Genomic DNA, 72,089 nt, shown 5'->3' with positions numbered 1-72,089 from the left:
TGACACAAAGAAAAAAGTTAATTTTTAAAGGGTGGGGAGATAATTTGACAGAAGTAAAAGGATATAAAGAAACAGCATCTTTTTGTCAGAATGGCATTTAACTGAGCAGGAGGTTAGAGAACAGTAATTAATTGCTTAATTGTTTTGAAAGGACAAGCACTAGAAAGCATGACCTTTCATTGACACGTTGCTGCAATAGTACATTAATTATAGCTGAATTTCAATGGGTCTCCTGTGGGAACACATGACATTCACATTAATACCAGACAAGTTTACTGTGGTCATAGCTTTTATAACAAATGCCTAATGCTAAATTAAAGCACCATTTGGTTTTTGGTCTGATATGTCCAGAAATCTTAATAATGTTTTTCTCTGCTAAGTATTTCTTGCATTTAAGAAGTACTATTTCTCACAGTCCAAGGAGCTGGCAGCATGTAATTAAAGAAACACACTGAAAAAGATTCTCTGGACAACTTGGGTAGACTGGAAGAGTCTTCTTTTAGCTGTCAGTTATTTTTCTTTTAAGTTTTCACAACCATAGACACCAGATTTTGCAAAGTTCAGTGCTTTAGTCCAGCAGAGTCAAGGAAAAAGTCTAAGCCTCTTGAATAAAAAAGATCCTGATGGAGATCACACTGCACTAATTCAGCCTGAAGGTAATGGTGCTGGGGAGTAAAATGTGGCAACATGAGGTGCAAAGAGATGATGTGATACAGAAGGTGTGTCATGCAGTTGACCTGTCTGTTTTTTGCTGTTTTTTGCTCCAAACTTCACCCTGCTCTTTCTGCTCGAAATCAGCCATATTAAACTCACCAGGTGGTCAGAATGAAGAGGCTGCTCTATCAAGGAGCTGGGAAAACAAGGCATCTCCACACAACCCAGAGCCTTTTCAAAAAGAAGAAAATAAGTCTTGGAAAATCTTGTCATGAACATAGGGATATGTTGAATGCTCACTAGTTTTTAAGCTTGTGAGGGGTTCTGATGCTATCATGCAATTATCCAGGGTCCTGTCCTGCCCATTCCCACACATTCTCTGCAAACACGAGGCCTGATGTTTTCTTCGTAATGCAGCAATTAAGGACAATATCTCCCTCTAAAGAAAACCCATCCAGGTGGAAGAAGATGAGATTTTGGGGTGTACCGATAAAGCACAGAGGATCCAGGCCTCACCCCTCAATGTGGAATCAATGCTTTGGTCTGGATGCTCCCAAACATCACCCATGTCAGGGCAGGCAGCCTCCACAGGAGCTAAGACCAGCAAAGACTGCAGTCCCAAGTCAGCACCTCTCTTCGTGGCCTTCAGTCAGGGGCTTGCTTCACAAGAGGTTCAGCAGGATAACTTTGGACAGGCTGCTCTAGACAGTTAGCTAAATCCCTTTCTCTCCACCTCTTAAAAAAGGAAAAGCCACAAGAGTAACCAGGGCATCTTCTGAACTCCTGAATCAAGTACACACCTTGAGTTTACATTTCCTGTGCATTACAAATCTCTTCAGATGACATGTATTCTACCTGTATCTTTTATCTTGAAAAGCTCTTGGATGCTTGGATGTAAGCACAGCAATATTTTTTTTCAACCAACGGCACCGCACTGCAAAACTTTGTCAACTTGGGTACCTCTGCAGAGAGAGCACCCTCCCCACTGAAACACTGCCTGTTAATACCTGTTTTGAAAACCTCCTTTTGAAGCATACACAGTATTTGTGTTTGGTAAATACTTGCTTTTCTTTTCCAAGGCAGAGCAAGTAATTATGGATGTTTTCTTTTACACTTGATTCAGGATGAGTAGCCCATCTAAACAGTGTTTACATGTTAACGAATTATTTGTCCTGACACACTAACGAACAAGCATTTGGGCTCAGATTCCTCCCTATCATAACCTGAAGGAGAACTGTGGAGGGTAACACAGTATCTGTGTGAGCAGCTAAGCCCTTGCTGAAGCTCCTTTGCACTGCAGAGCAGCTGCGGCACAAGAGGAGGTTGGCAGAGGTGGCCGGGACACAGTAACGAGGCCCTGCAGTAACGAGACTGTGCTGCTCCTGCTTTGGCAGTCAGCCCATGTGCTTCCAGACGGCTGACTTCTCTCTCTTCTGCAAAACAGACACAAATTCTGTTTTTCTGTAAGCAGAGAACCAATTCTTAAATTAGAGTTTAAGGCTCTAACTTAGAAGTAATAAAACCTGATTTCCACTCCAACTGGGAATTGACCAACATTTTTCTAAATCTGCTACTTATATGCAAATGGCTCACAAGTATAAAGGCAGATTATTTCTAACTCTTGCCAGAATAAAAGAAACTGGTCCTAATGCATGCTTTTTCCCCTGCATGTTCTCCTTTTCTTCTACACAATGACCTACCAGAAAGCAAAAAGGCATTTTTCCGTGTTTTTGCACAAATCCTTTCTGTGACAGAGACACCTCCACCAGTCATTGACATGCCAATAGAGCAGAGCTGTTGTTAGCACTGACATCAACCATTTCCTGGGTGTAATCAACGTAACCCATTAAGGTTATACAGTTGGTGTCAAAACTATAATCCACGAGGGTCCAAAGGTTCAAAATTTAGCCAGAAAGTCTTGTCACACAAATACTTTCCTATCATTTCAATTCAGCCTCAAGTAATCCCTAGCTACTTCTGCCATCGCTTTCTGCTCATTTATACTCCCTTGTTCTTTGTCTGCTACTTCTCTCAGTTTCTTTAATGCTTTCTTCAAAGTGGCTGCTGCAAACCCAAGCAGAGCTGCCTCCACTGTGGTAAGAAGCCTTTCTTATTGCTAGCGCAAAAGCTCAGGGAACTATGTAAATTTATTATTTCCATTTCTGCATTATGAATGCAGCATAACTGTAACATTTAGTGCCAATTAGAATGTCTTTTTGTAGGAGAAGACACTGTAGTGGATCATCAAAAATACTGACTTAAGGTTTGTTTCAGCTTCCTAAATAGAATCATAGAATCACAGAATGCTTTGGGTTGGAAGGGACCTTTTGAGATGGCCCAAACATAGCCAAAGAATATCTTAGCAGCCATTAAAAGACATGGAAATTGATACATATAAAAGGCATTCTTAGCCCTACAATATTAAACTGGAAAAATCCCAGCAGAGGAACAGAAAGGGTGGGAGAGCAGAATCTGGCTAGTCAGAGTCTTCTTAAATTGGGAGAGCAAGCCTGCCCGTAAAAGAGAAGAGCAGATGCAGAACAACACCACAGCTGGCAGAGTGGTAGTGCAGAACTTCTTTCTTCCAAGTCCAGTCAGTGTTTTGGCAATAAGAATAATGAGGATTTTGAACAGCAGTTATCCCCTGGCATATGCTGTTCTGCCTAGATCCATGATTTATTAGAGTTACCTACAAGTAACATGTACATTTTATCAATTTCCTTTTAGCTTTATATTCCCCAAATAACTCATTACAATTGAACTAAGGCATCTACACATAGCTTGGAAGAGAGATAGAGAGGCTGAAAAGGCTTAGAAGATCTCAGCACTGTCTTTGAGAATGATTAGGCCATGAAATCCTTCTCTGAAGGGGCATGAATTGCGACATTTGACCTTGGTGTGTGCTTTAGGAGCTCCATTACTGGAAGCACTGACTGGATTTAGGCTAAAGATTAGATTGGGTTACAAAGAGGATAGACATCATCTGCAGCGTACTCAACCAGGACTGCAGTTACTGGTTTATAAACGAGTTTCACTGAAGTCTAATCTTCTCCCTTTGTACTGTGTAGAAGCAGTCATGATGATTAATGCTCTTATCACATGGAGAACCTTGCCTTTGATGAATATGCCTATCCACAGGGTTCTCTAACCCAGATCAACACTCAGGATTTTTTTTTTTTTTTTTTTTTTTTTTTTTGGTGGGTTGAGGGGAAAAGGGGAATAGATTCCTAAACACCAAAGCTCCTAGAACTTCATTTTTTTCCCAATTTATCAAATCAGAAAGTTAAAAGCCATGAGAAGACTGTTCCTGGCTGACTGGTGGCTTGAAGCTGTAGTGCTCTCATCTCCCCTGTGAAATCGCATGTGTCTGTCAAAGTCCGTTCAGATCTGTCAAATTTACAGGACACATTCTCTATGATTTAAACTTTTTTTCATGATCTTCTTAAGAAATATAATAAACAAACATGACAAACAGGGTCTCAATCCCCCTTTGCCCAGACTAGTCTATCATGTTAATTCACTTATTCACCATCCAAGTAATAAGATTTCATAACTTACAACCCATAACGCTTAATATCGTGCACCTATGAGCAAAAGAAAAGAATTAGTTACCTAGCCGACGGTGAGAGTACTCATCCTTCCTCCTCAGTCACGGTGCAGGTGTCCCCTGTATCTCACCAAGAAGCATGAAAGCCTCATCAGTCCAGCTGCTGTTGGACCCACTTGAAAAGCTTTTAGGTAAGCTGATGTTTTATACCGTCCAGCTTGGAGGTTTGGTCTATACCATTTCCATAAGTTAGTGGATTCTGAATAAACTGCCAGACAAGATAATGGCTGCTGGAGATGCCAACTTGCAGGTGATCATGGCTGCGTAATGGCCCTTCAGTTCTTCCTGGCCACCTGTCCTGCCTAGTGGTGCTCTTGCTTTGACCTAATGGCGCTGCTCCCAGCATACATCAGGCCTTAGCATGAGCTGGCTTAGCCAAAATCTAAACAGGAGTTGAGTGAACAGTCACATGTGTCTAACACGGGATTACTGTTTACTTATTGCTCAATTTCAGACAAAATATGCTGCTTAGCAGTCAGCACTCCAGAGCATTTTACATACCTAGTGCACAGTGCTGAAATGCTTTGTAGTAGCTTTATCCTAGCAGCACCACCATGTATACCAACATAGCACGGTCATTATTGACATATAGAAGCATTATCATTTCCCAAACAGACTTTCTGCCAGACACCTAAAGTAGTTAGTGTTTTGCATTTTTACTGACTGCTTTCTTGTTTAATCTTTCCATTGCAAATGCTTACCCAGTGATACCCATTTGTTATCTCACTTTCAAACTACCTCACAGCTCTCGTGTTAGTCCCCTTGTGCTTCTCCACCAACAACTGCCTCTTCACACATTATGACTATTGTGCAGTAGATTTAATTTTAAGACTGACACACTTCTGCCATGGCTACGAGACATATAGACAAACTTCAAGCATCTCTGGATATAATACGACTAGACTGAGCCTTGGTCTCTGCAATCACAAATGTTTCTTTCTAGTCATGTCACAAGAAAAATCTTCCTCCTGCTGTTCAAACTGATAATTCTCTTCTAATGCTTTAGTCATTTTATTATTTTTTTAATTATTATTATATGCAGTCGCAGATTGCTTGTCATATAGAGAATCCCCATCTCAATCAGCATCAAGACCTAAATTTCCTACTAAAGTGATTCAGAGTGAATTTTTAATCTGTCCCAGTAAGTAACCAAGTTGCAGCCCTGCTAGCTTTAATATTAGCCAAATTGCCAAGACATGAGGAGAGTATCCTGCTGATTCAGGTTCTGCAGAAGATAATTCCAATCTTTGCTTTATTCATCCCAAAATAAACCCAGTAAATCCCATATACAAAAGCTGTTGGAGCAAGGCAAAGCTGAGAAGAATCTCCTAGATAATACTAAGTCTATCAAGCTTGAGTTTTGCATCACTTCTGCTGTAAAGCTATGCTATGTGTCCTTAAAAGGACTAAATAGACACAAAAAATTGGCTATTGCCCAGCCCCCAGAGAAGGTCCAGCCCCAGGCATTCCGAACATTTCACATAGTCCTGGCACCAGTGAACTAGGAATCTAAATCTTAAAACACTTTTTTCATTAACTGGATGTGCAAGGGACAGAAACAAATTCAGTTTTTAAGGTTGGCTACATGACAGCATTCAATTTATTATCTTAGGCACGAAGACTGAGCAAAACCACAGACACTCTGTGCAGAGCTGGGGTCCAGCCCAAGAGCCAAATGAACCAGAGGGTAATGGTGAGATGAAAAATGAGTCTGACCCTGCTTCAAAACCTTTGCTTTCTTGAAAAAAACCGAAGTCACAGATTGGGCTCAGTAATTAGTATACTGTTTGCCTGACTGCTGCCTCTGCGGTGAAGCACTCTCTGTAGGAACTGCAGGAGGAAGGAGTCCTGTCCTAGGACTGGAGTTGTGCAAGGCTGCCTGTGAGTCACTGGACATAGAAAGTGTTTTAAGGGAGAGAAAAAGAGAACAAACAGGCTGGTTTGAATTCTGAATCCTGTTTCAATACTTACAGATGACTGGCAGGCCTCTTGGGAAAGCCAATTTTGAGGACTGTTCAGCTCTTGGAGGCTGGCGAGGGCTTAGGGTGCTGTCAGACAGCCCATGCTGACCTGCAAGCAAGTAGAGGGCAATTTCTAAGCAACTTCATGAGAGCTGGGTTTTTTTCAATTTCCCCTAAATGTCAGTTAAAAGTTCAATATCTTTCTTTGTACTTGGTTTCAGGCTCCTGATTCCAGCAATAAAAACTTTTGTGATACAAGTCTCTACAGAAACTTTTAAATAATCCATGAAACTCTCCAAGCCTTTTATCTTTCCTCTCTGCCAGTCAGCATACTGGAAACATGATTCAATTCCCATCAAAGCTAGTGGGAAGACTTCACAGCTTGCTTCCACACTATTTAAAAAAAAACCCAATAGTTCTATAATTTCAGGAGTGATTTCCTAGCATTTCATACTTAAACAACAGCGGTACCCTACTAAGAGAACTATTAGCCCTTCTTGTTGTGAAAGCTACTGCCCATTATAAGTAACTGAAAGCACCTTTGCAAGGTAGCTAAACCATACCTGCTTGAACTCAAATTTTGCAGATTATTTTTGCCAAGTGAAGAAATACTGCATTGTCCTTTTCCTTAAGAGATCTTGCTCTTATTTATGAGAGAATGAGAAAATTTGGCCAGAGGCAAACACATAGCAAAGGAAGCCCTTAACACTGGTTTTGGGGGAACTAATTCAGTCAAACAATAGCAAGAAAGTGTAGCGATTGGCTGGTTGTAAAATATATCATAGAATCACAGAATCATTTAGGTTGGAAAAAGACCTTTAAGATCATCCAGTCCAACCATTAACCTAATATTACCAAGTCCACCAATAAACCAATTAAGGGTAGACTAGCAATTTCATCTTTCCTGGCTTGGTGGCTGGATTATTTTTAATGAAAAACTAGCAATCATTAAGATTGGAAAGGACCTCTAAGATCATCAGTCCAACCATCAACCCAACACCACCATGCCTACTAAACCATGTCCCAAAGTGCTACATCTACCCGTTTTTTGAACACTTCCAGGGATGGTGACTCCACCACCTCTCTGGGCAGCCTGTTCCAATGCTTGACCACCCTTTCCGTAAAGAAATTTTTCCTAATATCCAACCTAATCCTCCCCTGGCACAGCTTGAGCCCATTTCCTCTCATCCTATCGCTAACTACTTGGGAGAAGAAACCAACACCCACCTCACTACAACCTCCTTTCAGGGAGTTGTAGAGAGCGATAAGGTCTCCCCTCAGCCTCCTCTTCTCCACACTAAACAACCCCAGTTCCCTCAGCCGCTCCTCATAAGGCCTGTGCTCCAGACCCTTCACCAGCCTTGTTGCCCTTCTCTGGACACGCTCCAGCACCTCAATGTCTTTCTTGTATTGAGGGGCCCAAAACTGGACACAGTATTCCAGGTGTGGCCTCGCCAGTGCTGAGTACATGGGCACAATCACCTCCCTGCTTCTGCTGGCCACAGCATTCCTGATACAAGCCAGGATGCTGTTGGCCTTCTTGGCCACCTGGGCACACTGCTGGCTCATGTTCAGCCAGCTGTCAACCTACACCCCCAGGTCCTTTTCGGCCAGGCAGCCTTCCAGGCACTCTTCCCCAAGCCTGTAGCGTTGCATGGGGTTGTTGTGACCGAAAGGGGTGAAATCCCTTTAACATATGGAAGTGTAGTTACATAAAAGAGAAGCTTTTTGCAGGCTAATTTAGTTTCCCTCAGATAGCAGCGTTAGCCACAAAAATCTTGAGGAAGTATAACACTGAAGATGAAAATGCAGTTACATACAGCTGCACTTCAGAAATCACTAATGACACTTACAAGAAGGACAAAACAGTGTTGTGCCAAGCTCTTTTTAAAAAGAAAAAAACTAATTGAAAAATGTTGTGCAGTGAGCTTTAAAAACTGAGTTTGCCCAAGTTCATCACATAACCAGGTAAAATCACTGTATATTAGAACCTGAGATCTAATCTTGCAGAATCCTGTTTACTCAGGGCCTGGGACTAATAAATTCTCACTGCTTCCATGTGCACATGCCTTGCTAATGATCCTCTCCACAGGCAGAGGAAAGCTATCCTTTTCTGGATAAATCCAGCAAATCCCCTGATGGATGCTTTTTACCACTATTTTAACAGAGTCTCTTTAATGTGACAGATGCAACTTGAAGCTTCTTTCATGTTGGCATTTTAGTTTCCCCTTCCACCATCTAATAGGGTCTGATGAAATAAGCTGAGAAGCACAAACTGAATCTTTGAACCTACAGTGATGAACTGTTTCAAAGCTCCCTCAAAGCACACACCTGGGGTACAAGATTAAGATCTTCTTTTGTAGTTCATTCCTACTTCCGTACATCAATTCCTCCCAATCAGACAGGCATATATGCAGTATAACTTGCCAAGTCCTATTAAAGGAGATATCAATATCATAGTCTTCTAACGGCAATGATACAGTATTGCCCAACGGATGGTGTGAAAAATCCATGTAGCATATTGCAGGTACACTTAGTAATTAAATCAGCAAATGATCAAGCAGTATAAATGAATACTGTTGTCTTTTTAATTTATTGTGTGGGGGGGAAAAAGCTTCATTCATTTGCGCAAATATTTGGAAGAATTCTCAAACCAAGGCTCTTCATTGACAGAATACAGACACAGCAGGTCCACTCCTACATGTAGTCAAGCATGAACAGTCCGACTCTAAAAATAGACCTGCATAAATCATTCCTGCCAGTTGCCAAAATTTATTCCTGTCCTGGAAATTGATGCAGAAGTCCAAATAGTTTTATTTCAGTGAGAAGGAAAGAAGGATGAGTTTTCATTGTCCCCATGCAGAACAAAATTAGGTGTGAAACACCAGCTTGTATCAAAATAGTTGGCTAACTTCAGCAAAGAGGCTGCCAGAGGATTCAATGGGAAATGAGCAATATAAACTATAAGCACATTTCACATTTTTTTAAAGGAGATCTAAAGTCTTCAACACATCAGTGTTTGCTGTATGCCTCTGACTAGAAAAAACTCAGACCATAGTTTGTGGGAATTAAAAATGTTTACTAAATGAAATAATAAAGTAAAAATTGTTCTTCTGAGCAGGTGAAAAGAGACAAAACCTAAAGATAAGTTTTTCTGGGAAGAACTGAAAATTTTGTATAGCATCAAGAAGACATCCATGACAAATTTCAAAATAAGGATAGCTGATGCCCAGAATCATGGAAAGCAGGAGATAAACAGCTTCAAGACTGAAATGCTAGTGGTGACAAACTTGGAGATGAAGAAGAAGAACTAGTTTTAGTGCAATAGCCCAGGCATTCTGTAATTCTGTAACCATGTGTCCCTCTAATATAATACTGCTATTGCTGTCTACACGCCATAAGCCTTGTGCCTAACTTGCAAGTCCTCAGGACTGGAGCTTGTCAGGCTTCCTCTCTCTGAACTTTTCTTGACCTGCCTGCAGATTTGTTTCACCTGGTTTAGTGGTGACAGCAATTTTGCTGATTTATTTTACTTTCTTCATATGGCACAACCATAGCATTATCTAAGTAGTAGTAACAAGCCCTTACTTTCTATATAATGTGATATTTATGGCTCTAACATAATGATGTCGTATACAGAAATAGAGACCTGGTACAATAAGAGGGGGCTTTAGAAGTAGAGACACAGGATATGGTGCAGAGGAGCACAGCCATGGAGCAGAGAAGAGGTAAGGCAGAGACTTGGCACTGGTACCCCATGGGTATAAGCAACTTGCAAACAGTCAGTTAAAGACATACCTGGAGCCAGACAAAACTGGGTCCAGCGGTAATGATAAAAAAAAGATTTTTTAAATGGGCACCAAAAAAGGGTAAATTCAGACGTAATACAGAGTTGCAGACAAGTGAAGAAAGAGCAAAGGTGAAAGAGCATGTCAGCAAGCAAAGAAAAATGATCCCAGGTGAAACCTAGAGAAAAAAGAAAAAAAAAAAAATCATATTTCTCCTAGTGAAGGACCCCAGATACTGATGACTCACCACAGTATTCCACCACCAGGATGAAATTACCAACCTTAGACCCAGGCGGAACAGAGGAAGGATGCATGTAACACTAGGAAAAGATGTACAAAATGAAGAATTTGAGCTTAATTCTTTTTTTTTTTTTCCCCTCAACAATTAGATATGGACTAACAATGAATAGACTCTCAACTATATTAACAATAAATTCTTGGCTTTATATAAGGTGTACTACCTCTTTGCCCATAACAAGATTTAAGCACAACAATTGCAGGTCAAGTTTTTTGTTCTTCCAGGCATGTCATAAGCACATGCAATAGCAAACTTGGGCAAAGTTGATGGTTGACTCTATTATTCTGTCTGCATAGTCCTAAATTCAGTAGCAGTTAATCCACTGCAGATGAGTTGCATCAGCTTCCATTTCTATCTTTGATTACCTCCTTTTTTTTTAATAACACATTTATTTGCTAGCCCAAACACAGCACCACAGTCTAATTTGGTCTGTTCTTTGGACTTCCTGTACCCTATTTTCCTATCTGGCATATTCTATATATGCTATAGCACACTATCATTAATTAAAGCCTCTGTGGGAAACAGCTTCTAGGCTACACCCTGTACAAACCATTTCACCTTTATTTGAATTGAACAGCGATAACATCTAGAGTGGATATGCCCTGCAAATATGCCCTGCTGACAACTTAATGAGTTTATCAAGTAATCATTGTGGACCATACAGAGTGTACATAATAGATATGGAAATGAGTGGAGGAAAAGAAGGAGAAGCTGTGTGTTTTATATGTTCCATTTAAATGATGTTAGATAGGTGATATTTAAATAGAAGCAGTTTTATTGTACAAAGTCCTTAGCAGCTTGCTGTAGCTTTGGAAGCCTAGCAGATTCACACAAAATGGACTGCTGCAACAAATGATGACATGCATGTCCTCTCCAGATCCAGAGTTGTTAAATTCACACCATCTTTACAGTATATCCACAGGACAAACACCTCCCCTTTTCTCTTTGCTAAGTCAGTTGTAGCATATAAGCTGCCTACTCTCCAGAGCGATTATCCCTTTCATGACACAATCAGGCCAAGAACTTGCTAATTATATCTTCTTATTGTGATCTTCCTCCATTTTGAAATTTATTTCTACTCTCTCCTATATCACCTTCCTGGTTTTCCTGAAGATGGGATTCCCAAAATCCCAGGCAAGAACCAGAAGCCATAGAGGACAGAGCAAAGGAAATGAACAAGTTTGGAAGAAACTGTGGAATACAATAATGAGTACTTTAAAATTCTCATTGCATACAGTGGAGACCACACCAACAGCATTAGCTGAGAAGGAACATTCAGTGTTTCCTGCTCTGTAGGTCCATTCACATCCCCAAAGGCTGGGGGCCTTTGCTCTCCTCTTCACAAATTCTAATGCTGAACAGGGACAATGAAACAGTTCCAGGAACCTTTTGTAATCCATCACCCCACTATTTCTTCTTTTTCATTTGTATACAGAACAAAGAGCTGCCAGAGGCCAACAGATTCCCGCCTAGAAGGATTCTTGTCCAATGGCCACACAAGCTGGAAGTGTCATTAACTAACAAGATCACTTTCCTGGGTTTCAGCATCTTTAGAGTATAGCTAGCATGCAATATATATTTTCCCAGATGGTCAGTGCCATGCAGGTGTGCACTGGACAAGCACTTATGTTGCTTGCTGCTGCCATTTAAACATTTTGACATTAACTTGCCAAAATGTTGAAAAGCTATTAAAATGTGCAAGAAGCCCAAAATTACTTTTATATATATATATGTATATAAATTGGTATACTGAAGCAGTGTACTGAATGCACATCATCTGTGTTTGCTGTGTTTTCAGGATTTACTGTCAAAATCTTTGATCAAAGTCTGAGCCATATATTCAGGCTACAGAATTCAAATTAACATTGTAGACATGTCATCTTCTATAAAGTTGCCAAAAAATAGCAAGTCCACCACCGTCTCTGGCAGGCTGTTTAAATGTTTAATTATCTTGCTAGAGATTTGCTTCTTATTTTAATATTAAAATTGTCAAATTTCAGCTTCTAGCCACTGAATTTCATTATCCCTTTGTCTTATAAGTTCCCTAATATCTCTTTTCTGCCTTAGTACAAGTCACCTCTCAGCTTCCTCTGATAATATGAATTAACTGAGCTTCTGAGTGAGCTTCTCTGAGGGTCGTGGTCAATGGCTCGATGTCCACATGGAGACCGGTGACAAGTGGAGTCCTTCAGGGATCTGTACTGGGACCGGTGCTATTTAACATCTTCATCAATGACATAGACAGCGGGATCGAGTGCACCCTCAGAAAGTTTGCAGATGACACCAAGCTGAGTGGTGCAGTTGACACACCAGGAGGACGAGATGTCATCCAAAGGGACCTGGACAAGCTGGAGAGGTGGGCCTCTGTGAACCTCATGAGGTTCAACAAGGCCAAGTGCAAGGTCCTGCACCTGGGATGGGGCAACCCCCAATATCAATACAGGCTGGGGGATGAAGGGATTGAGAGCAGCCCTGCGGAGAAGGACTTGGGGGTATTGGTAGATGAAAAGCTGGACATGAGCCGGCAATGTGTGCTTGCAGCCCAGAAAGCCAACTGCATCCTGGGCTGCATCAAAAGCAGCGTGGCCAGGAGGTCGAGGGAGGTGATTCTGCCCCGCTACTCTGCTGTGGTGAGACTTCACCTGGAGTACTGTGTCCAGCTCTGGGGCCCGCAGCACAAGAAGGACATGGACCTGTTGGAGCGGGTCCAGAGGAGGGACACAAAAATGATGCGAGGGCTGGAGCACCTCTCCTACGAGGCCAGGCTGAGAGAGTTGGGGTTGCTCAGCCTGGAGAAGAGAAGGCTCCAGGGAGACCTTATTGCGGCCTTCCAGTACTTAAAGGGGGCCTATAGGAAGGATGGGGAGAATCTTTTTAGCAAGGCCTGTTGTGAGAGGACAAGGAATAATGGATTTACACTCCAGAAGAATAGATTTAGACTAGACATAAGAAAGAAATTTTTTACTATGAGGATGGTCAGGCACTGGCACAGGTTGCCCAGAGAGGTGGTCGAGGCCCCATCCCTGGCAACATTGAAGGTCAGGTTGGCTGGGGCTCTGAGCAACCTGCAATAGTCAAAGGTGTCCCTGCTCACGGCAGGGGGGTTGGGCTAGGTGACCTCTAAAGGTCCCTTCCAACCCAAAGCATTCTATGATTCTACCATTCTATGAATCACAGAATCATAGATTCTATGATTCTCAGACCTATTTTCTAGCCTCAGGGTTATTTTTGTAGCCTTTCTTTTAAAACTGTCTAGCACTGCTGGTTTGCTTGATGCACTTCTTGGAATTACAGGAATCATTTAGTAGGGGCTTTAAAATACAGCAATGTGATTTCACCACACTATTTTCTGGCCAAGGACTTAGTTTTCTTAGATCTACAGTAGTTCACTGAAAGCTTATATTGTAATTCTTCTCTTTGGTCATCCTAACCTTGGGTTTGCATCTCTGCTATCCAGAGTAGTTCTTCACTCTCAGATGTATGTCAAGGACACATGGTGGAAGGATGATCGTGAAGATCCTCACATACAATGAAGATATTCTTGTGCTGATTCTCCAGGTAATGCAAGGCAGGACCACAAAGTAGAAGACCTTCTTCCTCCTCCTAAACCAAGGTGTCCACTATTGCTTTGCATTTGTTGTTATAAAATGAAGTTAGTATTTTGTGATTATTTGAACAAGCAAGCCAGATCTCTAACAGTAATCTCATCATCTCCCATCTTGTGTCTTCTATAAAATCTCTACAGTTCAGTTTGCAGAACTGTATACTCACAGGTTAAGATAGGAACAATATTTGGGCCAAAACCTAAACCATGAGACCCCAGCAGTAACATTCCTACTCATTGGTATAACCTGATAAGGACCCATGAGTGAGATCACAAATGGCCTTAATTTTAACTACACATACAGGCTTTCATAGTGCTGAATTATTGTAAGCAATGCTGCACATCTACAGAAAGCCGAATATACCACTAGTTTCTCCCCTTAGTTTTCCCTTAAGACTGCATACTTTAGGTGAGGTTGGTTTATGCAAATGTAATGAGAACCCATAAAGAAAAATACTGCCCGACTTTATATGGCTTTTCTTTATGTTGGAAGAAACTCAAGATTCTGGCAATGTAAAAAGATAACCTCAGAATAAAAAGCAGTTAAGTGTCCTTGAGAGGGAAAAAGTGGAGGAGGTAAAAGGGGCAGAACAAATGCATCTCCTACACACACCATCAGTGAACTCCAAGGGGAAGAAAGGGGGCTGTTGAATTGTGTATAAAAAGGAAGTGCTTGGAAATATAAGTACAATACACAGAGAGCAAAGGCCATCTGTTTCATACACTAGATAAGCTCAAGAAGTACTGGTACATATAAATGTTTCATATTCAGAGATAATGAAGAAGGTTAACTCCATTAGCAGTTGATTAACATTCATAGTACAGTAGCAAAAGCAAAGTGTAGGATGTAAGAAATAGCCAGAGGAGGTACTGTGAGCGCTAAACTTGTCTTTTCAAGCTAAGTGATTATTAAGGAAGATCTTAATCTAGGAATATTTGAAGAGTATAACTACCAGAGATTATGTGATATTTCTTAATCAACTACACAAGAGAATCAAGAAAAGAGGATCACAGTGAGAACCATAAGCAGAAAACAGTGGCTCCTACATAATACTGTTTCCTGGCTCAGATTCAATCAGCTGACAGCAAGAACTCTTATGGCACTGGATTGCAAGGATCCAACAGCCTTTGCAGAAATAACTACCCAGTTATTTGGTATTTGAAATGATCAGAAGAGGGTGGTTGATCAGCTAGTCAAAGCCAAGTAGTACACCAAGCTAAGACTTGCTGAATGAATGCGAAAACGAATTAGTTTGTCTAAATTTGTTGGCCACTCAGCAATTCAGGTAAATCTGCTATCCATACTTAACGCTTTTTGCCTCAAATGAACAGTACATTTGTATAGATGTGCTCCCATTACACCTCTTTATTACAGACTGGTTTCTGAAGTCTGGAGAGTTCAACCTGTCTGAAAATTTGTTATCCAAACAGAATTTTAGATGCAGCTTATTTCATCTCAAATCCCATAGCATTTCTTGCACCAGGTTCCAACTTGCTACAGTCCAAACACAGAAATGGTAAGATACTGCTCTGATCATTGAACTGGAACAGATACTGGTAAGGGATTTTTTTATTTTATTTAGGCAAAGATATTTAGGCAACAATAAAAGAAACAAACAAAAAACCAGAAACAAAATCCCAGCACATAGTAGTACAAGAAATTTGCAGCACAATAAGTATATTTGAATCTTGATTTAGTCATTCTTCCTGCCCAGTGGAAGTAGATTAGTGAAACCATATGAAACTGCAAAGTCTAGAGGGCAATGCTAGGGACACAGAGAATGGTTACAGCCACACACAAATTTGACTAGTACTGTTGTGACTCATCGTACTAAAGCAAAATTGTATTGATATTGTTGATATTGTGACTGACTCTATTGGGTTTGCGTGGCAAGGTTTTGGTAGTGGGGAAGAGTACAGGGGAGGCTTCTATGAGAAGATGCCAGAAGCTTCCCCTGTGTCTGATAAAGCCAATGCCAGTCGGCTCCAAGATGGACCTGCTGGTGGCCAAGGCTGAGCCTATCAGCAATGGTGGTAGTGTCTCTGTGATAACATATTTAAGAAGGGAAAAAAAAACCCCAAAACACTGGGACACAAACTGCAGCTGGAGTGAGGAGTGAGAATATGTGAGAGGTACCACTCTGCAGACACCAAGGTCAGTGAAGAAGAAGAGGGAGGAGGTCCTCCAGGCACTGGAGCAGAGATTCCCCTGCAGCCCCTGGTGCAGACCATGGTGAGGGCAGGCTGTGCCCCTGCAGCCCATGGAGGTCCATGGTGGAGCAGATATCCACCTGCAGCCTGGGGAGGACCCCACGCCGGAGCAGGTGGATGTGCCCAAAGGGGCTGTGACCCTGTGGGAAGCCCACGCTGGAGCAGGCTCCTGGCAGGACCTGTGGAGCCATGGAGAGAGAGGAGCCTGCGCTGGAGCAGGTTTGCTGGCAGGAGGTGTGACCCCGCGGGGGACCCATGCCGGAGCAGTCTGCTCCTGACATCATGGACCCCGTGGAAAGGACCCACGCCGGAGCAGTTTGTGAAGAGCTGGAGCCCATGGGAGGGACCCCCGCTGGAGCAGTTGGTGGAGGACTGTCTCCTGTGGGTGGGACGCCACGCTGGAGCAGGGGAAGAGAGCGAGGAGGAAGGAGCGGCAGGGACGCCACGTGATGAACTGACCGCAACCCCCATTCCCCGTCCCCCTGTGCCGCTCGCTCGGGGGGAGGAGGTAGAGAAATGGGGAGTGAAGTTGAGCCCGGGAAGAAGGGAGGGGTGGGGGGGGAAGGTGTTTGAAGAGTTGGGCTTTCTTTCTCATTACCTGACACATGTTCTCACTCCTCTCTCCTACTCAGTTTTGGTTGGTACTAAATTAAACTGATTTTCTTCAAGTTGAGTCTGTTTTGCCCATGACAGTAATTGCTCAGTGATCTCTCCCTGTCCTTATCTCGACCCGTGAGCTTTTCCATTATATTTTCTCTCCCCTGTCCAGTTGAGAAGGGGAGTGATAGAGTGGCTTTGGTGGGCACTTGGCGTCCAGCCAGGGTCAAACCACCACACTGACACAGTTTTAAAAAAAACATTGGGTTTTGTTTTGTAATTTAGCAGTGCTACATGAAGTTTCACTTTAGTAACCAATTATGTTGTGATCCTTTTACATAAAGCCATTAGACTGGAAATACTATGGAACAGACATTTAATTGCTAATTTCCAGATCTGTGGAACATTTTAAGGCATTATTTAATATGGCTAGTGAAAAGTGAGTTGGAGGTATTTTAATCACCCTTTAGTTATAGCAAGACTACATCAGCAACACAGCGAATCTAAAGCAGGGTCTTTGCAACATCAATCCACCAACACAGATTCTGCCAGAGTCTCCATAGGCACTGCTACCCAAAAAACTGCCATACCCTCTCCATAACCACTCCTCAGGCTGTTATTGCCACCCCTCTCCCACAAACACACAGGAATTACTGGGTTCTATGCTTTTGTGTTGCTCAGTGACTGAGGAATGATCTGGCATATAGGGCAAGAAGGGGTTAAACCGGCTGGAAGCAGGGATGCCAGAGGCAGAGCAACTCCTTGCAAGGGAGTGATGTTTCCCTGGGTGATGAGGTAAGAAACAGCCTCAGCATTGTCTTGTTGCTATCCCAGAATGGGAGTGCCCAGGGACCCAAGATCAGGGGCCACCCCTGGGCAGCAGAGCTGGGCTGGGGGATGGACCCAGGGCCGGGCTGAGGTGCAGCCCCTCTTGGGATGGGTGCTGGTGCAAGTGGATATAAGGCATCGGCTCCTGAGGCATCTTTGCAGACTCCGTGTAGAACAGTGTATCATGGTAGGACTCTGCCCAACACATTGTTCATTAAATTTTTCTTTTCTATTTAAGTACTAACGTGTCATATTCACCTCGAGGGGTACCATAAAAATTTCTCAAGACTCAGAATTTGGGAGCTGGAGGATTAGAAAAGCTAAATAGATTTTTGCTCCTGTTACCAACAGAAAAAGTTATGCCTAATTTACTTCTAGGACTCATTCTTCCTTCCCTACATCCCCTCCCTGGCAAAAATGAGTATTTCTTTCACTAAATTTAACCTGTGTTTTGTGACATTTTGTAATATTTACTCTCAGCATCATGTATTTTTAGGCAAGTATGAGACCTCTCTTAGAGAAAAATCTAAGAAAATCTCAGTCTCTTGATGAGCCTCTTGGATTCTTCATAGCATGTTTGTCAGCACCTCTTAAATCACCATCACATGTCTACTTTGAACAAAATCCCCACCTAGGATAGCTGTTTTCCCTATGGCAGAATATTTCTAGCCCTGGCCATTCTGTGGCATTAGACTTAATTATGTCCTTTAAGGACTGCTCCTCAGCAGTCACACACTACATTTCCTCTGTACTAAATCTGGGCTTTCTCATATATAACCCAATCCTGAACCTAGATGAACCTCACATTTTTCAAATGCTGAGTTCATGTACCCTCCTCTAGTGAGTATCCTCAAGTTTTCCTTTGCAGCTTACTGTTGTTTTGGTTTTAACAATTCTACTTGCCATTGAATACAAGCAGTTTCTGAAAATCTTTATGCACGTGTAAACTGGTGGCCTCCAGTCTGTGTCGTACCACAGTGAAAGGACAGCAGCAGTATTTTTCTGAGAAATCCATTTCTCCTCAGCTGAGTTCTCTGCTTACTGAAGTCCTAAGCCAAACTTACCTAGCTAATTAAACTACTAATAAAGGGAGTAATAAATATAAGTAAGCAGAACTGCATCAGTGAATGGCTCGCAGCTGGTGGATTTCACATTACCATAAGAAAGAAGCTAGCTCCATACATTTCAGTCAGCGAGAATTTATAGAGGTCTTGGCTTCTGTTCATGAAGATCTGTGATCACTGGATTTCACTCAAGGTGTGTTGAAATTACACATCAAGCTACAAAATACTGTTGATTTGTCCACTAGCTAACCAAAACCCTCTTTTTCTCCTGCTGGAGTTTTAACACTCATTACAAATTTGGCTGATTCACCCCCATATGCTTTAAAAAGACTTCTTCCACTTTATCAGCAGGTGGTGTTTTCAGATACTGCTTCAACAAAGACAGTCATCACTGAACAGAGGAGCACACTACATTTTGTGTTCATAAATGGTAGTAACAGACGGCAATAAAATTGCAAACAAAACTTTCTATGCCATCTTTTTGAGCAATTAAAGCCTAGCAAAATCCAAGTTAGAAGTTGTTCTTCCAAGCAACAAGACACAGTTTAAAGGAAGCTGGAAAAAATGCTTTGGCTACACACTTTCAAAAGCCAGCTTCCAAAAGAAGGCCTTACTTAAACATTAGACATATATAATTTAAAATGTTAAAATCCTAGAAACAGAAAGCTGTTCTGGAACACAGCCATTCAAAAATATAATGAAAAATGACAAAGAGCTGAGTTGGTGGTAAGCACACACACTCAAACTACAAAAATCAAACAGCACCAATTTCTCAAAAATCTGTATACCAGCTGAATGTACTGTATAAAGGGTGTGAAATGTGTATGGTCTGTGAAAGTCACAGCCATCTTAAATCAAGCTCACTCACTTTCATTTCACGCCTTCATGTAATTCCATAGGAAGATTTACGTGGCAGGAATCTTGATTTTTGAAGGACTTCATTATTAGTCTGGTGCAAAGAAATGGGAAAGGCTTTCAAAAATTCTTTTAAAACAATCCTGAACATGGTCTGTCCATTAGGCTTGATTACATAATCCAAGTTATGAAAAGGTCTAGATAAATAGTGTTGGCACAAGAGGGAACTTTGGTCTCATTGTATCACCAGCTCCAGCAGGCAGTCTAATCCAGATGGTACAAATACAAATTAAATACTAGGCAGAATAAAGCGAGTGTAGCACAAAATTTACGAGGGGAAAAAAAATCAGTCCATTTTATTGACAATGGAATTAATGGTATTTGGAAGTCACTACAAAGGAAGAAGAGTTTAAGACAGTGCAAGATTAAAGCAGTCTGTATTATCTGAAACAGCTACATGCTATCTAGTTTATTTTTGCTAACTGTTAATGGTGGAGAATGAAATAGATTGGTATGCACCAGCCTATGTCTTACTTTATCATTACACTTCTGGGGTACTGTAGTATGGGAGAAAAAGTAACATGGTGGTTTGGTCCATTCAACAGACAGAGGTTCAAGTGAATACAAATACCATACAATACCGGTAACAATACCAGTATCATACAATACCAGTATCATACAATACTGATAACAATACCCATACCATACAATACATAAAATGCAACACAATACAATATGTAAAACAAAAAAAATACCATACAAAACGCAATACCATACAAAATGAAGTGCAATACTCTCCAATTCATGCAATACAATGCAACACACCATCCAATACAATAAATACCATATCGTACAATACATACAGTACAAAATACAATACAATCCAATAAAGAACATACAATACCATACATACAATACAAAATATGATACAATACAGACAAGACAATACAATACAAAACACAATAAAAAATACCACACAGTGCATACTATACCACACAGTGCATACCATATCACACAGTGCATACCATACCATACATGCAATGTAACACAAAATGCAACACATACACAATACGTACACCACTACAATACGTACACTACAATACAATAAATACCAAACCATACTATACAATACGTTACATGAAAGACAACACATAAAATATAATACAAAAAATACAAGAAAAATAAAAAACTCCATACAAGATGACACACGAGAGAATAAAATACAACACAATAAAAAAATACAGTAGAAAATACACAATAATTTACAGACAATACATACCATAAACACCATATCGTATGTACCATACGATAGCATACAATAGATAGTATACAATAGATAGCATACAACAGATAGCATACACACCATACCATAAACTACATAGATTACATGCAATATGTTACATTACATGCAATACATGCAATGCAATATAATATACACCACCTACAATACAATACAAAATACAGTATTGACAAGACATACAATAAATACCAAACCATACCAAAGACAACACATGCAACAAAATAAATACTAAACCAAACCATACAATACAATACATTAAAGACAACACATGAAATAAAATGCAATACATAAAATGGAATACATAAAATGCTCTACAAAATACAACAGAAAACATATAATACATACCATCACACCATACAACACATACCACAGAATACAAACCACCATATAACACCTACAAGACATCCAAGACATCCAACATACACACAAAACCATACCCTAAATACAATACATAAAATACAACACAAACTATGAAACAAAACACAATACAGAATTCAATAAAAAATACAGTACATACAATACACTACATGCATTATGTACAATACCATACCCTGCAATACATACCCTGCAATACAAAATACCATACATTACAACATACAGCACCGTACATACCATATGACATATCACATACAATACATACATTACAGTACATACAATACAATACATACATGACAATTACTACCACAGCATGCAATATACTACATGCAATACAACACAAACCACAAAACAAACAACACATTCATTACAATGCAATACAAAATACAACACATACAATACATAGAATAGAAAATAGAACATGTACAATACATACAATGCAATAAAAAAATAAAAAGGAAAATAGAATACACTAGATAAAAGAATAGAATACATACAGTTCAACGCGTACAGTTCAACACATACCATATACATGTATTACATACAATAAAAAATACAAAACAAAATACAATACCTAAAACACAAACCACACAATATACACAAGACAATACATACCACACACAGTACGTAACACACAGAAAATACATACACTACATACGCTACAAGACATAAAACACATACAATACACAACATAAAATACAATACAAACCATACCATACATACGATATAATAGAAAATAGAATACAACATAAACCATAATATAATAAATACCACAACATACATTACACACAATACAATAATTACATTAAACTAAATACCACACCATAAAATATGTTAAAGAAAACATATAAAATAGAATACAAAATGCAACATAAAATACAATACACTATAATAACATTACCACACCATACAATATGTACAATACAATACAAAATAGAAAATACAGTACAAAACATACAATAGATACAACACAATACATACAATACCATACGGTAAGTACAATACAATACAAAAGAACGCATACAACAGAAAATATAAACCAAGAGCATACAATACCATAGAATACGATACCACGCTATGCAATACATACCATAAAATACAACACAGAATCATAGAATCATAGAATCATAGAATAATAGAATAGTTTAGGTTGGAAAAGGCCTTTAAGATCATCCAGTACAACCATTAACCTACACTACCAAGTCTACTCTAAGCCCATCAAGGGTAGACTAGGCTAAACGATGTCCCAAAGTGCCACATCTACCTGTTTTTTGAACACTTCCAGGGATGGTAACTCCACCACCTCTCTGGGCAGCCTGTTCCAATGCTTGACCACCCTTTCCGTAAAGAAATTTTTCCTAATTTCCAATCTAAACCTCCCCTGGCACAGCTTGAGCCCATTCCCTCTCATCCTATCGCTAAATGCTTGGGAGAAGAGACCAACACCCACCTCACTACAACCTCCTTTCAGGTAGTTGTAGAGAGCGATAAGGTCTCCCCTCAGCCTCCTCTTCTCCAGACTAAACAACCCCAGTTCCCTCACCCGCTCCTCATAAGGCCTGTGCTCCAGACCCTTCACCAGCCTTGTTGCCCTTCTCTGCACACGCTCCAGCACCTCAATGTCTTTCTTGTATTGAGGGGACCAAAACTGGACACAGTATTGCAGGTGCTGCCTCACCAGTGCCGAGTACAGGGGAACAATCACTTCCCTGCTCCTGCTGGCCACAATTCCTGATAGAAGCCAGGAGGCTGTTGGCCTTTTTGGCCACCTGGGCACACTACTGGCTCATGTTCATACTACACGAAACACAGGAAATACCAGACCGCGCCATACCAGACAATGCAACACAAAACATGCAACACAAAATACAATGCATACGACACATCAATTCCAGAGAATACAAAAAGCAATACTCACTACATACAATGCATGCCCAATACAGTACAATACTTGCCAAATACAAGACATACAGTACAATACACACAAGAAATAAAATGCAATAAACACAGTCAAATACAGAAGGTATGATAACAAGACGTAGAATATGTTACATACCATACGTACTATACAATACCATACATCCCAGCCCAGCCCAGCCCAGCCCAGCCCAGCCCAGCCCAGCCCATCCCTACCGTCCATACACTAGATACAAAACATACAATTCATAGAGTAAATACAACAAGTGCCATAACAGGCAATTCTTGCCATACCAGACACAATACACGGCACACCCTACCCCATGCCATACCAAACACAATACATTCCAAAACACAAGACGTTACAAGCTACAGGCTCGGAACCTTTGCCATACACACACGCCCGGAAAGCGGCAAGGCCTTCGCAAGGAGGCCACAGAGGCGGACGCTGAGGGGCCGCAGCTGCGCCGTGCCCTTGCGCGGCTCTGGAGCCGCCTGCGCTCCGCGGTGTTGGCTCCCGACATGGGCTGGGCGCTGTTGGCCTCCGAGAAGCGCTGTGCCTGGCAGCCTGCTGGGAGGTGCTGGTGGAGGGCGCTGGAGCTGCGCTGGGGGGGCCGCGCGCGGTACAAGGCCAAATGTTGTACAGTGCTACAGGACAATCCAAAAGAAAGGACAGGACAGCAAAAACCATACAATACAAGCCGTACAGTGCAGAAACGACAATAAGAAAGACAGTCCAACACAACATACAGTACGACATACAGTACAATACAACACAACATAGAGTACCAAATACATTACAGGATTGACTACGGTACCAAAGGCATGACAAAATACAATACAAAATACAACACTGTGCTGCACAGTGTTCCAGGTATGGTATTGTACGCATTGTAACGGATTTTGTCTTGTAATAGATTTTGGATTGCAGTTTACGGATTGCATGGTGGGCTAGGTAGTGGTAGTATGAATTGTATTTGTATTGTATGCAATATAGATTTATATTAGTTGTGTAGATAAAAATACGCATTATATGTACAGAAAAATGTAAATGAGGTATATATAATAATGCACAATACTATGGCATTTACTACAGAATATGATTTGTATGAGTATTTGTGGTAACTTCATAAATATAACCAAAAACCTTTATAAATACTGCATAGCTATAAACAGACACATTTTTATATATTGATATTTATATAAATACCATGCCGTACAAAAAACATACATACAATACGGAAGAGAATACAAAATCAAATACACAAAGAACAGAAACTATAGCACAATACAAGAAACACAATTTACAAAATACAATACATACCAAACAATACCATGAAATACTGTACGGTACCATACGATACCGCACAATAAAATACCATACAATACAATGCTATGCCGTACAATACCATACCCTAGCACACCTTACCACGCCCACCATACGTTCTATACCTTAGAATATATACCATACAATGCACGACAGACAATGCAGTACAAGTTACAATACAAACCAAAACACAACACAACACACGCCGTACAACGCGTGCCATACAACGCAATACAAAATGCAACGCATAATACAACACAACACACAAAATGCAAGAAATACCACACCATACAGTAAGTACAATGCAATAGAGAATATATATTCAATATATCCCATACAATACCATACCAAAGAGACATACAATGCAACGAGTACCACAGAAGACATACAAGAAAGCACAAGACAAAATACAAGGTATACAATAAAATACTGCGTGCATTGTATGCTGTGGTACAGACTGTATCGTATTGATGGCATGGTGTGGTGTTTCTTGTATTGCATGTATTGTATTCTATCTATTGTTTTGTACTGTGTTTTAGATCTTATTGTGTATTATATTGGATTATAATACGATACCACGCTATACAATACATACCGTAAAATACAACACAGAATACTACACAAAACACAAGAAATACCAGACCGCGCCATACCAGACAATGCAACACAAAACATGCAACACAAAATACAATGCATACGACACATCAATTCCAGAGAATACAAAAAGCAATACTCACTACATACAATGCATGCCCAATACAGTACAATACTTGCCAAATACAAGACATACAGTACAATACATACAATAAATAAAATGCAATAAACACAGTCAAATACAGAAGGTATGATAACAAGACGTAGAATATGTTACATACCATACGTACTATACAATACCATACATCCCAGCCCAGCCCAGCCCAGCCCAGCCCAGCCCATCCCATCCCATCCCAGCCCAGCCCAGCCCATCCCTACCGTCCATACACTAGATACAAAACATACAATTCATAGAGTAAATACAACAAGTGCCATAACAGGCAATTCTTGCCATACCAGACACAATACACGGCACACCCTACCCCATGCCATACCAAACACAATACATTCCAAAACACAAGACGTTACAAGCTACAGGCTCGGAACCTTTGCCATACACACACGCCCGGAAAGCGGCAAGGCCTTCGCAAGGAGGCCACAGAGGCGGACGCTGAGGGGCCGCAGCTGCGCCGTGCCCTTGCGCGGCTCTGGAGCCGCCTGCGCTCCGCGGTGTTGGCTCCCGACATGGGCTGGGCGCTGTTGGCCTCCGAGAAGCGCTGTGCCTGGCAGCCTGCTGGGAGGTGCTGGTGGAGGGCGCTGGAGCTGCGCTGGGGGGGCCGCGCGCGGTACAAGGCCAAATGTTGTACAGTGCTACAGGACAATCCAAAAGAAAGGACAGGACAGCAAAAACCATACAATACAAGCCGTACAGTGCAGAAACGACAATAAGAAAGACAGTCCAACACAACATACAGTACGACATACAGTACAATACAACACAACATAGAGTACCAAATACATTACAGGATTGACTACGGTACCAAAGGCATGACAAAATACAATACAAAATACAACACTGTGCTGCACAGTGTTCCAGGTATGGTATTGTACGCATTGTAACGGATTTTGTCTTGTAATAGATTTTGGATTGCAGTTTACGGATTGCATGGTGGCCTAGGTAGTGGTAGTATGAATTGTATTTGTATTGTATGCAATATAGATTTATATTAGTTGTGTAGATAAAAATACGCATTATATGTACAGAAAAATGTAAATGAGGTATATATAATAATGCACAATACTATGGCATTTACTACAGAATATGATTTGTATGAGTATTTGTGGTAACTTTATAAATATAACCAAAAACCTTTATAAATACTGCATAGCTATAAACAGACACATTTTTATATATTGATATTTATATAAATACCATGCCGTACAAAAAACATACATACAATACGGAAGAGAATACAAAATCAAATACACAAAGAACAGAAACTATAGCACAATACAAGAAACACAATTTACAAAATACAATACATACCAAACAATACCATGAAATACTGTACGGTACCATACGATACCGCACAATAAAATACCATACAATACAATGCTATGCCGTACAATACCATACCCTAGCACACCTTACCACGCCCACCATACGTTCCATACCTTAGAATATATACCATACAATGCACGACAGACAATGCAGTACAAGTTACAATACAAACCAAAACACAACACAACACACGCCGTACAACGCGTGCCATACAACGCAATACAAAATGCAACGCATAATACAACACAACACACAAAATGCAAGAAATACCACACCATACAGTAAGTACAATGCAATAGAGAATATATATTCAATATATCCCATACAATACCATACCAAAGAGACATACAATGCAACGAGTACCACAGAAGACATACAAGAAAGCACAAGACAAAATACAAGGTATACAATAAAATACTGCGTGCATTGTATGCTGTGGTACAGACTGTATCGTATTGATGGCATGGTGTGGTGTTTCTTGTATTGCATGTATTGTATTCTATCTATTGTTTTGTACTGTGTTTTAGATCTTATTGTGTATTATATTGGATTATAATACGATACCACGCTATACAATACATACCGTAAAATACAACACAGAATACTACACAAAACACAAGAAATACCAGACCGCGCCATACCAGACAATGCAACACAAAACATGCAACACAAAATACAATGCATACGACACATCAATTCCAGAGAATACAAAAAGCAATACTCACTACATACAATGCATGCCCAATACAGTACAATACACACAATAAATAAAATGCAATAAACACAGTCAAATACAGAAGGTATGATAACAAGACGTAGAATATGTTACATACCATACGTACTATACAATACCATACATCCCAGCCCAGCCCAGCCCATCCCATCCCATCCCATCCCAGCCCAGCCCAGCCCAGCCCAGCCCAGCCCATCCCTACCGTCCATACACTAGATACAAAACATACAATTCATAGAGTAAATACAACAAGTGCCATAACAGGCAATTCTTGCCATACCAGACACAATACACGGCACACCCTACCCCATGCCATACCAAACACAATACATTCCAAAACACAAGACGTTACAAGCTACAGGCTCGGAACCTTTGCCATACACACACGCCCGGAAAGCGGCAAGGCCTTCGCAAGGAGGCCACAGAGGCGGACGCTGAGGGGCCGCAGCTGCGCCGTGCCCTTGCGCGGCTCTGGAGCCGCCTGCGCTCCGCGGTGTTGGCTCCCGACATGGGCTGGGCGCTGTTGGCCTCCGAGAAGCGCTGTGCCTGGCAGCCTGCTGGGAGGTGCTGGTGGAGGGCGCTGGAGCTGCGCTGGGGGGGCCGCGCGCGGTACAAGGCCAAATGTTGTACAGTGCTACAGGACAATCCAAAAGAAAGGACAGGACAGCAAAAACCATACAATACAAGCCGTACAGTGCAGAAACGACAATAAGAAAGACAGTCCAACACAACATACAGTACGACATACAGTACAATACAACACAACATAGAGTACCAAATACATTACAGGATTGACTACGGTACCAAAGGCATGACAAAATACAATACAAAATACAACACTGTGCTGCACAGTGTTCCAGGTATGGTATTGTACGCATTGTAACGGATTTTGTCTTGTAATAGATTTTGGATTGCAGTTTATGGATTGCATGGTGGGCTAGGTAGTGGTAGTATGAATTGTATTTGTATTGTATGCAATATAGATTTATATTAGTTGTGTAGATAAAAATACGCATTATATGTACAGAAAAATGTAAATGAGGTATATATAATAATGCACAATACTATGGCATTTACTACAGAATATGATTTGTATGAGTATTTGTGGTAACTTTATAAATATAACCAAAAACCTTTATAAATACTGCATAGCTATAAACAGACACATTTTTATATATTGATATTTATATAAATACCATGCCGTACAAAAAACATACATACAATACGGAAGAGAATACAAAATCAAATACACAAAGAACAGAAACTATAGCACAATACAAGAAACACAATTTACAAAATACAATACATACCAAACAATACCATGAAATACTGTACGGTACCATACGATACCGCACAATAAAATACCATACAATACAATGCTATGCCGTACAATACCATACCCTAGCACACCTTACCACGCCCACCATACGTTCCATACCTTAGAATATATACCATACAATGCACGACAGACAATGCAGTACAAGTTACAATACAAACCAAAACACAACACAACACACGCCGTACAACGCGTGCCATACAACGCAATACAAAATGCAACGCATAATACAACACAACACACAAAATGCAAGAAATACCACACCATACAGTAAGTACAATGCAATAGAGAATATATATTCAATATATCCCATACAATACCATACCAAAGAGACATACAATGCAACGAGTACCACAGAAGACATACAAGAAAGCACAAGACAAAATACAAGGTATACAATAAAATACTGCGTGCATTGTATGCTGTGGTACAGACTGTATCGTATTGATGGCATGGTGTGGTGTTTCTTGTATTGCATGTATTGTATTCTATCTATTGTTTTGTACTGTGTTTTAGATCTTATTGTGTATTATATTGGATTATAATACGATACCACGCTATACAATACATACCGTAAAATACAACACAGAATACTACACAAAACACAAGAAATACCAGACCGCGCCATACCAGACAATGCAACACAAAACATGCAACACAAAATACAATGCATACGACACATCAATTCCAGAGAATACAAAAAGCAATACTCACTACATACAATGCATGCCCAATACAGTACAATACACACAATAAATAAAATGCAATAAACACAGTCAAATACAGAAGGTATGATAACAAGACGTAGAATATGTTACATACCATACGTACTATACAATACCATACATCCCAGCCCAGCCCAGCCCATCCCATCCCATCCCATCCCAGCCCAGCCCAGCCCAGCCCAGCCCAGCCCATCCCTACCGTCCATACACTAGATACAAAACATACAATTCATAGAGTAAATACAACAAGTGCCATAACAGGCAATTCTTGCCATACCAGACACAATACACGGCACACCCTACCCCATGCCATACCAAACACAATACATTCCAAAACACAAGACGTTACAAGCTACAGGCTCGGAACCTTTGCCATACACACACGCCCGGAAAGCGGCAAGGCCTTCGCAAGGAGGCCACAGAGGCGGACGCTGAGGGGCCGCAGCTGCGCCGTGCCCTTGCGCGGCTCTGGAGCCGCCTGCGCTCCGCGGTGTTGGCTCCCGACATGGGCTGGGCGCTGTTGGCCTCCGAGAAGCGCTGTGCCTGGCAGCCTGCTGGGAGGTGCTGGTGGAGGGCGCTGGAGCTGCGCTGGGGGGGCCGCGCGCGGTACAAGGCCAAATGTTGTACAGTGCTACAGGACAATCCAAAAGAAAGGACAGGACAGCAAAAACCATACAATACAAGCCGTACAGTGCAGAAACGACAATAAGAAAGACAGTCCAACACAACATACAGTACGACATACAGTACAATACAACACAACATAGAGTACCAAATACATTACAGGATTGACTACGGTACCAAAGGCATGACAAAATACAATACAAAATACAACACTGTGCTGCACAGTGTTCCAGGTATGGTATTGTACGCATTGTAACGGATTTTGTCTTGTAATAGATTTTGGATTGCAGTTTATGGATTGCATGGTGGCCTAGGTAGTGGTAGTATGAATTGTATTTGTATTGTATGCAATATAGATTTATATTAGTTGTGTAGATAAAAATACGCATTATATGTACAGAAAAATGTAAATGAGGTATATATAATAATGCACAATACTATGGCATTTACTACAGAATATGATTTGTATGAGTATTTGTGGTAACTTTATAAATATAACCAAAAACCTTTATAAATACTGCATAGCTATAAACAGACACATTTTTATATATTGATATTTATATAAATACCATGCCGTACAAAAAACATACATACAATACGGAAGAGAATACAAAATCAAATACACAAAGAACAGAAACTATAGCACAATACAAGAAACACAATTTACAAAATACAATACATACCAAACAATACCATGAAATACTGTACGGTACCATACGATACCGCACAATAAAATACCATACAATACAATGCTATGCCGTACAATACCATACCCTAGCACACCTTACCACGCCCACCATACGTTCCATACCTTAGAATATATACCATACAATGCACGACAGACAATGCAGTACAAGTTACAATACAAACCAAAACACAACACAACACACGCCGTACAACGCGTGCCATACAACGCAATACAAAATGCAACGCATAATACAACACAACACACAAAATGCAAGAAATACCACACCATACAGTAAGTACAATGCAATAGAGAATATATATTCAATATATCCCATACAATACCATACCAAAGAGACATACAATGCAACGAGTACCACAGAAGACATACAAGAAAGCACAAGACAAAATACAAGGTATACAATAAAATACTGCGTGCATTGTATGCTGTGGTACAGACTGTATCGTATTGATGGCATGGTGTGGTGTTTCTTGTATTGCATGTATTGTATTCTATCTATTGTTTTGTACTGTGTTTTAGATCTTATTGTGTATTATATTGGATTATAATACGATACCACGCTATACAATACATACCGTAAAATACAACACAGAATACTACACAAAACACAAGAAATACCAGACCGCGCCATACCAGACAATGCAACACAAAACATGCAACACAAAATACAATGCATACGACACATCAATTCCAGAGAATACAAAAAGCAATACTCACTACATACAATGCATGCCCAATACAGTACAATACTTGCCAAATACAAGACATACAGTACAATACACACAAGAAATAAAATGCAATAAACACAGTCAAATACAGAAGGTATGATAACAAGACGTAGAATATGTTACATACCATACGTACTATACAATACCATACATCCCAGCCCAGCCCATCCCAGCCCAGCCCATCCCATCCCAGCCCAGCCCAGCCCAGCCCATCCCTACCGTCCATACACTAGATACAAAACATACAATTCATAGAGTAAATACAACAAGTGCCATAACAGGCAATTCTTGCCATACCAGACACAATACACGGCACACCCTACCCCATGCCATACCAAACACAATACATTCCAAAACACAAGACGTTACAAGCTACAGGCTCGGAACCTTTGCCATACACACACGCCCGGAAAGCGGCAAGGCCTTCGCAAGGAGGCCACAGAGGCGGACGCTGAGGGGCCGCAGCTGCGCCGTGCCCTTGCGCGGCTCTGGAGCCGCCTGCGCTCCGCGGTGTTGGCTCCCGACATGGGCTGGGCGCTGTTGGCCTCCGAGAAGCGCTGTGCCTGGCAGCCTGCTGGGAGGTGCTGGTGGAGGGCGCTGGAGCTGCGCTGGGGGGGCCGCGCGCGGTACAAGGCCAAATGTTGTACAGTGCTACAGGACAATCCAAAAGAAAGGACAGGACAGCAAAAACCATACAATACAAGCCGTACAGTGCAGAAACGACAATAAGAAAGACAGTCCAACACAACATACAGTACGACATACAGTACAATACAACACAACATAGAGTACCAAATACATTACAGGATTGACTACGGTACCAAAGGCATGACAAAATACAATACAAAATACAACACTGTGCTGCACAGTGTTCCAGGTATGGTATTGTACGCATTGTAACGGATTTTGTCTTGTAATAGATTTTGGATTGCAGTTTACGGATTGCATGGTGGGCTAGGTAGTGGTAGTATGAATTGTATTTGTATTGTATGCAATATAGATTTATATTAGTTGTGTAGATAAAAATACGCATTATATGTACAGAAAAATGTAAATGAGGTATATATAATAATGCACAATACTATGGCATTTACTACAGAATATGATTTGTATGAGTATTTGTGGTAACTTTATAAATATAACCAAAAACCTTTATAAATACTGCATAGCTATAAACAGACACATTTTTATATATTGATATTTATATAAATACCATGCCGTACAAAAAACATACATACAATACGGAAGAGAATACAAAATCAAATACACAAAGAACAGAAACTATAGCACAATACAAGAAACACAATTTACAAAATACAATACATACCAAACAATACCATGAAATACTGTACGGTACCATACGATACCGCACAATAAAATACCATACAATACAATGCTATGCCGTACAATACCATACCCTAGCACACCTTACCACGCCCACCATACGTTCCATACCTTAGAATATATACCATACAATGCACGACAGACAATGCAGTACAAGTTACAATACAAACCAAAACACAACACAACACACGCCGTACAACGCGTGCCATACAACGCAATACAAAATGCAACGCATAATACAACACAACACACAAAATGCAAGAAATACCACACCATACAGTAAGTACAATGCAATAGAGAATATATATTCAATATATCCCATACAATACCATACCAAAGAGACATACAATGCAACGAGTACCACAGAAGACATACAAGAAAGCACAAGACAAAATACAAGGTATACAATAAAATACTGCGTGCATTGTATGCTGTGGTACAGACTGTATCGTATTGATGGCATGGTGTGGTGTTTCTTGTATTGCATGTATTGTATTCTATCTATTGTTTTGTACTGTGTTTTAGATCTTATTGTGTATTATATTGGATTATAATACGATACCACGCTATACAATACATACCGTAAAATACAACACAGAATACTACACAAAACACAAGAAATACCAGACCGCGCCATACCAGACAATGCAACACAAAACATGCAACACAAAATACAATGCATACGACACATCAATTCCAGAGAATACAAAAAGCAATACTCACTACATACAATGCATGCCCAATACAGTACAATACACACAATAAATAAAATGCAATAAACACAGTCAAATACAGAAGGTATGATAACAAGACGTAGAATATGTTACATACCATACGTACTATACAATACCATACATCCCAGCCCAGCCCAGCCCATCCCATCCCATCCCATCCCAGCCCAGCCCAGCCCAGCCCAGCCCAGCCCATCCCTACCGTCCATACACTAGATACAAAACATACAATTCATAGAGTAAATACAACAAGTGCCATAACAGGCAATTCTTGCCATACCAGACACAATACACGGCACACCCTACCCCATGCCATACCAAACACAATACATTCCAAAACACAAGACGTTACAAGCTACAGGCTCGGAACCTTTGCCATACACACACGCCCGGAAAGCGGCAAGGCCTTCGCAAGGAGGCCACAGAGGCGGACGCTGAGGGGCCGCAGCTGCGCCGTGCCCTTGCGCGGCTCTGGAGCCGCCTGCGCTCCGCGGTGTTGGCTCCCGACATGGGCTGGGCGCTGTTGGCCTCCGAGAAGCGCTGTGCCTGGCAGCCTGCTGGGAGGTGCTGGTGGAGGGCGCTGGAGCTGCGCTGGGGGGGGCCGCGCGCGGTACAAGGCCAAATGTTGTACAGTGCTACAGGACAATCCAAAAGAAAGGACAGGACAGCAAAAACCATACAATACAAGCCGTACAGTGCAGAAACGACAATAAGAAAGACAGTCCAACACAACATACAGTACGACATACAGTACAATACAACACAACATAGAGTACCAAATACATTACAGGATTGACTACGGTACCAAAGGCATGACAAAATACAATACAAAATACAACACTGTGCTGCACAGTGTTCCAGGTATGGTATTGTACGCATTGTAACGGATTTTGTCTTGTAATAGATTTTGGATTGCAGTTTACGGATTGCATGGTGGGCTAGGTAGTGGTAGTATGAATTGTATTTGTATTGTATGCAATATAGATTTATATTAGTTGTGTAGATAAAAATACGCATTATATGTACAGAAAAATGTAAATGAGGTATATATAATAATGCACAATACTATGGCATTTACTACAGAATATGATTTGTATGAGTATTTGTGGTAACTTTATAAATATAACCAAAAACCTTTATAAATACTGCATAGCTATAAACAGACACATTTTTATATATTGATATTTATATAAATACCATGCCGTACAAAAAACATACATACAATACGGAAGAGAATACAAAATCAAATACACAAAGAACAGAAACTATAGCACAATACAAGAAACACAATTTACAAAATACAATACATACCAAACAATACCATGAAATACTGTACGGTACCATACGATACCGCACAATAAAATACCATACAATACAATGCTATGCCGTACAATACCATACCCTAGCACACCTTACCACGCCCACCATACGTTCCATACCTTAGAATATATACCATACAATGCACGACAGACAATGCAGTACAAGTTACAATACAAACCAAAACACAACACAACACACGCCGTACAACGCGTGCCATACAACGCAATACAAAATGCAACGCATAATACAACACAACACACAAAATGCAAGAAATACCACACCATACAGTAAGTACAATGCAATAGAGAATATATATTCAATATATCCCATACAATACCATACCAAAGAGACATACAATGCAACGAGTACCACAGAAGACATACAAGAAAGCACAAGACAAAATACAAGGTATACAATAAAATACTGCGTGCATTGTATGCTGTGGTACAGACTGTATCGTATTGATGGCATGGTGTGGTGTTTCTTGTATTGCATGTATTGTATTCTATCTATTGTTTTGTACTGTGTTTTAGATCTTATTGTGTATTATATTGGATTATAATACGATACCACGCTATACAATACATACCGTAAAATACAACACAGAATACTACACAAAACACAAGAAATACCAGACCGCGCCATACCAGACAATGCAACACAAAACATGCAACACAAAATACAATGCATACGACACATCAATTCCAGAGAATACAAAAAGCAATACTCACTACATACAATGCATGCCCAATACAGTACAATACACACAATAAATAAAATGCAATAAACACAGTCAAATACAGAAGGTATGATAACAAGACGTAGAATATGTTACATACCATACGTACTATACAATACCATACATCCCAGCCCAGCCCAGCCCATCCCATCCCATCCCATCCCAGCCCAGCCCAGCCCAGCCCAGCCCAGCCCATCCCTACCGTCCATACACTAGATACAAAACATACAATTCATAGAGTAAATACAACAAGTGCCATAACAGGCAATTCTTGCCATACCAGACACAATACACGGCACACCCTACCCCATGCCATACCAAACACAATACATTCCAAAACACAAGACGTTACAAGCTACAGGCTCGGAACCTTTGCCATACACACACGCCCGGAAAGCGGCAAGGCCTTCGCAAGGAGGCCACAGAGGCGGACGCTGAGGGGCCGCAGCTGCGCCGTGCCCTTGCGCGGCTCTGGAGCCGCCTGCGCTCCGCGGTGTTGGCTCCCGACATGGGCTGGGCGCTGTTGGCCTCCGAGAAGCGCTGTGCCTGGCAGCCTGCTGGGAGGTGCTGGTGGAGGGCGCTGGAGCTGCGCTGGGGGGGGCCGCGCGCGGTACAAGGCCAAATGTTGTACAGTGCTACAGGACAATCCAAAAGAAAGGACAGGACAGCAAAAACCATACAATACAAGCCGTACAGTGCAGAAACGACAATAAGAAAGACAGTCCAACACAACATACAGTACGACATACAGTACAATACAACACAACATAGAGTACCAAATACATTACAGGATTGACTACGGTACCAAAGGCATGACAAAATACAATACAAAATACAACACTGTGCTGCACAGTGTTCCAGGTATGGTATTGTACGCATTGTAACGGATTTTGTCTTGTAATAGATTTTGGATTGCAGTTTACGGATTGCATGGTGGCCTAGGTAGTGGTAGTATGAATTGTATTTGTATTGTATGCAATATAGATTTATATTAGTTGTGTAGATAAAAATACGCATTATATGTACAGAAAAATGTAAATGAGGTATATATAATAATGCACAATACTATGGCATTTACTACAGAATATGATTTGTATGAGTATTTGTGGTAACTTTATAAATATAACCAAAAACCTTTATAAATACTGCATAGCTATAAACAGACACATTTTTATATATTGATATTTATATAAATACCATGCCGTACAAAAAACATACATACAATACGGAAGAGAATACAAAATCAAATACACAAAGAACAGAAACTATAGCACAATACAAGAAACACAATTTACAAAATACAATACATACCAAACAATACCATGAAATACTGTACGGTACCATACGATACCGCACAATAAAATACCATACAATACAATGCTATGCCGTACAATACCATACCCTAGCACACCTTACCACGCCCACCATACGTTCCATACCTTAGAATATATACCATACAATGCACGACAGACAATGCAGTACAAGTTACAATACAAACCAAAACACAACACAACACACGCCGTACAACGCGTGCCATACAACGCAATACAAAATGCAACGCATAATACAACACAACACACAAAATGCAAGAAATACCACACCATACAGTAAGTACAATGCAATAGAGAATATATATTCAATATATCCCATACAATACCATACCAAAGAGACATACAATGCAACGAGTACCACAGAAGACATACAAGAAAGCACAAGACAAAATACAAGGTATACAATAAAATACTGCGTGCATTGTATGCTGTGGTACAGACTGTATCGTATTGATGGCATGGTGTGGTGTTTCTTGTATTGCATGTATTGTATTCTATCTATTGTTTTGTACTGTGTTTTAGATCTTATTGTGTATTATATTGGATTATAATACGATACCACGCTATACAATACATACCGTAAAATACAACACAGAATACTACACAAAACACAAGAAATACCAGACCGCGCCATACCAGACAATGCAACACAAAACATGCAACACAAAATACAATGCATACGACACATCAATTCCAGAGAATACAAAAAGCAATACTCACTACATACAATGCATGCCCAATACAGTACAATACACACAATAAATAAAATGCAATAAACACAGTCAAATACAGAAGGTATGATAACAAGACGTAGAATATGTTACATACCATACGTACTATACAATACCATACATCCCAGCCCAGCCCAGCCCATCCCATCCCATCCCATCCCAGCCCAGCCCAGCCCAGCCCAGCCCAGCCCATCCCTACCATCCATACACTAGATACAAAACATACAATTCATAGAGTAAATACAACAAGTGCCATAACAGGCAATTCTTGCCATACCAGACACAATACACGGCACACCCTACCCCATGCCATACCAAACACAATACATTCCAAAACACAAGACGTTACAAGCTACAGGCTCGGAACCTTTGCCATACACACACGCCCGGAAAGCGGCAAGGCCTTCGCAAGGAGGCCACAGAGGCGGACGCTGAGGGGCCGCAGCTGCGCCGTGCCCTTGCGCGGCTCTGGAGCCGCCTGCGCTCCGCGGTGTTGGCTCCCGACATGGGCTGGGCGCTGTTGGCCTCCGAGAAGCGCTGTGCCTGGCAGCCTGCTGGGAGGTGCTGGTGGAGGGCGCTGGAGCTGCGCTGGGGGGGCCGCGCGCGGTACAAGGCCAAATGTTGTACAGTGCTACAGGACAATCCAAAAGAAAGGACAGGACAGCAAAAACCATACAATACAAGCCGTACAGTGCAGAAACGACAATAAGAAAGACAGTCCAACACAACATACAGTACGACATACAGTACAATACAACACAACATAGAGTACCAAATACATTACAGGATTGACTACGGTACCAAAGGCATGACAAAATACAATACAAAATACAACACTGTGCTGCACAGTGTTCCAGGTATGGTATTGTACGCATTGTAACGGATTTTGTCTTGTAATAGATTTTGGATTGCAGTTTATGGATTGCATGGTGGCCTAGGTAGTGGTAGTATGAATTGTATTTGTATTGTATGCAATATAGATTTATATTAGTTGTGTAGATAAAAATACGCATTATATGTACAGAAAAATGTAAATGAGGTATATATAATAATGCACAATACTATGGCATTTACTACAGAATATGATTTGTATGAGTATTTGTGGTAACTTTATAAATATAACCAAAAACCTTTATAAATACTGCATAGCTATAAACAGACACATTTTTATATATTGATATTTATATAAATACCATGCCGTACAAAAAACATACATACAATACGGAAGAGAATACAAAATCAAATACACAAAGAACAGAAACTATAGCACAATACAAGAAACACAATTTACAAAATACAATACATACCAAACAATACCATGAAATACTGTACGGTACCATACGATACCGCACAATAAAATACCATACAATACAATGCTATGCCGTACAATACCATACCCTAGCACACCTTACCACGCCCACCATACGTTCTATACCTTAGAATATATACCATACAATGCACGACAGACAATGCAGTACAAGTTACAATACAAACCAAAACACAACACAACACACGCCGTACAACGCGTGCCATACAACGGAATACAAAATGCAACGCATAATACAACACAACACACAAAATGCAAGAAATACCACACCATACAGTAAGTACAATGCAATAGAGAATATATATTCAATATATCCCATACAATACCATACCAAAGAGACATACAATGCAACGAGTACCACAGAAGACATACAAGAAAGCACAAGACAAAATACAAGGTATACAATAAAATACTGCGTGCATTGTATGCTGTGGTACAGACTGTATCGTATTGATGGCATGGTGTGGTGTTTCTTGTATTGCATGTATTGTATTCTATCTATTGTTTTGTACTGTGTTTTAGATCTTATTGTGTATTATATTGGATTATAATACGATACCACGCTATACAATACATACCGTAAAATACAACACAGAATACTACACAAAACACAAGAAATACCAGACCGCGCCATACCAGACAATGCAACACAAAACATGCAACACAAAATACAATGCATACGACACATCAATTCCAGAGAATACAAAAAGCAATACTCACTACATACAATGCATGCCCAATACAGTACAATACTTGCCAAATACAAGACATACAGTACAATACACACAAGAAATAAAATGCAATAAACACAGTCAAATACAGAAGGTATGATAACAAGACGTAGAATATGTTACATACCATACGTACTATACAATACCATACATCCCAGCCCAGCCCAGCCCAGCCCAGCCCATCCCATCCCAGCCCAGCCCAGCCCAGCCCATCCCTACCGTCCATACACTAGATACAAAACATACAATTCATAGAGTAAATACAACAAGTGCCATAACAGGCAATTCTTGCCATACCAGACACAATACACGGCACACCCTACCCCATGCCATACCAAACACAATACATTCCAAAACACAAGACGTTACAAGCTACAGGCTCGGAACCTTTGCCATACACACACGCCCGGAAAGCGGCAAGGCCTTCGCAAGGAGGCCACAGAGGCGGACGCTGAGGGGCCGCAGCTGCGCCGTGCCCTTGCGCGGCTCTGGAGCCGCCTGCGCTCCGCGGTGTTGGCTCCCGACATGGGCTGGGCGCTGTTGGCCTCTGAGAAGCGCTGTGCCTGGCAGCCTGCTGGGAGGTGCTGGTGGAGGGCGCTGGAGCTGCGCTGGGGGGGCCGCGCGCAGTACAAGGCCAAATGTTGTACAGTGCTACAGGACAATCCAAAAGAAAGGACAGGACAGCAAAAACCATACAATACAAGCCGTACAGTGCAGAAACGACAATAAGAAAGACAGTCCAACACAACATACAGTACGACATACAGTACAATACAACACAACATAGAGTACCAAATACATTACAGGATTGACTACGGTACCAAAGGCATGACAAAATACAATACAAAATACAACACTGTGCTGCACAGTGTTCCAGGTATGGTATTGTACGCATTGTAACGGATTTTGTCTTGTAATAGATTTTGGATTGCAGTTTACGGATTGCATGGTGGGCTAGGTAGTGGTAGTATGAATTGTATTTGTATTGTATGCAATATAGATTTATATTAGTTGTGTAGATAAAAATACGCATTATATGTACAGAAAAATGTAAATGAGGTATATATAATAATGCACAATACTATGGCATTTACTACAGAATATGATTTGTATGAGTATTTGTGGTAACTTCATAAATATAACCAAAAACCTTTATAAATACTGCATAGCTATAAACAGACACATTTTTATATATTGATATTTATATAAATACCATGCCGTACAAAAAACATACATACAATACGGAAGAGAATACAAAATCAAATACACAAAGAACAGAAACTATAGCACAATACAAGAAACACAATTTACAAAATACAATACATACCAAACAATACCATGAAATACTGTACGGTACCATACGATACCGCACAATAAAATACCATACAATACAATGCTATGCCGTACAATACCATACCCTAGCACACCTTACCACGCCCACCATACGTTCCATACCTTAGAATATATACCATACAATGCACGACAGACAATGCAGTACAAGTTACAATACAAACCAAAACACAACACAACACACGCCGTACAACGCGTGCCATACAACGCAATACAAAATGCAACGCATAATACAACACAACACACAAAATGCAAGAAATACCACACCATACAGTAAGTACAATGCAATAGAGAATATATATTCAATATATCCCATACAATACCATACCAAAGAGACATACAATGCAACGAGTACCACAGAAGACATACAAGAAAGCACAAGACAAAATACAAGGTATACAATAAAATACTGCGTGCATTGTATGCTGTGGTACAGACTGTATCGTATTGATGGCATGGTGTGGTGTTTCTTGTATTGCATGTATTGTATTCTATCTATTGTTTTGTACTGTGTTTTAGATCTTATTGTGTATTATATTGGATTATAATACGATACCACGCTATACAATACATACCGTAAAATACAACACAGAATACTACACAAAACACAAGAAATACCAGACCGCGCCATACCAGACAATGCAACACAAAACATGCAACACAAAATACAATGCATACGACACATCAATTCCAGAGAATACAAAAAGCAATACTCACTACATACAATGCATGCCCAATACAGTACAATACACACAATAAATAAAATGCAATAAACACAGTCAAATACAGAAGGTATGATAACAAGACGTAGAATATGTTACATACCATACGTACTATACAATACCATACATCCCAGCCCAGCCCAGCCCATCCCATCCCATCCCATCCCAGCCCAGCCCAGCCCAGCCCAGCCCAGCCCAGCCCATCCCTACCGTCCATACACTAGATACAAAACATACAATTCATAGAGTAAATACAACAAGTGCCATAACAGGCAATTCTTGCCATACCAGACACAATACACGGCACACCCTACCCCATGCCATACCAAACACAATACATTCCAAAACACAAGACGTTACAAGCTACAGGCTCGGAACCTTTGCCATACACACACGCCCGGAAAGCGGCAAGGCCTTCGCAAGGAGGCCACAGAGGCGGACGCTGAGGGGCCGCAGCTGCGCCGTGCCCTTGCGCGGCTCTGGAGCCGCCTGCGCTCCGCGGTGTTGGCTCCCGACATGGGCTGGGCGCTGTTGGCCTCCGAGAAGCGCTGTGCCTGGCAGCCTGCTGGGAGGTGCTGGTGGAGGGCGCTGGAGCTGCGCTGGGGGGGCCGCGCGCGGTACAAGGCCAAATGTTGTACAGTGCTACAGGACAATCCAAAAGAAAGGACAGGACAGCAAAAACCATACAATACAAGCCATACAGTGCAGAAACGACAATAAGAAAGACAGTCCAACACAACATACAGTACGACATACAGTACAATACAACACAACATAGAGTACCAAATACATTACAGGATTGACTACGGTACCAAAGGCATGACAAAATACAATACAAAATACAACACTGTGCTGCACAGTGTTCCAGGTATGGTATTGTACGCATTGTAACGGATTTTGTCTTGTAATAGATTTTGGATTGCAGTTTATGGATTGCATGGTGGCCTAGGTAGTGGTAGTATGAATTGTATTTGTATTGTATGCAATATAGATTTATATTAGTTGTGTAGATAAAAATACGCATTATATGTACAGAAAAATGTAAATGAGGTATATATAATAATGCACAATACTATGGCATTTACTACAGAATATGATTTGTATGAGTATTTGTGGTAACTTCATAAATATAACCAAAAACCTTTATAAATACTGCATAGCTATAAACAGACACATTTTTATATATTGATATTTATATAAATACCATGCCGTACAAAAAACATACATACAATACGGAAGAGAATACAAAATCAAATACACAAAGAACAGAAACTATAGCACAATACAAGAAACACAATTTACAAAATACAATACATACCAAACAATACCATGAAATACTGTACGGTACCATACGATACCGCACAATAAAATACCATACAATACAATGCTATGCCGTACAATACCATACCCTAGCACACCTTACCACGCCCACCATACGTTCTATACCTTAGAATATATACCATACAATGCACGACAGACAATGCAGTACAAGTTACAATACAAACCAAAACACAACACAACACACGCCGTACAACGCGTGCCATACAACGCAATACAAAATGCAACGCATAATACAACACAACACACAAAATGCAAGAAATACCACACCATACAGTAAGTACAATGCAATAGAGAATATATATTCAATATATCCCATACAATACCATACCAAAGAGACATACAATGCAACGAGTACCACAGAAGACATACAAGAAAGCACAAGACAAAATACAAGGTATACAATAAAATACTGCGTGCATTGTATGCTGTGGTACAGACTGTATCGTATTGATGGCATGGTGTGGTGTTTCTTGTATTGCATGTATTGTATTCTATCTATTGTTTTGTACTGTGTTTTAGATCTTATTGTGTATTATATTGGATTATAATACGATACCACGCTATACAATACATACCGTAAAATACAACACAGAATACTACACAAAACACAAGAAATACCAGACCGCGCCATACCAGACAATGCAACACAAAACATGCAACACAAAATACAATGCATACGACACATCAATTCCAGAGAATACAAAAAGCAATACTCACTACATACAATGCATGCCCAATACAGTACAATACTTGCCAAATACAAGACATACAGTACAATACACACAAGAAATAAAATGCAATAAACACAGTCAAATACAGAAGGTATGATAACAAGACGTAGAATATGTTACATACCATACGTACTATACAATACCATCCCATCCCAGCCCAGCCCAGCCCAGCCCATCCCTACCGTCCATACACTAGATACAAAACATACAATTCATAGAGTAAATACAACAAGTGCCATAACAGGCAATTCTTGCCATACCAGACACAATACACGGCACACCCTACCCCATGCCATACCAAACACAATACATTCCAAAACACAAGACGTTACAAGCTACAGGCTCGGAACCTTTGCCATACACACACGCCCGGAAAGCGGCAAGGCCTTCGCAAGGAGGCCACAGAGGCGGACGCTGAGGGGCCGCAGCTGCGCCGTGCCCTTGCGCGGCTCTGGAGCCGCCTGCGCTCCGCGGTGTTGGCTCCCGACATGGGCTGGGCGCTGTTGGCCTCCGAGAAGCGCTGTGCCTGGCAGCCTGCTGGGAGGTGCTGGTGGAGGGCGCTGGAGCTGCGCTGGGGGGGCCGCGCGCGGTACAAGGCCAAATGTTGTACAGTGCTACAGGACAATCCAAAAGAAAGGACAGGACAGCAAAAACCATACAATACAAGCCGTACAGTGCAGAAACGACAATAAGAAAGACAGTCCAACACAACATACAGTACGACATACAGTACAATACAACACAACATAGAGTACCAAATACATTACAGGATTGACTACGGTACCAAAGGCATGACAAAATACAATACAAAATACAACACTGTGCTGCACAGTGTTCCAGGTATGGTATTATAGATTTTGGATTGCAGTTTATGGATTGCATGGTGGGCTAGGTAGTGGTAGTATGAATTGTATTTGTATTGTATGCAATATAGATTTATATTAGTTGTGTAGATAAAAATACGCATTATATGTACAGAAAAATGTAAATGAGGTATATATAATAATGCACAATACTATGGCATTTACTACAGAATATGATTTGTATGAGTATTTGTGGTAACTTTATAAATATAACCAAAAACCTTTATAAATACTGCATAGCTATAAACAGACACATTTTTATATATTGATATTTATATAAATACCATGCCGTACAAAAAACATACATACAATACGGAAGAGAATACAAAATCAAATACACAAAGAACAGAAACTATAGCACAATACAAGAAACACAATTTACAAAATACAATACATACCAAACAATACCATGAAATACTGTACGGTACCATACGATACCGCACAATAAAATACCATACAATACAATGCTATGCCGTACAATACCATACCCTAGCACACCTTACCACGCCCACCATACGTTCTATACCTTAGAATATATACCATACAATGCACGACAGACAATGCAGTACAAGTTACAATACAAACCAAAACACAACACAACACACGCCGTACAACGCGTGCCATACAACGCAATACAAAATGCAACGCATAATACAACACAACACACAAAATGCAAGAAATACCACACCATACAGTAAGTACAATGCAATAGAGAATATATATTCAATATATCCCATACAATACCATACCAAAGAGACATACAATGCAACGAGTACCACAGAAGACATACAAGAAAGCACAAGACAAAATACAAGGTATACAATAAAATACTGCGTGCATCGTATGCTGTGGTACAGACTGTATCGTATTGATGGCATGGTGTGGTGTTTCTTGTATTGCATGTATTGTATTCTATCTATTGTTTTGTACTGTGTTTTAGATCTTATTGTGTATTATATTGGATTATAATACGATACCCACGCTATACAATACATACCGTAAAATACAACACAGAATACTACACAAAACACAAGAAATACCAGACCGCGCCATACCAGACAATGCAACACAAAACATGCAACACAAAATACAATGCATACGACACATCAATTCCAGAGAATACAAAAAGCAATACTCACTACATACAATGCATGCCCAATACAGTACAATACTTGCCAAATACAAGACATACAGTACAATACACACAAGAAATAAAATGCAATAAACACAGTCAAATACAGAAGGTATGATAACAAGACGTAGAATATGTTACATACCATACGTACTATACAATACCATACATCCCAGCCCAGCCCAGCCCAGCCCAGCCCAGCCCAGCCCATCCCATCCCAGCCCAGCCCAGCCCATCCCTACCGTCCATACACTAGATACAAAACATACAATTCATAGAGTAAATACAACAAGTGCCATAACAGGCAATTCTTGCCATACCAGACACAATACACGGCACACCCCTACCCCCATGCCATACCAAACACAATACATTCCAAAACACAAGACGTTACAAGCTACAGGCTCGGAACCTTTGCCATACACACACGCCCGGAAAGCGGCAAGGCCTTCGCAAGGAGGCCACAGAGGCGGACGCTGAGGGGCCGCAGCTGCGCCGTGCCCTTGCGCGGCTCTGGAGCCGCCTGCGCTCCGCGGTGTTGGCTCCCGACATGGGCTGGGCGCTGTTGGCCTCCGAGAAGCGCTGTGCCTGGCAGCCTGCTGGGAGGTGCTGGTGGAGGGCGCTGGAGCTGCGCTGGGGGGGGCCGCGCGCGGTACAAGGCCAAATGTTGTACAGTGCTACAGGACAATCCAAAAGAAAGGACAGGACAGCAAAAACCATACAATACAAGCCGTACAGTGCAGAAACGACAATAAGAAAGACAGTCCAACACAACATACAGTACGCCATACAGTACAATACAACACAACATAGAGTACCAAATACATTACAGGATTGACTACGGTACCAAAGGCATGACAAAATACAATACAAAATACAACACTGTGCTGCACAGTGTTCCAGGTATGGTATTGTACGCATTGTAACGGATTTTGTCTTGTAATAGATTTTGGATTGCAGTTTATGGATTGCATGGTGGGCTAGGTAGTGGTAGTATGAATTGTATTTGTATTGTATGCAATATAGATTTATATTAGTTGTGTAGATAAAAATACGCATTATATGTACAGAAAAATGTAAATGAGGTATATATAATAATGCACAATACTATGGCATTTACTACAGAATATGATTTGTATGAGTATTTGTGGTAACTTTATAAATATAACCAAAAACCTTTATAAATACTGCATAGCTATAAACAGACACATTTTTATATATTGATATTTATATAAATACCATGCCGTACAAAAAACATACATACAATACGGAAGAGAATACAAAATCAAATACACAAAGAACAGAAACTATAGCACAATACAAGAAACACAATTTACAAAATACAATACATACCAAACAATACCATGAAATACTGTACGGTACCATACGATACCGCACAATAAAATACCATACAATACAATGCTATGCCGTACAATACCATACCCTAGCACACCTTACCACGCCCACCATACGTTCTATACCTTAGAATATATACCATACAATGCACGACAGACAATGCAGTACAAGTTACAATACAAACCAAAACACAACACAACACACGCCGTACAACGCGTGCCATACAACGCAATACAAAATGCAACGCATAATACAACACAACACACAAAATGCAAGAAATACCACACCATACAGTAAGTACAATGCAATAGAGAATATATATTCAATATATCCCATACAATACCATACCAAAGAGACATACAATGCAACGAGTACCACAGAAGACATACAAGAAAGCACAAGACAAAATACAAGGTATACAATAAAATACTGCGTGCATTGTATGCTGTGGTACAGACTGTATCGTATTGATGGCATGGTGTGGTGTTTCTTGTATTGCATGTATTGTATTCTATCTATTGTTTTGTACTGTGTTTTAGATCTTATTGTGTATTATATTGGATTATAATACGATACCACGCTATACAATACATACCGTAAAATACAACACAGAATACTACACAAAACACAAGAAATACCAGACCGCGCCATACCAGACAATGCAACACAAAACATGCAACACAAAATACAATGCATACGACACATCAATTCCAGAGAATACAAAAAGCAATACTCACTACATACAATGCATGCCCAATACAGTACAATACTTGCCAAATACAAGACATACAGTACAATACACACAAGAAATAAAATGCAATAAACACAGTCAAATACAGAAGGTATGATAACAAGACGTAGAATATGTTACATACCATACGTACTATACAATACCATACATCCCAGCCCAGCCCAGCCCAGCCCAGCCCAGCCCAGCCCATCCCAGCCCAGCCCAGCCCAGCCCATCCCTACCGTCCATACACTAGATACAAAACATACAATTCATAGAGTAAATACAACAAGTGCCATAACAGGCAATTCTTGCCATACCAGACACAATACACGGCACACCCTACCCCATGCCATACCAAACACAATACATTCCAAAACACAAGACGTTACAAGCTACAGGCTCGGAACCTTTGCCATACACACACGCCCGGAAAGCGGCAAGGCCTTCGCAAGGAGGCCACAGAGGCGGACGCTGAGGGGCCGCAGCTGCGCCGTGCCCTTGCGCGGCTCTGGAGCCGCCTGCGCTCCGCGGTGTTGGCTCCCGACATGGGCTGGGCGCTGTTGGCCTCCGAGAAGCGCTGTGCCTGGCAGCCTGCTGGGAGGTGCTGGTGGAGGGCGCTGGAGCTGCGCTGGGGGGGCCGCGCGCGGTACAAGGCCAAATGTTGTACAGTGCTACAGGACAATCCAAAAGAAAGGACAGGACAGCAAAAACCATACAATACAAGCCGTACAGTGCAGAAACGACAATAAGAAAGACAGTCCAACACAACATACAGTACGCCATACAGTACAATACAACACAACATAGAGTACCAAATACATTACAGGATTGACTACGGTACCAAAGGCATGACAAAATACAATACAAAATACAACACTGTGCTGCACAGTGTTCCAGGTATGGTATTGTACGCATTGTAACGGATTTTGTCTTGTAATAGATTTTGGATTGCAGTTTACGGATTGCATGGTGGCCTAGGTAGTGGTAGTATGAATTGTATTTGTATTGTATGCAATATAGATTTATATTAGTTGTGTAGATAAAAATACGCATTATATGTACAGAAAAATGTAAATGAGGTATATATAATAATGCACAATACTATGGCATTTACTACAGAATATGATTTGTATGAGTATTTGTGGTAACTTTATAAATATAACCAAAAACCTTTATAAATACTGCATAGCTATAAACAGACACATTTTTATATATTGATATTTATATAAATACCATGCCGTACAAAAAACATACATACAATACGGAAGAGAATACAAAATCAAATACACAAAGAACAGAAACTATAGCACAATACAAGAAACACAATTTACAAAATACAATACATACCAAACAATACCATGAAATACTGTACGGTACCATACGATACCGCACAATAAAATACCATACAATACAATGCTATGCCGTACAATACCATACCCTAGCACACCTTACCACGCCCACCATACGTTCTATACCTTAGAATATATACCATACAATGCACGACAGACAATGCAGTACAAGTTACAATACAAACCAAAACACAACACAACACACGCCGTACAACGCGTGCCATACAACGCAATACAAAATGCAACGCATAATACAACACAACACACAAAATGCAAGAAATACCACACCATACAGTAAGTACAATGCAATAGAGAATATATATTCAATATATCCCATACAATACCATACCAAAGAGACATACAATGCAACGAGTACCACAGAAGACATACAAGAAAGCACAAGACAAAATACAAGGTATACAATAAAATACTGCGTGCATTGTATGCTGTGGTACAGACTGTATCGTATTGATGGCATGGTGTGGTGTTTCTTGTATTGCATGTATTGTATTCTATCTATTGTTTTGTACTGTGTTTTAGATCTTATTGTGTATTATATTGGATTATAATACGATACCACGCTATACAATACATACCGTAAAATACAACACAGAATACTACACAAAACACAAGAAATACCAGACCGCGCCATACCAGACAATGCAACACAAAACATGCAACACAAAATACAATGCATACGACACATCAATTCCAGAGAATACAAAAAGCAATACTCACTACATACAATGCATGCCCAATACAGTACAATACACACAATAAATAAAATGCAATAAACACAGTCAAATACAGAAGGTATGATAACAAGACGTAGAATATGTTACATACCATACGTACTATACAATACCATACATCCCAGCCCAGCCCAGCCCATCCCATCCCATCCCATCCCAGCCCAGCCCAGCCCAGCCCAGCCCAGCCCATCCCTACCGTCCATACACTAGATACAAAACATACAATTCATAGAGTAAATACAACAAGTGCCATAACAGGCAATTCTTGCCATACCAGACACAATACACGGCACACCCTACCCCATGCCATACCAAACACAATACATTCCAAAACACAAGACGTTACAAGCTACAGGCTCGGAACCTTTGCCATACACACACGCCCGGAAAGCGGCAAGGCCTTCGCAAGGAGGCCACAGAGGCGGACGCTGAGGGGCCGCAGCTGCGCCGTGCCCTTGCGCGGCTCTGGAGCCGCCTGCGCTCCGCGGTGTTGGCTCCCGACATGGGCTGGGCGCTGTTGGCCTCCGAGAAGCGCTGTGCCTGGCAGCCTGCTGGGAGGTGCTGGTGGAGGGCGCTGGAGCTGCGCTGGGGGGGCCGCGCGCGGTACAAGGCCAAATGTTGTACAGTGCTACAGGACAATCCAAAAGAAAGGACAGGACAGCAAAAACCATACAATACAAGCCGTACAGTGCAGAAACGACAATAAGAAAGACAGTCCAACACAACATACAGTACGACATACAGTACAATACAACACAACATAGAGTACCAAATACATTACAGGATTGACTACGGTACCAAAGGCATGACAAAATACAATACAAAATACAACACTGTGCTGCACAGTGTTCCAGGTATGGTATTGTACGCATTGTAACGGATTTTGTCTTGTAATAGATTTTGGATTGCAGTTTATGGATTGCATGGTGGGCTAGGTAGTGGTAGTATGAATTGTATTTGTATTGTATGCAATATAGATTTATATTAGTTGTGTAGATAAAAATACGCATTATATGTACAGAAAAATGTAAATGAGGTATATATAATAATGCACAATACTATGGCATTTACTACAGAATATGATTTGTATGAGTATTTGTGGTAACTTTATAAATATAACCAAAAACCTTTATAAATACTGCATAGCTATAAACAGACACATTTTTATATATTGATATTTATATAAATACCATGCCGTACAAAAAACATACATACAATACGGAAGAGAATACAAAATCAAATACACAAAGAACAGAAACTATAGCACAATACAAGAAACACAATTTACAAAATACAATACATACCAAACAATACCATGAAATACTGTACGGTACCATACGATACCGCACAATAAAATACCATACAATACAATGCTATGCCGTACAATACCATACCCTAGCACACCTTACCACGCCCACCATACGTTCTATACCTTAGAATATATACCATACAATGCACGACAGACAATGCAGTACAAGTTACAATACAAACCAAAACACAACACAACACACGCCGTACAACGCGTGCCATACAACGCAATACAAAATGCAACGCATAATACAACACAACACACAAAATGCAAGAAATACCACACCATACAGTAAGTACAATGCAATAGAGAATATATATTCAATATATCCCATACAATACCATACCAAACAGACATACAATGCAACGAGTACCACAGAAGACATACAAGAAAGCACAAGACAAAATACAAGGTATACAATAAAATACTGCGTGCATCGTATGCTGTGGTACAGACTGTATCGTATTGATGGCATGGTGTGGTGTTTCTTGTATTGCATGTATTGTATTCTATCTATTGTTTTGTACTGTGTTTTAGATCTTATTGTGTATTATATTGGATTATAATACGATACCACGCTATACAATACATACCGTAAAATACAACACAGAATACTACACAAAACACAAGAAATACCAGACCGCGCCATACCAGACAATGCAACACAAAACATGCAACACAAAATACAATGCATACGACACATCAATTCCAGAGAATACAAAAAGCAATACTCACTACATACAATGCATGCCCAATACAGTACAATACTTGCCAAATACAAGACATACAGTACAATACACACAAGAAATAAAATGCAATAAACACAGTCAAATACAGAAGGTATGATAACAAGACGTAGAATATGTTACATACCATACGTACTATACAATACCATACATCCCAGCCCAGCCCAGCCCAGCCCAGCCCAGCCCAGCCCATCCCATCCCAGCCCAGCCCAGCCCATCCCTACCGTCCATACACTAGATACAAAACATACAATTCATAGAGTAAATACAACAAGTGCCATAACAGGCAATTCTTGCCATACCAGACACAATACACGGCACACCCTACCCCATGCCATACCAAACACAATACATTCCAAAACACAAGACGTTACAAGCTACAGGCTCGGAACCTTTGCCATACACACACGCCCGGAAAGCGGCAAGGCCTTCGCAAGGAGGCCACAGAGGCGGACGCTGAGGGGCCGCAGCTGCGCCGTGCCCTTGCGCGGCTCTGGAGCCGCCTGCGCTCCGCGGTGTTGGCTCCCGACATGGGCTGGGCGCTGTTGGCCTCCGAGAAGCGCTGTGCCTGGCAGCCTGCTGGGAGGTGCTGGTGGAGGGCGCTGGAGCTGCGCTGGGGGGGCCGCGCGCGGTACAAGGCCAAATGTTGTACAGTGCTACAGGACAATCCAAAAGAAAGGACAGGACAGCAAAAACCATACAATACAAGCCGTACAGTGCAGAAACGACAATAAGAAAGACAGTCCAACACAACATACAGTACGCCATACAGTACAATACAACACAACATAGAGTACCAAATACATTACAGGATTGACTACGGTACCAAAGGCATGACAAAATACAATACAAAATACAACACTGTGCTGCACAGTGTTCCAGGTATGGTATTGTACGCATTGTAACGGATTTTGTCTTGTAATAGATTTTGGATTGCAGTTTATGGATTGCATGGTGGGCTAGGTAGTGGTAGTATGAATTGTATTTGTATTGTATGCAATATAGATTTATATTAGTTGTGTAGATAAAAATACGCATTATATGTACAGAAAAATGTAAATGAGGTATATATAATAATGCACAATACTATGGCATTTACTACAGAATATGATTTGTATGAGTATTTGTGGTAACTTTATAAATATAACCAAAAACCTTTATAAATACTGCATAGCTATAAACAGACACATTTTTATATATTGATATTTATATAAATACCATGCCGTACAAAAAACATACATACAATACGGAAGAGAATACAAAATCAAATACACAAAGAACAGAAACTATAGCACAATACAAGAAACACAATTTACAAAATACAATACATACCAAACAATACCATGAAATACTGTACGGTACCATACGATACCGCACAATAAAATACCATACAATACAATGCTATGCCGTACAATACCATACCCTAGCACACCTTACCACGCCCACCATACGTTCTATACCTTAGAATATATACCATACAATGCACGACAGACAATGCAGTACAAGTTACAATACAAACCAAAACACAACACAACACACGCCGTACAACGCGTGCCATACAACGCAATACAAAATGCAACGCATAATACAACACAACACACAAAATGCAAGAAATACCACACCATACAGTAAGTACAATGCAATAGAGAATATATATTCAATATATCCCATACAATACCATACCAAAGAGACATACAATGCAACGAGTACCACAGAAGACATACAAGAAAGCACAAGACAAAATACAAGGTATACAATAAAATACCGCGTGCATTGTATGCTGTGGTACAGACTGTATCGTATTGATGGCATGGTGTGGTGTTTCTTGTATTGCATGTATTGTATTCTATCTATTGTTTTGTACTGTGTTTTAGATCTTATTGTGTATTATATTGGATTATAATACGATACCACGCTATACAATACATACCGTAAAATACAACACAGAATACTACACAAAACACAAGAAATACCAGACCGCGCCATACCAGACAATGCAACACAAAACATGCAACACAAAATACAATGCATACGACACATCAATTCCAGAGAATACAAAAAGCAATACTCACTACATACAATGCATGCCCAATACAGTACAATACTTGCCAAATACAAGACATACAGTACAATACACACAAGAAATAAAATGCAATAAACACAGTCAAATACAGAAGGTATGATAACAAGACGTAGAATATGTTACATACCATACGTACTATACAATACCATACATCCCAGCCCAGCCCAGCCCAGCCCAGCCCAGCCCAGCCCATCCCAGCCCAGCCCAGCCCAGCCCATCCCTACCGTCCATACACTAGATACAAAACATACAATTCATAGAGTAAATACAACAAGTGCCATAACAGGCAATTCTTGCCATACCAGACACAATACACGGCACACCCTACCCCATGCCATACCAAACACAATACATTCCAAAACACAAGACGTTACAAGCTACAGGCTCGGAACCTTTGCCATACACACACGCCCGGAAAGCGGCAAGGCCTTCGCAAGGAGGCCACAGAGGCGGACGCTGAGGGGCCGCAGCTGCGCCGTGCCCTTGCGCGGCTCTGGAGCCGCCTGCGCTCCGCGGTGTTGGCTCCCGACATGGGCTGGGCGCTGTTGGCCTCCGAGAAGCGCTGTGCCTGGCAGCCTGCTGGGAGGTGCTGGTGGAGGGCGCTGGAGCTGCGCTGGGGGGGCCGCGCGCGGTACAAGGCCAAATGTTGTACAGTGCTACAGGACAATCCAAAAGAAAGGACAGGACAGCAAAAACCATACAATACAAGCCGTACAGTGCAGAAACGACAATAAGAAAGACAGTCCAACACAACATACAGTACGCCATACAGTACAATACAACACAACATAGAGTACCAAATACATTACAGGATTGACTACGGTACCAAAGGCATGACAAAATACAATACAAAATACAACACTGTGCTGCACAGTGTTCCAGGTATGGTATTGTACGCATTGTAACGGATTTTGTCTTGTAATAGATTTTGGATTGCAGTTTACGGATTGCATGGTGGCCTAGGTAGTGGTAGTATGAATTGTATTTGTATTGTATGCAATATAGATTTATATTAGTTGTGTAGATAAAAATACGCATTATATGTACAGAAAAATGTAAATGAGGTATATATAATAATGCACAATACTATGGCATTTACTACAGAATATGATTTGTATGAGTATTTGTGGTAACTTCATAAATATAACCAAAAACCTTTATAAATACTGCATAGCTATAAACAGACACATTTTTATATATTGATATTTATATAAATACCATGCCGTACAAAAAACATACATACAATACGGAAGAGAATACAAAATCAAATACACAAAGAACAGAAACTATAGCACAATACAAGAAACACAATTTACAAAATACAATACATACCAAACAATACCATGAAATACTGTACGGTACCATACGATACCGCACAATAAAATACCATACAATACAATGCTATGCCGTACAATACCATACCCTAGCACACCTTACCACGCCCACCATACGTTCTATACCTTAGAATATATACCATACAATGCACGACAGACAATGCAGTACAAGTTACAATACAAACCAAAACACAACACAACACACGCCGTACAACGCGTGCCATACAACGCAATACAAAATGCAACGCATAATACAACACAACACACAAAATGCAAGAAATACCACACCATACAGTAAGTACAATGCAATAGAGAATATATATTCAATATATCCCATACAATACCATACCAAAGAGACATACAATGCAACGAGTACCACAGAAGACATACAAGAAAGCACAAGACAAAATACAAGGTATACAATAAAATACTGCGTGCATTGTATGCTGTGGTACAGACTGTATCGTATTGATGGCATGGTGTGGTGTTTCTTGTATTGCATGTATTGTATTCTATCTATTGTTTTGTACTGTGTTTTAGATCTTATTGTGTATTATATTGGATTATAATACGATACCACGCTATACAATACATACCGTAAAATACAACACAGAATACTACACAAAACACAAGAAATACCAGACCGCGCCATACCAGACAATGCAACACAAAACATGCAACACAAAATACAATGCATACGACACATCAATTCCAGAGAATACAAAAAGCAATACTCACTACATACAATGCATGCCCAATACAGTACAATACTTGCCAAATACAAGACATACAGTACAATACACACAAGAAATAAAATGCAATAAACACAGTCAAATACAGAAGGTATGATAACAAGACGTAGAATATGTTACATACCATACGTACTATACAATACCATACATCCCAGCCCAGCCCAGCCCAGCCCAGCCCAGCCCAGCCCATCCCATCCCAGCCCAGCCCAGCCCATCCCTACCGTCCATACACTAGATACAAAACATACAATTCATAGAGTAAATACAACAAGTGCCATAACAGGCAATTCTTGCCATACCAGACACAATACACGGCACACCCTACCCCATGCCATACCAAACACAATACATTCCAAAACACAAGACGTTACAAGCTACAGGCTCGGAACCTTTGCCATACACACACGCCCGGAAAGCGGCAAGGCCTTCGCAAGGAGGCCACAGAGGCGGACGCTGAGGGGCCGCAGCTGCGCCGTGCCCTTGCGCGGCTCTGGAGCCGCCTGCGCTCCGCGGTGTTGGCTCCCGACATGGGCTGGGCGCTGTTGGCCTCCGAGAAGCGCTGTGCCTGGCAGCCTGCTGGGAGGTGCTGGTGGAGGGCGCTGGAGCTGCGCTGGGGGGGCCGCGCGCGGTACAAGGCCAAATGTTGTACAGTGCTACAGGACAATCCAAAAGAAAGGACAGGACAGCAAAAACCATACAATACAAGCCGTACAGTGCAGAAACGACAATAAGAAAGACAGTCCAACACAACATACAGTACGCCATACAGTACAATACAACACAACATAGAGTACCAAATACATTACAGGATTGACTACGGTACCAAAGGCATGACAAAATACAATACAAAATACAACACTGTGCTGCACAGTGTTCCAGGTATGGTATTGTACGCATTGTAACGGATTTTGTCTTGTAATAGATTTTGGATTGCAGTTTATGGATTGCATGGTGGGCTAGGTAGTGGTAGTATGAATTGTATTTGTATTGTATGCAATATAGATTTATATTAGTTGTGTAGATAAAAATACGCATTATATGTACAGAAAAATGTAAATGAGGTATATATAATAATGCACAATACTATGGCATTTACTACAGAATATGATTTGTATGAGTATTTGTGGTAACTTTATAAATATAACCAAAAACCTTTATAAATACTGCATAGCTATAAACAGACACATTTTTATATATTGATATTTATATAAATACCATGCCGTACAAAAAACATACATACAATACGGAAGAGAATACAAAATCAAATACACAAAGAACAGAAACTATAGCACAATACAAGAAACACAATTTACAAAATACAATACATACCAAACAATACCATGAAATACTGTACGGTACCATACGATACCGCACAATAAAATACCATACAATACAATGCTATGCCGTACAATACCATACCCTAGCACACCTTACCACGCCCACCATACGTTCTATACCTTAGAATATATACCATACAATGCACGACAGACAATGCAGTACAAGTTACAATACAAACCAAAACACAACACAACACACGCCGTACAACGCGTGCCATACAACGCAATACAAAATGCAACGCATAATACAACACAACACACAAAATGCAAGAAATACCACACCATACAGTAAGTACAATGCAATAGAGAATATATATTCAATATATCCCATACAATACCATACCAAAGAGACATACAATGCAACGAGTACCACAGAAGACATACAAGAAAGCACAAGACAAAATACAAGGTATACAATAAAATACTGCGTGCATTGTATGCTGTGGTACAGACTGTATCGTATTGATGGCATGGTGTGGTGTTTCTTGTATTGCATGTATTGTATTCTATCTATTGTTTTGTACTGTGTTTTAGATCTTATTGTGTATTATATTGGATTATAATACGATACCACGCTATACAATACATACCGTAAAATACAACACAGAATACTACACAAAACACAAGAAATACCAGACCGCGCCATACCAGACAATGCAACACAAAACATGCAACACAAAATACAATGCATACGACACATCAATTCCAGAGAATACAAAAAGCAATACTCACTACATACAATGCATGCCCAATACAGTACAATACACACAATAAATAAAATGCAATAAACACAGTCAAATACAGAAGGTATGATAACAAGACGTAGAATATGTTACATACCATACGTACTATACAATACCATACATCCCAGCCCAGCCCAGCCCATCCCATCCCATCCCATCCCAGCCCAGCCCAGCCCAGCCCAGCCCAGCCCATCCCTACCGTCCATACACTAGATACAAAACATACAATTCATAGAGTAAATACAACAAGTGCCATAACAGGCAATTCTTGCCATACCAGACACAATACACGGCACACCCTACCCCATGCCATACCAAACACAATACATTCCAAAACACAAGACGTTACAAGCTACAGGCTCGGAACCTTTGCCATACACACACGCCCGGAAAGCGGCAAGGCCTTCGCAAGGAGGCCACAGAGGCGGACGCTGAGGGGCCGCAGCTGCGCCGTGCCCTTGCGCGGCTCTGGAGCCGCCTGCGCTCCGCGGTGTTGGCTCCCGACATGGGCTGGGCGCTGTTGGCCTCCGAGAAGCGCTGTGCCTGGCAGCCTGCTGGGAGGTGCTGGTGGAGGGCGCTGGAGCTGCGCTGGGGGGGCCGCGCGCGGTACAAGGCCAAATGTTGTACAGTGCTACAGGACAATCCAAAAGAAAGGACAGGACAGCAAAAACCATACAATACAAGCCGTACAGTGCAGAAACGACAATAAGAAAGACAGTCCAACACAACATACAGTACGACATACAGTACAATACAACACAACATAGAGTACCAAATACATTACAGGATTGACTACGGTACCAAAGGCATGACAAAATACAATACAAAATACAACACTGTGCTGCACAGTGTTCCAGGTATGGTATTGTACGCATTGTAACGGATTTTGTCTTGTAATAGATTTTGGATTGCAGTTTATGGATTGCATGGTGGGCTAGGTAGTGGTAGTATGAATTGTATTTGTATTGTATGCAATATAGATTTATATTAGTTGTGTAGATAAAAATACGCATTATATGTACAGAAAAATGTAAATGAGGTATATATAATAATGCACAATACTATGGCATTTACTACAGAATATGATTTGTATGAGTATTTGTGGTAACTTTATAAATATAACCAAAAACCTTTATAAATACTGCATAGCTATAAACAGACACATTTTTATATATTGATATTTATATAAATACCATGCCGTACAAAAAACATACATACAATACGGAAGAGAATACAAAATCAAATACACAAAGAACAGAAACTATAGCACAATACAAGAAACACAATTTACAAAATACAATACATACCAAACAATACCATGAAATACTGTACGGTACCATACGATACCGCACAATAAAATACCATACAATACAATGCTATGCCGTACAATACCATACCCTAGCACACCTTACCACGCCCACCATACGTTCTATACCTTAGAATATATACCATACAATGCACGACAGACAATGCAGTACAAGTTACAATACAAACCAAAACACAACACAACACACGCCGTACAACGCGTGCCATACAACGCAATACAAAATGCAACGCATAATACAACACAACACACAAAATGCAAGAAATACCACACCATACAGTAAGTACAATGCAATAGAGAATATATATTCAATATATCCCATACAATACCATACCAAAGAGACATACAATGCAACGAGTACCACAGAAGACATACAAGAAAGCACAAGACAAAATACAAGGTATACAATAAAATACTGCGTGCATTGTATGCTGTGGTACAGACTGTATCGTATTGATGGCATGGTGTGGTGTTTCTTGTATTGCATGTATTGTATTCTATCTATTGTTTTGTACTGTGTTTTAGATCTTATTGTGTATTATATTGGATTATAATACGATACCACGCTATACAATACATACCGTAAAATACAACACAGAATACTACACAAAACACAAGAAATACCATACCGTGCCATACCAGACAATGCAACACAAAACATGCAACACAAAATACAATGCATACGACACATCAATTCCAGAGAATACAAAAAGCAATACTCACTACATACAATGCATGCCCAATACAGTACAATACACACAAGAAATAAAATGCAATAAACACAGTCAAATACAGAAGGTATGATAACAAGACGTAGAATATGTTACATACCATACGTACTATACAATACCATACATCCCAGCCCAGCCCAGCCCATCCCATCCCATCCCATCCCAGCCCAGCCCAGCCCAGCCCAGCCCAGCCCATCCCTACCGTCCATACACTAGATACAAAACATACAATTCATAGAGTAAATACAACAAGTGCCATAACAGGCAATTCTTGCCATACCAGACACAATACACGGCACACCCTACCCCATGCCATACCAAACACAATACATTCCAAAACACAAGACGTTACAAGCTACAGGCTCGGAACCTTTGCCATACACACACGCCCGGAAAGCGGCAAGGCCTTCGCAAGGAGGCCACAGAGGCGGACGCTGAGGGGCCGCAGCTGCGCCGTGCCCTTGCGCGGCTCTGGAGCCGCCTGCGCTCCGCGGTGTTGGCTCCCGACATGGGCTGGGCGCTGTTGGCCTCCGAGAAGCGCTGTGCCTGGCAGCCTGCTGGGAGGTGCTGGTGGAGGGCGCTGGAGCTGCGCTGGGGGGGCCGCGCGCGGTACAAGGCCAAATGTTGTACAGTGCTACAGGACAATCCAAAAGAAAGGACAGGACAGCAAAAACCATACAATACAAGCCGTACAGTGCAGAAACGACAATAAGAAAGACAGTCCAACACAACATACAGTACGACATACAGTACAATACAACACAACATAGAGTACCAAATACATTACAGGATTGACTACGGTACCAAAGGCATGACAAAATACAATACAAAATACAACACTGTGCTGCACAGTGTTCCAGGTATGGTATTGTACGCATTGTAACGGATTTTGTCTTGTAATAGATTTTGGATTGCAGTTTATGGATTGCATGGTGGGCTAGGTAGTGGTAGTATGAATTGTATTTGTATTGTATGCAATATAGATTTATATTAGTTGTGTAGATAAAAATACGCATTATATGTACAGAAAAATGTAAATGAGGTATATATAATAATGCACAATACTATGGCATTTACTACAGAATATGATTTGTATGAGTATTTGTGGTAACTTTATAAATATAACCAAAAACCTTTATAAATACTGCATAGCTATAAACAGACACATTTTTATATATTGATATTTATATAAATACCATGCCGTACAAAAAACATACATACAATACGGAAGAGAATACAAAATCAAATACACAAAGAACAGAAACTATAGCACAATACAAGAAACACAATTTACAAAATACAATACATACCAAACAATACCATGAAATACTGTACGGTACCATACGATACCGCACAATAAAATACCATACAATACAATGCTATGCCGTACAATACCATACCCTAGCACACCTTACCACGCCCACCATACGTTCCATACCTTAGAATATATACCATACAATGCACGACAGACAATGCAGTACAAGTTACAATACAAACCAAAACACAACACAACACACGCCGTACAACGCGTGCCATACAACGCAATACAAAATGCAACGCATAATACAACACAACACACAAAATGCAAGAAATACCACACCATACAGTAAGTACAATGCAATAGAGAATATATATTCAATATATCCCATACAATACCATACCAAAGAGACATACAATGCAACGAGTACCACAGAAGACATACAAGAAAGCACAAGACAAAATACAAGGTATACAATAAAATACTGCGTGCATCGTATGCTGTGGTACAGACTGTATCGTATTGATGGCATGGTGTGGTGTTTCTTGTATTGCATGTATTGTATTCTATCTATTGTTTTGTACTGTGTTTTAGATCTTATTGTGTATTATATTGGATTATAATACGATACCACGCTATACAATACATACCGTAAAATACAACACAGAATACTACACAAAACACAAGAAATACCAGACCGCGCCATACCAGACAATGCAACACAAAACATGCAACACAAAATACAATGCATACGACACATCAATTCCAGAGAATACAAAAAGCAATACTCACTACATACAATGCATGCCCAATACAGTACAATACACACAAGAAATAAAATGCAATAAACACAGTCAAATACAGAAGGTATGATAACAAGACGTAGAATATGTTACATACCATACGTACTATACAATACCATACATCCCAGCCCAGCCCAGCCCAGCCCAGCCCAGCCCAGCCCATCCCATCCCAGCCCAGCCCAGCCCAGCCCTACCGTCCATACACTAGATACAAAACATACAATTCATAGAGTAAATACAACAAGTGCCATAACAGGCAATTCTTGCCATACCAGACACAATACACGGCACACCCTACCCCATGCCATACCAAACACAATACATTCCAAAACACAAGACGTTACAAGCTACAGGCTCGGAACCTTTGCCATACACACACGCCCGGAAAGCGGCAAGGCCTTCGCAAGGAGGCCACAGAGGCGGACGCTGAGGGGCCGCAGCTGCGCCGTGCCCTTGCGCGGCTCTGGAGCCGCCTGCGCTCCGCGGTGTTGGCTCCCGACATGGGCTGGGCGCTGTTGGCCTCCGAGAAGCGCTGTGCCTGGCAGCCTGCTGGGAGGTGCTGGTGGAGGGCGCTGGAGCTGCGCTGGGGGGGCCGCGCGCGGTACAAGGCCAAATGTTGTACAGTGCTACAGGACAATCCAAAAGAAAGGACAGGACAGCAAAAACCATACAATACAAGCCGTACAGTGCAGAAACGACAATAAGAAAGACAGTCCAACACAACATACAGTACGACATACAGTACAATACAACACAACATAGAGTACCAAATACATTACAGGATTGACTACGGTACCAAAGGCATGACAAAATACAATACAAAATACAACACTGTGCTGCACAGTGTTCCAGGTATGGTATTGTACGCATTGTAACGGATTTTGTCTTGTAATAGATTTTGGATTGCAGTTTATGGATTGCATGGTGGGCTAGGTAGTGGTAGTATGAATTGTATTTGTATTGTATGCAATATAGATTTATATTAGTTGTGTAGATAAAAATACGCATTATATGTACAGAAAAATGTAAATGAGGTATATATAATAATGCACAATACTATGGCATTTACTACAGAATATGATTTGTATGAGTATTTGTGGTAACTTTATAAATATAACCAAAAACCTTTATAAATACTGCATAGCTATAAACAGACACATTTTTATATATTGATATTTATATAAATACCATGCCGTACAAAAAACATACATACAATACGGAAGAGAATACAAAATCAAATACACAAAGAACAGAAACTATAGCACAATACAAGAAACACAATTTACAAAATACAATACATACCAAACAATACCATGAAATACTGTACGGTACCATACGATACCGCACAATAAAATACCATACAATACAATGCTATGCCGTACAATACCATACCCTAGCACACCTTACCACGCCCACCATACGTTCCATACCTTAGAATATATACCATACAATGCACGACAGACAATGCAGTACAAGTTACAATACAAACCAAAACACAACACAACACACGCCGTACAACGCGTGCCATACAACGCAATACAAAATGCAACGCATAATACAACACAACACACAAAATGCAAGAAATACCACACCATACAGTAAGTACAATGCAATAGAGAATATATATTCAATATATCCCATACAATACCATACCAAAGAGACATACAATGCAACGAGTACCACAGAAGACATACAAGAAAGCACAAGACAAAATACAAGGTATACAATAAAATACTGCGTGCATCGTATGCTGTGGTACAGACTGTATCGTATTGATGGCATGGTGTGGTGTTTCTTGTATTGCATGTATTGTATTCTATCTATTGTTTTGTACTGTGTTTTAGATCTTATTGTGTATTATATTGGATTATAATACGATACCACGCTATACAATACATACCGTAAAATACAACACAGAATACTACACAAAACACAAGAAATACCAGACCGCGCCATACCAGACAATGCAACACAAAACATGCAACACAAAATACAATGCATACGACACATCAATTCCAGAGAATACAAAAAGCAATACTCACTACATACAATGCATGCCCAATACAGTACAATACACACAAGAAATAAAATGCAATAAACACAGTCAAATACAGAAGGTATGATAACAAGACGTAGAATATGTTACATACCATACGTACTATACAATACCATACATCCCAGCCCAGCCCAGCCCAGCCCAGCCCAGCCCAGCCCATCCCATCCCAGCCCAGCCCAGCCCAGCCCTACCGTCCATACACTAGATACAAAACATACAATTCATAGAGTAAATACAACAAGTGCCATAACAGGCAATTCTTGCCATACCAGACACAATACACGGCACACCCTACCCCATGCCATACCAAACACAATACATTCCAAAACACAAGACGTTACAAGCTACAGGCTCGGAACCTTTGCCATACACACACGCCCGGAAAGCGGCAAGGCCTTCGCAAGGAGGCCACAGAGGCGGACGCTGAGGGGCCGCAGCTGCGCCGTGCCCTTGCGCGGCTCTGGAGCCGCCTGCGCTCCGCGGTGTTGGCTCCCGACATGGGCTGGGCGCTGTTGGCCTCCGAGAAGCGCTGTGCCTGGCAGCCTGCTGGGAGGTGCTGGTGGAGGGCGCTGGAGCTGCGCTGGGGGGGCCGCGCGCGGTACAAGGCCAAATGTTGTACAGTGCTACAGGACAATCCAAAAGAAAGGACAGGACAGCAAAAACCATACAATACAAGCCGTACAGTGCAGAAACAACAATAAGAAAGACAGTCCAACACAACATACAGTACGCCATACAGTACAATACAACACAACATAGAGTACCAAATACATTACAGGATTGACTACGGTACCAAAGGCATGACAAAATACAATACAAAATACAACACTGTGCTGCACAGTGTTCCAGGTATGGTATTGTACGCATTGTAACGGATTTTGTCTTGTAATAGATTTTGGATTGCAGTTTACGGATTGCATGGTGGCCTAGGTAGTGGTAGTATGAATTGTATTTGTATTGTATGCAATATAGATTTATATTAGTTGTGTAGATAAAAATACGCATTATATGTACAGAAAAATGTAAATGAGGTATATATAATAATGCACAATACTATGGCATTTACTACAGAATATGATTTGTATGAGTATTTGTGGTAACTTTATAAATATAACCAAAAACCTTTATAAATACTGCATAGCTATAAACAGACACATTTTTATATATTGATATTTATATAAATACCATGCCGTACAAAAAACATACATACAATACGGAAGAGAATACAAAATCAAATACACAAAGAACAGAAACTATAGCACAATACAAGAAACACAATTTACAAAATACAATACATACCAAACAATACCATGAAATACTGTACGGTACCATACGATACCGCACAATAAAATACCATACAATACAATGCTATGCCGTACAATACCATACCCTAGCACACCTTACCACGCCCACCATACGTTCTATACCTTAGAATATATACCATACAATGCACGACAGACAATGCAGTACAAGTTACAATACAAACCAAAACACAACACAACACACGCCGTACAACGCGTGCCATACAACGCAATACAAAATGCAACGCATAATACAACACAACACACAAAATGCAAGAAATACCACACCATACAGTAAGTACAATGCAATAGAGAATATATATTCAATATATCCCATACAATACCATACCAAAGAGACATACAATGCAACGAGTACCACAGAAGACATACAAGAAAGCACAAGACAAAATACAAGGTATACAATAAAATACTGCGTGCATTGTATGCTGTGGTACAGACTGTATCGTATTGATGGCATGGTGTGGTGTTTCTTGTATTGCATGTATTGTATTCTATCTATTGTTTTGTACTGTGTTTTAGATCTTATTGTGTATTATATTGGATTATAATACGATACCACGCTATACAATACATACCGTAAAATACAACACAGAATACTACACAAAACACAAGAAATACCAGACCGCGCCATACCAGACAATGCAACACAAAACATGCAACACAAAATACAATGCATACGACACATCAATTCCAGAGAATACAAAAAGCAATACTCACTACATACAATGCATGCCCAATACAGTACAATACTTGCCAAATACAAGACATACAGTACAATACACACAAGAAATAAAATGCAATAAACACAGTCAAATACAGAAGGTATGATAACAAGACGTAGAATATGTTACATACCATACGTACTATACAATACCATACATCCCAGCCCAGCCCATCCCATCCCATCCCAGCCCAGCCCAGCCCATCCCAGCCCAGCCCAGCCCAGCCCATCCCTACCGTCCATACACTAGATACAAAACATACAATTCATAGAGTAAATACAACAAGTGCCATAACAGGCAATTCTTGCCATACCAGACACAATACACGGCACACCCTACCCCATGCCATACCAAACACAATACATTCCAAAACACAAGACGTTACAAGCTACAGGCTCGGAACCTTTGCCATACACACACGCCCGGAAAGCGGCAAGGCCTTCGCAAGGAGGCCACAGAGGCGGACGCTGAGGGGCCGCAGCTGCGCCGTGCCCTTGCGCGGCTCTGGAGCCGCCTGCGCTCCGCGGTGTTGGCTCCCGACATGGGCTGGGCGCTGTTGGCCTCCGAGAAGCGCTGTGCCTGGCAGCCTGCTGGGAGGTGCTGGTGGAGGGCGCTGGAGCTGCGCTGGGGGGGCCGCGCGCGGTACAAGGCCAAATGTTGTACAGTGCTACAGGACAATCCAAAAGAAAGGACAGGACAGCAAAAACCATACAATACAAGCCGTACAGTGCAGAAACGACAATAAGAAAGACAGTCCAACACAACATACAGTACGACATACAGTACAATACAACACAACATAGAGTACCAAATACATTACAGGATTGACTACGGTACCAAAGGCATGACAAAATACAATACAAAATACAACACTGTGCTGCACAGTGTTCCAGGTATGGTATTGTACGCATTGTAACGGATTTTGTCTTGTAATAGATTTTGGATTGCAGTTTACGGATTGCATGGTGGCCTAGGTAGTGGTAGTATGAATTGTATTTGTATTGTATGCAATATAGATTTATATTAGTTGTGTAGATAAAAATACGCATTATATGTACAGAAAAATGTAAATGAGGTATATATAATAATGCACAATACTATGGCATTTACTACAGAATATGATTTGTATGAGTATTTGTGGTAACTTCATAAATATAACCAAAAACCTTTATAAATACTGCATAGCTATAAACAGACACATTTTTATATATTGATATTTATATAAATACCATGCCGTACAAAAAACATACATACAATACGGAAGAGAATACAAAATCAAATACACAAAGAACAGAAACTATAGCACAATACAAGAAACACAATTTACAAAATACAATACATACCAAACAATACCATGAAATACTGTACGGTACCATACGATACCGCACAATAAAATACCATACAATACAATGCTATGCCGTACAATACCATACCCTAGCACACCTTACCACGCCCACCATACGTTCTATACCTTAGAATATATACCATACAATGCACGACAGACAATGCAGTACAAGTTACAATACAAACCAAAACACAACACAACACACGCCGTACAACGCGTGCCATACAACGCAATACAAAATGCAACGCATAATACAACACAACACACAAAATGCAAGAAATACCACACCATACAGTAAGTACAATGCAATAGAGAATATATATTCAATATATCCCATACAATACCATACCAAAGAGACATACAATGCAACGAGTACCACAGAAGACATACAAGAAAGCACAAGACAAAATACAAGGTATACAATAAAATACTGCGTGCATCGTATGCTGTGGTACAGACTGTATCGTATTGATGGCATGGTGTGGTGTTTCTTGTATTGCATGTATTGTATTCTATCTATTGTTTTGTACTGTGTTTTAGATCTTATTGTGTATTATATTGGATTATAATACGATACCACGCTATACAATACATACCGTAAAATACAACACAGAATACTACACAAAACACAAGAAATACCAGACCGCGCCATACCAGACAATGCAACACAAAACATGCAACACAAAATACAATGCATACGACACATCAATTCCAGAGAATACAAAAAGCAATACTCACTACATACAATGCATGCCCAATACAGTACAATACTTGCCAAATACAAGACATACAGTACAATACACACAAGAAATAAAATGCAATAAACACAGTCAAATACAGAAGGTATGATAACAAGACGTAGAATATGTTACATACCATACGTACTATACAATACCATACATCCCAGCCCAGCCCAGCCCAGCCCAGCCCAGCCCATCCCAGCCCAGCCCAGCCCAGCCCAGCCCATCCCTACCGTCCATACACTAGATACAAAACATACAATTCATAGAGTAAATACAACAAGTGCCATAACAGGCAATTCTTGCCATACCAGACACAATACACGGCACACCCTACCCCATGCCATACCAAACACAATACATTCCAAAACACAAGACGTTACAAGCTACAGGCTCGGAACCTTTGCCATACACACACGCCCGGAAAGCGGCAAGGCCTTCGCAAGGAGGCCACAGAGGCGGACGCTGAGGGGCCGCAGCTGCGCCGTGCCCTTGCGCGGCTCTGGAGCCGCCTGCGCTCCGCGGTGTTGGCTCCCGACATGGGCTGGGCGCTGTTGGCCTCCGAGAAGCGCTGTGCCTGGCAGCCTGCTGGGAGGTGCTGGTGGAGGGCGCTGGAGCTGCGCTGGGGGGGCCGCGCGCGGTACAAGGCCAAATGTTGTACAGTGCTACAGGACAATCCAAAAGAAAGGACAGGACAGCAAAAACCATACAATACAAGCCATACAGTGCAGAAACGACAATAAGAAAGACAGTCCAACACAACATACAGTACGCCATACAGTACAATACAACACAACATAGAGTACCAAATACATTACAGGATTGACTACGGTACCAAAGGCATGACAAAATACAATACAAAATACAACACTGTGCTGCACAGTGTTCCAGGTATGGTATTGTACGCATTGTAACGGATTTTGTCTTGTAATAGATTTTGGATTGCAGTTTACGGATTGCATGGTGGGCTAGGTAGTGGTAGTATGAATTGTATTTGTATTGTATGCAATATAGATTTATATTAGTTGTGTAGATAAAAATACGCATTATATGTACAGAAAAATGTAAATGAGGTATATATAATAATGCACAATACTATGGCATTTACTACAGAATATGATTTGTATGAGTATTTGTGGTAACTTTATAAATATAACCAAAAACCTTTATAAATACTGCATAGCTATAAACAGACACATTTTTATATATTGATATTTATATAAATACCATGCCGTACAAAAAACATACATACAATACGGAAGAGAATACAAAATCAAATACACAAAGAACAGAAACTATAGCACAATACAAGAAACACAATTTACAAAATACAATACATACCAAACAATACCATGAAATACTGTACGGTACCATACGATACCGCACAATAAAATACCATACAATACAATGCTATGCCGTACAATACCATACCCTAGCACACCTTACCACGCCCACCATACGTTCTATACCTTAGAATATATACCATACAATGCACGACAGACAATGCAGTACAAGTTACAATACAAACCAAAACACAACACAACACACGCCGTACAACGCGTGCCATACAACGCAATACAAAATGCAACGCATAATACAACACAACACACAAAATGCAAGAAATACCACACCATACAGTAAGTACAATGCAATAGAGAATATATATTCAATATATCCCATACAATACCATACCAAAGAGACATACAATGCAACGAGTACCACAGAAGACATACAAGAAAGCACAAGACAAAATACAAGGTATACAATAAAATACTGCGTGCATCGTATGCTGTGGTACAGACTGTATCGTATTGATGGCATGGTGTGGTGTTTCTTGTATTGCATGTATTGTATTCTATCTATTGTTTTGTACTGTGTTTTAGATCTTATTGTGTATTATATTGGATTATAATACGATACCACGCTATACAATACATACCGTAAAATACAACACAGAATACTACACAAAACACAAGAAATACCAGACCGCGCCATACCAGACAATGCAACACAAAACATGCAACACAAAATACAATGCATACGACACATCAATTCCAGAGAATACAAAAAGCAATACTCACTACATACAATGCATGCCCAATACAGTACAATACTTGCCAAATACAAGACATACAGTACAATACACACAAGAAATAAAATGCAATAAACACAGTCAAATACAGAAGGTATGATAACAAGACGTAGAATATGTTACATACCATACGTACTATACAATACCATACATCCCAGCCCAGCCCAGCCCAGCCCAGCCCAGCCCAGCCCATCCCAGCCCAGCCCAGCCCAGCCCATCCCTACCGTCCATACACTAGATACAAAACATACAATTCATAGAGTAAATACAACAAGTGCCATAACAGGCAATTCTTGCCATACCAGACACAATACACGGCACACCCTACCCCATGCCATACCAAACACAATACATTCCAAAACACAAGACGTTACAAGCTACAGGCTCGGAACCTTTGCCATACACACACGCCCGGAAAGCGGCAAGGCCTTCGCAAGGAGGCCACAGAGGCGGACGCTGAGGGGCCGCAGCTGCGCCGTGCCCTTGCGCGGCTCTGGAGCCGCCTGCGCTCCGCGGTGTTGGCTCCCGACATGGGCTGGGCGCTGTTGGCCTCCGAGAAGCGCTGTGCCTGGCAGCCTGCTGGGAGGTGCTGGTGGAGGGCGCTGGAGCTGCGCTGGGGGGGCCGCGCGCGGTACAAGGCCAAATGTTGTACAGTGCTACAGGACAATCCAAAAGAAAGGACAGGACAGCAAAAACCATACAATACAAGCCGTACAGTGCAGAAACGACAATAAGAAAGACAGTCCAACACAACATACAGTACGACATACAGTACAATACAACACAACATAGAGTACCAAATACATTACAGGATTGACTACGGTACCAAAGGCATGACAAAATACAATACAAAATACAACACTGTGCTGCACAGTGTTCCAGGTATGGTATTGTACGCATTGTAACGGATTTTGTCTTGTAATAGATTTTGGATTGCAGTTTACGGATTGCATGGTGGCCTAGGTAGTGGTAGTATGAATTGTATTTGTATTGTATGCAATATAGATTTATATTAGTTGTGTAGATAAAAATACGCATTATATGTACAGAAAAATGTAAATGAGGTATATATAATAATGCACAATACTATGGCATTTACTACAGAATATGATTTGTATGAGTATTTGTGGTAACTTCATAAATATAACCAAAAACCTTTATAAATACTGCATAGCTATAAACAGACACATTTTTATATATTGATATTTATATAAATACCATGCCGTACAAAAAACATACATACAATACGGAAGAGAATACAAAATCAAATACACAAAGAACAGAAACTATAGCACAATACAAGAAACACAATTTACAAAATACAATACATACCAAACAATACCATGAAATACTGTACGGTACCATACGATACCGCACAATAAAATACCATACAATACAATGCTATGCCGTACAATACCATACCCTAGCACACCTTACCACGCCCACCATACGTTCTATACCTTAGAATATATACCA

This window comes from Pelecanus crispus, chromosome Z (assembly GCF_030463565.1).
Source record: "Pelecanus crispus isolate bPelCri1 chromosome Z, bPelCri1.pri, whole genome shotgun sequence".
NCBI classification, from domain to species: Eukaryota; Metazoa; Chordata; class Aves; order Pelecaniformes; family Pelecanidae; genus Pelecanus; species Pelecanus crispus.
Note: the sequence above shows the minus strand (reverse complement) of the source record.